The 63,896-nt window shown below is 42.3% G+C and overlaps 4 protein-coding genes, 1 long non-coding RNA gene and 7 other non-coding genes across 21 annotated transcripts; 10 read left to right on the forward strand and 2 right to left on the reverse strand.

Annotated features, from left to right (window-relative positions):
- Nucleotides 1-2,381: 2,381 nt before the first annotated feature.
- LOC118937073 lies at nucleotides 2,382-2,515 on the forward strand. Its single transcript, XR_005034469.1, has one exon. It is a non-coding gene; the product is annotated as a U8 small nucleolar RNA (small nucleolar RNA).
- Nucleotides 2,516-2,925: 410 nt separating this feature from the next.
- trnas-gcu lies at nucleotides 2,926-3,007 on the forward strand. The gene has a single exon. It is a non-coding gene; the product is annotated as a tRNA-Ser (tRNA).
- Nucleotides 3,008-5,768: 2,761 nt separating this feature from the next.
- LOC110533948 (extensin) lies at nucleotides 5,769-13,235 on the reverse strand. Of its 6 annotated transcripts, XM_021618540.2 has the most exons (6): nucleotides 12,887-13,235; nucleotides 11,873-11,971; nucleotides 7,804-7,861; nucleotides 7,558-7,590; nucleotides 7,228-7,379; nucleotides 5,769-7,038 (listed from the first exon to the last, which is right to left on the reverse strand). In XM_021618540.2, the coding sequence occupies exons 3-6, from the start codon at nucleotides 7,850-7,852 to the stop codon at nucleotides 6,343-6,345; spliced, it is 930 nt and encodes a 309-aa protein (XP_021474215.2). In that variant the 5' UTR covers nucleotides 7,853-7,861; nucleotides 11,873-11,971; nucleotides 12,887-13,235; the 3' UTR covers nucleotides 5,769-6,342. The 6 variants fall into 6 exon arrangements, with proteins under 6 accessions (XP_021474215.2, XP_036846266.1, XP_036846263.1 ...); XM_036990371.1 differs by lacking the exon at nucleotides 7,804-7,861 and having other exon boundaries at nucleotides 12,887-13,194; XM_036990368.1 differs by lacking the exons at nucleotides 11,873-11,971; nucleotides 12,887-13,235 and adding an exon at nucleotides 9,922-10,747.
- On the forward strand, nucleotides 12,291-13,961 carry LOC118966780. The gene is made up of 3 exons (XR_005053669.1): nucleotides 12,291-12,507; nucleotides 13,199-13,298; nucleotides 13,431-13,961. It is a non-coding gene; the product is annotated as an uncharacterized LOC118966780 (long non-coding RNA).
- A 4,978-nt stretch (nucleotides 13,962-18,939) lies between these two features.
- Nucleotides 18,940-26,275, forward strand: LOC110533947 (trimethyllysine dioxygenase, mitochondrial). Its single transcript, XM_021618536.2, has 7 exons — nucleotides 18,940-19,510; nucleotides 22,157-22,333; nucleotides 22,764-23,043; nucleotides 23,910-24,029; nucleotides 24,622-24,858; nucleotides 25,213-25,351; nucleotides 25,526-26,275. The coding sequence occupies exons 1-7, from the start codon at nucleotides 19,336-19,338 to the stop codon at nucleotides 25,655-25,657; spliced, it is 1,260 nt and encodes a 419-aa protein (XP_021474211.2). The 5' UTR covers nucleotides 18,940-19,335; the 3' UTR covers nucleotides 25,658-26,275.
- Nucleotides 26,276-29,424: 3,149 nt separating this feature from the next.
- On the forward strand, nucleotides 29,425-35,813 carry LOC110533950 (H/ACA ribonucleoprotein complex subunit DKC1). Of its 2 annotated transcripts, none has more exons than XM_021618543.2 (15): nucleotides 29,425-29,505; nucleotides 30,304-30,365; nucleotides 30,487-30,573; nucleotides 30,913-31,004; nucleotides 31,226-31,410; nucleotides 31,524-31,588; nucleotides 31,978-32,104; nucleotides 32,218-32,348; nucleotides 32,619-32,762; nucleotides 32,874-32,994; nucleotides 33,198-33,316; nucleotides 33,426-33,529; nucleotides 33,864-33,909; nucleotides 34,198-34,365; nucleotides 34,786-35,813. In XM_021618543.2, the coding sequence occupies exons 1-15, from the start codon at nucleotides 29,442-29,444 to the stop codon at nucleotides 34,849-34,851; spliced, it is 1,581 nt and encodes a 526-aa protein (XP_021474218.1). In that variant the 5' UTR covers nucleotides 29,425-29,441; the 3' UTR covers nucleotides 34,852-35,813. The 2 variants fall into 2 exon arrangements, with proteins under 2 accessions (XP_021474218.1, XP_036846267.1); XM_036990372.1 differs by lacking the exon at nucleotides 29,425-29,505 and adding an exon at nucleotides 29,561-29,584.
- LOC118937086 lies at nucleotides 30,625-30,834 on the forward strand. The gene has a single exon (XR_005034481.1). It is a non-coding gene; the product is annotated as a small nucleolar RNA SNORD17 (small nucleolar RNA).
- Nucleotides 31,054-31,133, forward strand: LOC118937076. Its single transcript, XR_005034472.1, has one exon. It is a non-coding gene; the product is annotated as a small nucleolar RNA SNORD83 (small nucleolar RNA).
- LOC118937087 lies at nucleotides 31,677-31,887 on the forward strand. Its single transcript, XR_005034482.1, has one exon. It is a non-coding gene; the product is annotated as a small nucleolar RNA SNORD17 (small nucleolar RNA).
- Nucleotides 32,406-32,544, forward strand: LOC118937079. The gene has a single exon (XR_005034475.1). It is a non-coding gene; the product is annotated as a small nucleolar RNA SNORA36 family (small nucleolar RNA).
- Nucleotides 33,049-33,126, forward strand: LOC118937075. The gene has a single exon (XR_005034471.1). It is a non-coding gene; the product is annotated as a small nucleolar RNA SNORD83 (small nucleolar RNA).
- Nucleotides 35,814-36,050: 237 nt separating the features above from the next.
- On the reverse strand, nucleotides 36,051-58,189 carry LOC110533951 (55 kDa erythrocyte membrane protein). Of its 4 annotated transcripts, none has more exons than XM_021618546.2 (12): nucleotides 57,798-58,185; nucleotides 42,963-43,091; nucleotides 42,717-42,795; nucleotides 42,453-42,538; nucleotides 42,236-42,304; nucleotides 39,356-39,573; nucleotides 38,931-39,034; nucleotides 38,712-38,792; nucleotides 38,515-38,595; nucleotides 38,223-38,425; nucleotides 36,856-36,930; nucleotides 36,051-36,702 (listed from the first exon to the last, which is right to left on the reverse strand). In XM_021618546.2, exons 1-12 carry the CDS (start codon nucleotides 57,918-57,920, stop codon nucleotides 36,526-36,528), a joined length of 1,425 nt encoding a protein of 474 aa, XP_021474221.1. In that variant the 5' UTR covers nucleotides 57,921-58,185; the 3' UTR covers nucleotides 36,051-36,525. The 4 variants fall into 4 exon arrangements, with proteins under 4 accessions (XP_021474221.1, XP_021474219.1, XP_021474220.1 ...); XM_021618548.2 differs by having other exon boundaries at nucleotides 36,060-36,702; nucleotides 39,356-39,552; nucleotides 57,798-58,182; XM_021618544.2 differs by having other exon boundaries at nucleotides 38,712-39,034; nucleotides 57,798-58,189.
- Nucleotides 58,190-63,896: the final 5,707 nt, after the last annotated feature.

Here is a 63,896-nt window from a genome sequence, read left to right on the forward strand (position 1 = left end):
CGCGTAGCGTGTAAAAATAGTCCGTTCTTGGTTGCAACACTCACTTCAGAGTTCAAAACTGCATCTGGAAGCAACGTCAGCACAATAACTGTTCGTCGGGAGCTTCATGAAATTGGTTCCCATGGCCAAGCAGCCGCACAACGTAGAACATAGTAAAAATAAAGAAAACCTCTGGAATGAGTAGGTGTGTCCAAACTTTTGACTGGTAACGTATATACTAGGTGGTGTCAGAGGAAGGCCCAAAAAACGGTCAAAGATTCCAGTCACCCAAGTCATTGACTGTTCTCTCAGCTACCACACGGCAAGCAGTACCGGAGCGCCAAATCTAGGTCCAAGAGTCTCCTTAACAGCTTTTTCCCCCAAGCCATAATACTGCTGAATAACCAATAAAATGTCCACCCAGACTATTTACATTGACACCCCCCTTTGTTTTTACACTGCTGCTACTCGCTGTTTATTATCTATGCATAGCCTCGTTATTGTTATTTTATTGTGCTACTTTTTATTACATGTTTTACTTTTGTTGATTTAGCAAGTATTTTCTGAACTATTTGTTGATCTGCATTGTTGGTTAAGGGCTTGTAAGTAAGCATATCACAGAAAGGTCTACACCTGTTGTATTCGGCGCATGTGAGAAATAACATTTGATTTGATTCCCTTTACCACATGCAAATGCCACCGTATAGCCCTTAAGTGTAGCCATGCAGCCTATTTTGGCGTTTCACAATATCGGCCGTATGGATGTGGAATGTGAGTGGAGGAAGCCAGCCGTGCCCAACCAGGTGACGTCAGTGGAGGACCTGGCTGAGGAACCGTCTACGGGGCAGGTTCAGTGGAATGGCATCTCTCCTTGAAACTGAGCCAGAACAACCGCTACCCTCCCTGTCATCCCTTTCTGTACTAGACATTGTTAAAAAGAAAACAAGGGCACCTGGGGCATGCAGGCATCCTGGCTGGCATGGCACTGTTGATGGAGCAGCAAGAGGCTATACGACAGGAAACAGTTGGCCAGCGCACCAACCCCAACTGGCACATCATGAGGAGAGGGAGGTTGACAGACAGCAATTATGGAGCAGTGGTTAGGGCCAAGCGTTGCTGCAAAAAAAGGTTCTCAGATCACAGTCGCTGGATAGGGTGTCGTCTGTAAAGTATTGCTCCTCCTGTCAATACCTGTTTTCAGGGAAACCAATGGTCCAACAATATTCCACATAGATCATACACACACACTAGGCTCCCAGAATAGGTTATATTACATACAAGTTTGCTCAAAGCAGCCAACTAAAGTAATGTAGTTAACTTTGTCATGGCACAGTGGGAATTTATACCTGTGAATCTTACCTTGTGTCTTACTTGCTGAAGGCCCCAGTCATCCCTGCCTGTACCTGACATTGTTGAAATTCAAGTGAACTCTGAATAAAGATCATTCACAAACAATATGCTCCTAGAATATATTTTTATTATATTAAAGTTTTGCTCAAAGCAGCCAACTAAGGTAATATAGTCTAAATGACCCCAGTCGGTAGTATGAGGGTTAACTCATCAGAGATCAATTCTGTTGAAAATAGTTTTGCAATGACTTAACTCAGACTAGATAAAAAAAATGAAACAGTGATGGTGCGTCATGTCTTCAAACTGGCATGGTGTTCAATTACATTGGATAGAAAGTGATAATAGGCTAGCGCCAGATGGGAGATAGTAAATTCATATTGAAATCAACTGGGTCTGCATGGGTTAGCCTACGTACGACAGTCCTGCTGCTGAAATGGTTTTCTGAGTGTTTCTTTCTGTCACGGTCTCAATAATAAGCAAGTGCAATGTTCTTTGGAGCAACACAGTCTTGTAAATTATTTGGTGTGGTGATGTCGTTTTACTTATCTGCCGCGTGGAGCAGCAACCACTCGCTGCAAAAGCGGAAAACCTTTGCTGTCACGAGTGCGGTGTAAGTAATGGAGTAGCAGTCACGATATTTTATTTCCGACCGTTCTCTTTTGTATTTATTCAGCGAAATAACACAGAACATTTGGACAAAATTCACCACAAAACGTTTGCTTGTAGAAATAGGTTGTTGTCATTAAGATGATAGTACAAACGTGCCACTTTAAAAGCAAATAAGCCAACCAGAGTATGCACCAATGGGAAGGCTGTTGGTCTGAGGTTATGCTAATATTTGCCGCAAAGCATTCTCAAATAAGTAAAAGATACCGACTTTCCATGACATGTACGTAAATGTAACGATAGGGATACAAAATACACATTTGTGTAGGACTGACATGGAATTATAGTTTGTAATGTATCAGCATCGGCAAAAATGTAATATTTTAACCATGATCTAAAATTAGTTGCCTCGCATTCTTGTCCATTGCTGCCATTGGATTAAAGTATCGTCAGTGAGGTACATCCTTACCTGTTACTTCAGTAATGAAGTATCAGAACATGATGAATGGAATTTGATGAGAAATGATTATTCTCACCTGATCTTCGGAGAACTACAACACTCCGATGATCCCGTTCTGATTAGCTGACGACTTAATAACTATTGTGAAAGTAAACCTATAGTTCTGTGCGCATGCTGCCATCTTCAAATGTATGTTGAACAAGCCTTCCGCCCACGCCCTTCAAAATACTGCTTCCAATTGTGATACTGTATAAATCAAAAACAATGTTATTGGTCACAAACACATGGTTAGCAGATGTAATATTTTAACCATGTAAGTGTAGCGAGTGTAGCGAAATGCTTGTGCTTCTCGTTCCGACAGTGCAGAAATATCTAACAAGTAATCTAACAAATTCACAACAACTACCAGGAGATTTGACCTCTAATGGCAATTGGGAAATATAGTTGACAACTCAAATGTGATACTCAGAATGATTTTTGTGTATGATGTATTTTCCATAATATGGTACTGGAACAGCTTTCATACATTCGACGAGGTGGCCGAGTGGTTAAGGCGATGGACTGCTAATCCATTGTGCTCTGCACGCGTGGGTTCGAATCCCATCCTCGTCGTTAGGAGAGATTTTGTCATTGATGGAAGATTTGTAATAGGAGTTTATTTCCCCTCTGAACGCGTTTGCTACAACCGTTGGTTACGTACAGCTAGAATTCTACTCGAGTATTTAAGAAAATGTGTTTGAAAATAATATTTGGATTCGGAGCTGTATAGTGAAATGTAATTTAATGTAGGCCTAATCACAAACAACACAAACATCACAACCAGGCTGTATCCATGAGTTAAATGTTCTATATTTGACTAGGCTAAATCATTTAGTCACCATTAAAATAGCAGTCGGATTCAGTTTCGCACCTAATTCAACGTACAAAGAAACACTCCGCTCACAGATTTTCAGGCGGTGCCGTGGCTTAGATGGTTAAAGCGCCTGTCTAGTAAACAGGAGATCCTGAGTTCGAATCTCAGCGGTGCCTTTTACCTTTATCCACTTGATTGAGTTATAAAGTTATAAAGGGTGTATGAAGTAACAGTCACCAATTCATTTAACAGAAATGCAAGTTTCGGGTAGAGTACTAGGTGCTTTGCAGTTTAACAATCTATATTTCTTCATTTTTTTTGCTGTCAAATACTCTAGCTATATTTCTGTTAAATATGTTATTTCATCATGTTCACTTGCCTGGCTACCAAAACATATTGCTTCTTACAAACACTACGCCACGGCGATAGACGATTGGGGGCTCGTTTGAGTGGTCTACGCATCTGCAAAACCACAAATGATTGGTTGACAATATAACGTCCCACAATGCAGGCGATGGCTGCAGGATGAAGTTCAATCAAGTACCAGCTGCAATATGTAACTTTTTGGTCGATCTGGACAAATTCGTCTTACGTTCGATTTTGTACACCAGCTTTAAAGAGCCGAAAATGCAATATGTTGAGTTATGGAAAATATACTTCACAGCGGTTTAAATAGTACAATGACTCGATACACCACACAAACTGAAATTAGGGTTTACTGCATAGTGCATCTTTAACTGAATGACAACGGAGACAGCATACAATAGGCCTCGTCTTCGAGAAATGCTCCTCAGAGCCAGATGCTGATGACATGTTGCCCAATGCTGGTTAGAAGTGGTTAGGTGTGCATTTTCGCTAACCCTTTTTCCTAACCTGCTACGTTATTTCTCCTAACAATTTCATTAATTGCAGTTTTAGATTGGATGTATGTAGCGAATATAGACCGGCCGACTAATTGGAGTCGTCAGGCGACATATTTACATGATACTACAGCGCTTGATTAAGTGAACCCATGACCATAGGATCACCGCGAGAAATGCTATTAAAACTCATATGGCAGCGGCGGAATTCGAAAACACGCCTCCAGAGACTGGAGCCTAAATCCAGCGCCATAGACTGCTCAGAGGTGAAAAGTAAAAATCATACTAATAACTAAATATAAACTATGCACAGGTAGCTACTTAATAACATTATACATACTCACACACAAATTCGTCCTGCCAATTTCCCAGTCATAATACTCTAGCATAGTGTGTTACACTTTAGAAAATGCGATCACTACACATTTACTAAATATTCCAGTCTATTTTCCTAACACTGTCCAGAGAACTGGATTCATTTTCTGTTTCTCACCACTGGAGAGCGTCCTTTGACCACAATCAATATGACTATCTATATACAGTGAATTCAGAAAGTATTCAGACCCCTTAATTTATTCCACGTCACATGTTATTACATTTTAGAATAAGGCTGTAACGTATTTATTTTTTAAATCATCACACTACACACACAATACCCCATAATGACAAAGCAAAAACCGTTTTTTTTAAAGAAATGTTAACAAATGTATTCAAAATAAAAAACAAATACCTTATTTTACATAAGTATTCAGACCCTTTGCTATGAGACTCGAAATTGAGCTCAGATGTATCCTGTTTCAATTGATCATCCTTGAGACGTTTCTACAACTTGATATGAGTCTCAGACCATGAGAAACAAGATTCTCTGGTCTGATAAAACCAAGATTGAACTCTTTGGCCTGAATGCCAAGCGTCAAGTCTGGAGGAAAGCAGGCACCGCTCATCACCTGGCTAATACCATCCCTCCGGAGAAGCATGGTGGTGGCAGCAAAATGCTGTGGGGATGTTTTTCAGCGGCAGGGACTGGGAGACTAGTCAGGATCGAGGGAAAGATGAATGGAGCAAAGTACAGAGAGATCCTTGATGAAAACCTGCGTCAGAGCGCTCAGACTGGGGCGAAGGTTCACCTTCCAACAGGACAACGACCCTAAGCAAACAGCCAAGACAATGCAGGAGTGCCTTCGGGACAAGTCTCATGTCCTTGAGTGGCCCAACCAGAGCCCGGACTTGAACCCGATCTAACATCTCGGGAGAGACCTGAAAATAGCTGTACAGCAGCGCTCCCCATCCAACCTGACAGAGCTTGAGAGGATCTGCAGAGAATGGGGAAAAACTCCTCAAATACAGGTGTAGCGTCATACCCAAGAAGACTCAAGGCTGTAATCGCTGCAAGGGGTGCATCAACAAAGTACTGAGTAAAGGGTCTGAATACTTATGTAAATGTCAAATTTTAGTTGTATATTTTTTATACATTTGTTGTGAATAAAAACCTGTTTTTATTGTGTGTAGATTGATGGGGGAAAAAAATTACTAAAACCATTTTAACAAAATGTGGAAAAAGTGAAGGGGTCTGAATACTTTCCAAATGCACTGTATACACTGTGTACAAATCAGGAACACCTGCTCTTTTCATGACAAACTGACCACATGAATCCAGGCGAAAGCTATGATCCTTTATTGATGTCACTTGTTAAATCCACTTCAAATCAGTGTAGATGAAGGGGAGGAGACGGGTTAAAGAATCATTTTTAAGCCTTGAGATAATTGAGACATGGATTGTGTATGTGTTCCATTCAGAGGGTGAATGGAGAAGACAAAATATTTGAGTGCTTTTGAACGGGGTATGGTAGTCGGAGCCAGGAACACCGCTTTGAGTGTTTCAAGAACTGCAACGCTGCTGGGTTTTTCACGCTCAACAGTTTCCCGTGTGTATCAAAAGGACTTCCAGCCAACATGACACAACTGTGTCTGTGGAACGCTTTCAACACCTCGTAGAGTCCACAACCCAGACAAATAACAAAATAACAGGCTCACATACACACGTTGAATACAAGATTTTGTCAGGCTTGTCTCTAAAACTGAAACCATATTCTCTGATGAAGTGAAAAAGTGTCATACTTGGAGGGAAAATGCATTAATAAAAAAGTTATGGTTTTGTTCTACCTGTATTTGTTTACTGACCTTCTGTTGTAAACTAACACTACTGTATGTCAATTTTATGTTGTTTTATTCGTCTACTGCGGGTCAGGGGCTTGGTCAGAATAGCGGTAAGATATGTCATGCTGAAAATCACGCAGGTCAAAAGGTGTTTTGGTCTCCTCAAGAGCAACGTCTTCCTTCACCTCCTTCTCCACAACAACGGGGAGTGTATGGGGTGGTGGTAGTGGCTCAGTCGCCTTGACAGGGCGAGGTGGGTGATCGATCAGGCAGTCAGGGTCCCAGTAAGGGTCACAGTCATACTCCATCCCTTTAATGACGATGGGAGGAGGACGAGGAGGTTGGAGAGACTTCTTAGGAGATCGTGGAGGTGGTGCTTCAACAGCTGGCTCCAGAGGTGCTGCAGGAGCTGGCTCCATAGGTACAGCAGCAATGACCACCTTACCAGTTTGGGGTTTGCAGGCAGGGTTGTAGCGTGGGTCACAGAGGACTGGGATGGCCCCTGCAGGCAGGTAGACGATGTGAGCTTTACAGAGGGGGTCTTTGGGGTTACACAGATACAGGACTTCAGTCTTAGTAAAAGAAAGTGGTGCTTGGGTAGTAGGAGTGGGCTGAGTGGTAGCAGGCAGTGTGGTGGTAGTAGGAGCTATGGTGGTGGGTGGTGGGGTTATCACACCCAGGGCATTCTGGTAGCTGGAGGCGTCTGGCCCATAGACCTGCTCCAGGTGACGCATCTGCTGATACAGCATCCTGATCCTGTCAATCTCATACAGCTGGGAGGAATATAGAGAGAGATCCACACAGGGTTTGAGAATGAGAGAGGGAGGGAAAGAGAAAATAAGTGATCAGGTGGGTTGAGGAATGGGCAGGTGAAAATAACCTGTATTAAATTCTGTTTAACATTCATTACAGTGATGAAAAATCTGCTTGGGAGCGTCTCATGATTTGCTCCCTTTACTCACTCCTTCAATATGGCCGATGCTGTTGTAGAATTTGTAGTAGGACTGGAAATCAGGCGTGCCGCGGTGCCACTTGTGATCGACGTTCCGTTTGGGGCGTGACTGAGACAGGAAGCCACGAGCCTGGGCAGAGTCGATGCTGACCTCCCTCACAGCTGTATTTAATGGCAGGAACCGTGGTGGAAGAGAGTGGGATGGAGAAAACACATTCAGGAAAAATAATGAAACTTGCATGTGCGAACACTCGCGCACACACATACGCAAGTCAAACATAAATCAAAGATTGGGCTACGCAGTAAAACAAGCACGTGCCATTGTTGTATTTTCTTTTACCTCTAGCCTTCAGTGGTGTAGCATCCAGCAAACCTGCAGAGCGGGATAAGGGATAGAGGATACCACAGGGTCAGAAGTGTTGAGAGGGGTCTTGCTGCATAAATCTCTGCAGACTCAGAAGTTTAGGAAAACTTTATAACTTTCTATTTCATAAAATCTGTTTGCAATAGAAAGCTATGCCCCCGTTATATACGCTATATTTAGTTGCCAACTCGGCATACATGTTGGTTTCGAGTGGAAACAGACCTGGGAGTAGGCAACATAGTGTCCCCGTCAGGAGAACCTGAGAAATCATCCTTGCCACCTGGAAAACACAGACTGGTGTAAAATACAGTAGGAATTCAATTTTATTCTGCTTTGATCATAGAACACAGACACTTGCTGTTCACTTAGTAGCTGTATTGGCACATTGGATGATAAACTGACTAGTTCCTTTCACATTTGAAACTACCTACATCAAAATATCCTTTCATTTTTATCAGACTACACAGAAAGCTTTCAATTTACCACATGAATCAATTAAATCACCTGTCCACCTTTTAATAGATTAATTACATTACACATGACCCTAAACTGACAAGTTAAATCTTGACTGAGCAGCAATGATATTTTATATAGAATATAAAGATCTTCCCACTTCACTCCAGGAAAGGGTCGTGCTCAAGCTTATGTCCACAGCATCAATTAACTAATTTAAAGAAATCCTGTTTTAGACCCACGATCAATCATTGATGCATGCAATCAAACGTCCCCTTATACAATAATGATAAATATATGAATTGAATTAACCTAGTCAGGCCTCTTGACCAGCCTAATGATCAAAGCACATATTATATGAAGCAGATAATTTTCAAATAATTTTCTTACTCGCCTGTACTCGTATCTCTCTTCACAGCCCAGTGTCAGTTTGAGACAACTTTACAGTTCATAAATACTGAACTCAATGCCACTCATAATTTGGGTGCTTTCCATTGGCTATTGACCCCAAGAAACTCCACCCCTTGCACCTCTACCATCCTTTTCTCCTCGAGACGTGGACATGGTTAAAGCGCTCATTAAGCACTATAATAAGTGTGTACCTGAGGGAATTAACGATAAAATGGAAACTTCAAATAAAATAGGCTTACAACTCGTAAAACCGTGACAGCCAGGCACCCGCTGAGGGCAGAAAGTGTGCATGGGGTGGTAGGGGCCCTTGATGTTTTGGCCTCACTACAGCTGCATTTGGTCCTGTTAGAAGTACTCTTCAGAAGAGATACATTGTAGGCTCTCTCTTCATGTCATCTGTATACCAATATGGTATTGCATGATCATCATCAACTGACACACGTATGCCAAATGAGTTCTATAATGCCCCAGTACAGAATACTTGAAACTTCTCAACCCCTTTTCAAGTTAACCTCTGTTCAGACATATGTTGGACTCCAAGGGGGTAATATTAGCAAAACAGACATTTTCTTGACAAAACCTGCGTGAACAGCAAAATGAACCCCTTCTCTCAAAACAGCTGGGCTTTTCCGTTTTAACTTCTGTTACTTGGCAAGACAATAATTAGGTTGGGGGTGTAGGGTTGACTTCTGTTTCAAGTAACTAACGCTGAAAAAGGATATCAAAAGTAAGTCTTTACTGCCTTGTCATTTTGTTAGTAACCTGTGACAACACTTTTGTTTCTTTGAGGCAGGCCTGCATCACTAAAAGTCCACTGAGCATAACCACAGAACAACCTTATAGGTCATCATTAGCAGTTTGCACATTCAAATTCTAGGGCACTGACAACTCAAATAGTCTGTATGAGATGGATTAGTATAGAATGCTACTACACACAAACACACAGCAAGCTTCTGACAAATTGCTGTCAGAGCTCATATTGCGTTACTTAACTATCACACTAAGAGAGACAAATACATTGTACCTCTGCGATCTTTAAGGGAAATACCAGTACCTTGTCATCATGTTCTCTGCCGGGCATTGAGAAAGCACTCGGATAATCACTACCCTCCGTGAACCAGACAGGCAATGTGGCAAGGGGCCACGTCCTTTAATTCTTTACTTTGAGAACAGTCACTACTATCTAAAAACACCTAAGGAGGAACATTAGGACTATTTGTACACCTACAGAAATTATTTGTATAAAAATGTTTTAACATCAATGGAAAAGGGGAACTGAGGAGTGGCAATATGGCTGTAGGGGCCTTCATCTGGGCTGTAGTCGTGGCATAGGCAGATTCAGAGGCCCCCTGAATGGGCTAGAACCACACTTTTAAGGAGGCAGAGGGGCGTTTAAACAGGTGTGAGGGGAACAGGGCAGGAATCTGAGAAATGCGCTAAAACAGTGGGGAGACCCTGAGAGACACACACACTCACCATAATAATCAAAGAATATCCTGTAGTGATACAGCAGAGGATTATAAACCACTTTAATGGCCAGCATGTCCTGACCAGTCTATCCTCACCCCCTTCAAAGACATACATTGCAAGGAAAATTAGCAGTTGTGTTTTGGGGCACACATTAACATACTACATGACCACCATTATATGGCAGACAGTGGAAATGTCATATTATATCCTTTAGGAGCACTTCATCATAATACTGCTAAAGGTATTCATTCCCAGCCACGCATGACACCTCTCCCAATGCTCAACATTAGGGATAAAACACAATGTTCAATAGTATTTAGGCTGGGTATCTAAATAACTTTGTGACAACTGCTGATGTAAAAAAGGGCTTTATAAAATACATTTGATTGATACAGTGTAAAAATCTATATGGCATGATGTTCAAAATATGCTATTCGTCACTGGCCTTGGCCACAAGTTGGGATGTTGTAGCTAAGAGAGACTGCTATCCTCCTCAAGACCGAGGGGTCTTGATTACAAAATACCTTCAAGCTACAGTTGAGTTCACTTCATTCTGTGACACTACATTCTTTCCTATTCGACAACAAAACAGAGTCTCAATGCAAGATAGATAGGGTCCAAACAAACACTTTATTTCTGACTTGTTCCTCTAAACATTCACTTCATGTCACATTTCAAATACCTCTCATGTACTGTTTGCCATCTGATCTTACTATCCTCCACTGTACAATCCTTTACAGAAATATGGTTGACATTCTTGCCCTGCCTGTTTTCTGTATGTCACCTCCCATGTTGCCCCCATGTGATCTACTCCAGTGGTCGCGCTCTGCCAGTGCTGTCAGACCGAGACAAGTGCAATGCCTCTTAAGATTGCCGGCAATTGCCCAAGACTCCGCCTCTCAACACAAGCCAGTCTTAGTGGCCCCACTTAGAATGTAAAACCACAAGGAAGCATAGCATGTTCCACGACCAGTTGCACTAAATTCCAATAAATTGGAGAAAATGGTGAAACAAAATGACTCCTGGGCTGTTCAGGGAAAGAGACAAGCTGTGTGACTCTGACAGCTATACTAGCAGCTAAAGGGCCCTTTTTGGGTCAAAGATGAGACAGCAAAGGTGCAAGTCAATATTAGGTTTATTTGTGTTGACAAGGGGTAGTGAGTTAGGAAGGGTGATCAGTTCCAGTTATAGTCAGTTTTGCATGGGTTTGCACAGCGACTCTGAAGTGCACAGGCTGATCACCCAGCAAAGCTGTCCAGAACCAGCAGCAACGTAGTTGGATGTTTTCAAGGGATCTAAAACCTTTGGGAATTCACATCAGAGACACAGCATCTGGGCTGTGCTTTCATTATAGCGCAAAACCCACACTAGAGATCCCTGGCAATGTTATTTGCCGCAACTGCGACCAAGGAATTCCTACCCTCTGGTGGAACTGGATGAGTGGTGCACCCTGTGAGTCAGGAAGTGCTGGTTTTGCAGTAGGTCTGATGAGTTTATCTACCTGCACAAACAGCACTTTTGACACCAATGGGCAAAAACAGCAAGTTCAGTGGATCCCACCATTTATGGGGTGGCAGGCAGCCTAGTGGTTAGAGCGTTGGGCCAGTAACCGAAAGCCAGAAACTATGTAATTGGGAAATTACAATGAAGTGGACTTTCTTTCACCAAAATGTTGGATGACCACGTCAGATTTGAGCAGATAGGACGTCTGCCTTGTGACAGAAGTGCTCACATTGCGGTAGGTTGGACATAACCATTACCTGCACTGTAAGCACTTTATTACATAGCAGACAAAAAACAGACAAAAAAGCACAAAGCACATTCTCAGTAAACATTGTAAGGCACCAGGGGTCTCAAAACATTAATGGTATGTAATTAGGGGGTGAAGTGTTAAAAAGATGCAAGCAAAATGTTTATGCATAGACTCTTCCATGTTCCCACAGTCCACAACACTCACCCTTACAAATGGTCGGTAGGGAATTGAAACTAGGCATTGAGTTGGCAGATACAGTTTGTCCCACTGTCTGAATAGACTGCTCCAGGCAAGTTGCCGGTACTGGGGAAATAATATTGCATGTTAACATCTGAATAACAAATTATGAATCCACAATATCAAAAATCCATAAATAATGTAACATTGTAAAACATTCGCGTAGCAATGACCATAGCCTCAATCAAACTAATGGAGGAATTGGTGGGTGTGGGGATTGCAGAGGTTGATTGTAAAACAAACGTTTTACCCACGTGACCTTCCCTCACCCACATAAAATCCACACGAGGACATCCCTGTAATAGTAAATGTACGCGCTATGAAAAGTTATTAGAGCGCAAATCTATTGCAGAATAGCTAGCTGGCTTCGAGTAAATAGGTTTCAGTGCGCAGTCAATTATTCTCCAAAATACCGAATGTGAAAGCGCACTTTCAAAATTAGCTAATGCACGAGTCAAGACACATTTAGCTATTATGACAAATCAAACAATATAGTTGGGTAAATCTAACTAGATAGACAATCGATCTGGTGATGTAGTTCAGAGCTAAACAAACTTTGGGCTCCTTGAGATTTTCGTCCTTACAAATGCAGCTAATGAAAGGTAACATTTGTGCCACTTTCTTCAGGGGTCTTTACCCTCCTTCCGAAATCTCTTTGTTGCGTAACTAGCTAGCTAGCTAACGATAGCAAGCTGGCTAGTGGCTACACACAATCCGTCGTTTCCACACATTATTCATGATACCGCAAAGTTACAGACAAGTTCCATAGCGGTAATTGCCGAAAGGTTTAACTAATTTACGCAAACAATTTCTGGTTTGATGGTCAAAGCAACATTGATGCCAGAATAATCCGAAATAGGCGCGCGCATGTCAAAGGCCATCGACAAAGTAAATCCACGCGTTTTATGTCTCACGCAACACAAAAGGACAACCAATTCATTATATTAGTCTTCAACTAGACTAAAACGCAGACTTTCTTACCGGTTGTGCGGCTCACTTCTTACAAGTCCAAATTCTTTACAGAACTATTCACACAATTTCACCACTCCACTAACAGCCTATGTTTTTGTAAACAAAGAAGCACATGGCTTCACAGCCATATCTTTTAAACGAAATCAATTTTCCTCCGCTCATCAAATAGTACCGGCACTCCATTTCTCATTTACTGGCTTTTCAGACATGAAAAAAAGTAGTTGTTCTAGAGAGACTTCCATCCTACATCAACGAAAGGATACATTGTATTTTTTTTTTCAACGAATGTCTTCAAAATGCTGCTTCGATGTTGCAAAACAGGGCGAGGCAAGCCGCGAGTCCTCAGCGGTCATCCCTGTCCGTGCAAACCGGATGGATGGAACCTGTGACGCATAGAGTCAATATGTTTAGAAAATCTGTGGTACGAGACTTTGATTTTACTTTACCTAGCTACAGTATTTGATCATCTTGGGTAAACATTTATCCCTGACACAATTAGCCTTTGTAATATAAGCCCTGAGCCTCAAATACATTTTTTGTTTCAACATTTCAGAACTCGGAACCAAGCTGCATTATGCCAGTCTACCAGAAGGAGGCAGAAGCAAGCACGAGAACTGGAAGACTTACAGACAGATCACACAGACAGAGCTATTGCATTCTGGTACACCAGAAGTACATTCATTTCCACACGCCTTGATCACACCGACAGTTTTGGCATTCTGGTACACCAGAAGCACATTCATTTCCAATGGAACGCTGCGTTTGCTTTGCAGCATTGCGTTGCAGAGGCAGTTGCAGTGCATTATGTGTGAGGCATACGTTATGCATCAAACTGTATGTGTAGAAGGATTGCCAGAAATGGTAGCAAAGGGTGAATGTTGAACTTTTATTGCACACATATCCAGATGATACTGCGTACCATTTTGAGTATGTCTCTCTCGGTGTGATCGAGGCATTAGGTCGTGTACCCCTGCTCAGACATAGCATGCATCAACCAATTGTTGTGTTGCACGTCATTGACTGAGTCATCAAGTGACAGTTTGATATAACATATGATGTGGTTAGTTGATATGTAAAATACCCATCCAGGGGCCTGTTGCACAAAAGTAGAATTAAGACATCCGGGATAAATGACTCAGCTGAGCTCAATGAAGCCAAAACATGTGCGTCCAGGCTTAATTGGTTGCACAAAGACCAAGCCAGGATGAGCAGACACGGATTCATTAAGCCAGGTGAAACCAATCCTGGATAGGTGCGCGCTCACGGCTCACTCAAATAGACCCCGCCACAGATCACAGATTAACTGATTTACCATGGCAACTAGAGCCGCGTACTTTTCCCCGTCGGAAGCACAAATCCTCATGGAGGCATACGAGGAGGTAAAAGATATAATTAAGAAGAAAGGCAACACCGCCACAGTGATAAAGCAAAGAGAAAAAGCGTGGCAAAGTATTGCAGACCGCCTGAATGCGTAAGTAGTGCACAATTACACACTCACCGCTCCGCTGAAACATCACAATTACAATTCAAATATTTAATTCACATCTCCAAAAATGCAGTTGTACTGTAATTATGAAACGGTTAATTTTTTTTATTGAAATGCACTGCAGATATGAGTGAAATTGTGTAAAGTAACTCCATCACACTGTATAAAGCTATGATAAAATTTGATATTTTTACTGAAAACAAGACAAAAATACCAAGTAATTTTTTGCAGTGTGACTCCATTAAGTGTGTGTGTGTGTGTGTGTGTGTGTAGATTAAACATGAACGGGCCAAAACGGACATGGCAGCAGGTCAAAATCAAATACAAGAACATTCTGCAGAATGGTATGGTCCCTGACTAATATTTAACAAAGCACAAGCATATATTGTACCCAGAAGGTGCCTGCTCACACATTGTCTGTACTGTTTTAGCAGTGAAAAAGAATACCCACAGACAAGGCACGGGTGGTGGGTCACCAAAGGCTGACCTTACCCCAGCAGAGGACATGGCCTTGGAGCTAAATAAAGGCAGGCCCGTCTTAGAGGGGATCCCTGGGGGGAAAGAGACGAGCATAGGTTCCTCCCAAGATGCCACCCGCTTCATTCAAGGTATGTCCTTCTATCTCTACATGGGATACAACCACATTCATATTGAATCAATTTGGACTGTCTGACTTTGGTTTACCTATTGCCTTGCAGTGTCTGGCAGCACTGTGTTCCTGTTAGAGCCACCAGCACAAGCACCAGACGATGCTGATCCAGTGAGTACTCCATCAAAGGCATACTGTAGGCCTGGCATGTCTTGTCTACTAGCTTCAATATGAATCCGATTAAATGTGATAGGGTGAAGGCCCCAGTGCAGCAGCAACAGCACATGATGGAGACGATGATGAGGAGGAGACCATCTCTCTGGATTCCAGAAGGCATGAGGTATCATGTTAAGACTGTGAAAGTACTATTTACTCTACAATGGTGAGGAGTCCTCATCAAAATCAAAAAATCTAATTTATTTTACAGGACCCAGATGCTATACAGTGGGAAAACCAGCCTGGCAACATAGTGCGTATTAATAAAAGGACACCACATCCTGCCAAATTCCAGCTGCGCTAATTGTATTGTGTTCACAGAGCTCACAAGCTATCAGAAAGTTGTATGGCAACCACCTCCGGTGCCAAATAGAACTGGCAGACATAGACATTCAGTACAAGAAGAAAACGATGGAAAATCTTGCACTGGAGTTCGAAATAAAAAAGAGGACAATTAGGAAACTGGACCTTGAAATAAAAAAACTTGAGAGGGAGGTGAGATATGCCTTCAATGTACACTGTATGCTAACTGTAACACAAATGTATTAATCATTATTTTTCTTTCCTCCCCCAGCTCCAAGAAGATGACACAGCTCAAAATAAAAATTAGGTATATTCTCGTAAAGTCAAGTGAGCCATGACATATGAGCTCTTATTGTGAGCACACAGGACGGTGGCATCTTTCTAAGGTTTTTTTTATTTTCCCAGCAATCAGTACAACCAAGTCATCGTTATAAGGCATCGCCCTCTTTTGCCCACCCCCCCCCAGCACCAGGTGTGGCCACTAGCCTATATGAAGGCCCAAAATTGTGTGTTCCTTTCTGCTCTGACAATGGCATGCCCATTCGTGCGAGATGTGGTGGATGAAGAAGCACTTGTGCTGAGGAGAGCCTTCAGGTGAGAAAGGGTCTTCAGGGACCGGTTGGACCCACTGGCCTTCCCTGATGACCATCTATATGAAAGATACAGGTTTTCTGCAGATGGCATCAGGTATCTATGCAGACTACTGGGTCCCAGGATTAAGCACCGCACTGCACGGAGCCATGCACTGAGTGTGGAGCAAATGGTTTGTGTGGCCTTGCGCTTTTTTGCTAGTGGAGCCTTCCTGTACTCAGTGGGGGATGCAGAACAGCTGAACAAGGCCACAATTTGCCGCACAATAAGGAGTGTGTGTCTGGCTATCAAAGCATTAGCAGATGTCTTCATCTCCTTCCCTGGCCACAGAAGACTCTGTGACATCAAAGAGGAGTTCTATAGGATTGCAGGTAAGAGGATCTACAAATTACAGGACAACTGTTAACACATAGTAGGATACTCATTACTTTGTGTGACAGGTTTCCCCAATGTCATTGGTGCAGTGGACTGCACACACATAAGGATAAAAGCCCCCTCAGGTGCCCATGAGGCCGATTTTGTGAATAGGAAATCCTTTCACAGCATTAATGTTCAGGTGAACATAACTTTTTGATATTGTCCATTGACGAACACTCTGCATTGCCAGTGATGTGCATTGATTGGTGTAATATTCCTCATCTTATGATTTCAGATGGTCTGCAATGCTGACTGTGTGATCAGCAATGTTGTGGCAAAATGGCCTGGCTCAGTCCATGACTCCAGAATCTTTCGGGCCTCTGAAATCTATCAGTGCCTATCACAAGGTAAGCCACACAACCCCTATTTATAACCATCATGGCTGTGTCAAGAATATCACTGTTTATGAGGTAGTAATGATGAGATTTTGTGTTGACAGGTGAATTCTCTGGTGTGTTGCTGGGAGACAGGGGGTATGGCTGCCAGCCTTTTCTCCTGACACCTTTCACAGACCCCCAGGAAGCACAGCAGGCCTACAACCATGCCCATGCCAGGACCAGGGCCAGAGTTGAAATGACCTTTGGCCTCCTGAAGGCACGCTTTCACTGCCTTCACAAATTAAGGGTCAGCCCTGTTAGGGCATGTGATATTACTGTGGCTTGTGCTGTCCTTCACAATGTGGCCTGCCTGAGGAAGGAGAGGGCCCCCAGAGTGCCACCAGCCATGGACTGGGACAATCCGGCAATCTTCCCTGATGACGACAGTGGTCGGCTGCTGAGGGACCAATATGTGTTGAATTATTTTAGTTAGTATGTGTGCTTTCAATTTTGGTTAAATATGTCCTGCGGTGGCAGAGGAATTTGGGTTTTTTTGGGTTCGTTTTTTGACGAATTTGGCCTCTTATGATGTTTGTGCGGTATACTGTGTGTAATACAAGGCTGCAGGGAGGCTACTGCATCCATTCATTTGTCTGTTCAGTTGATGTGTATGGATTTGTCCTGCATTTATTTTAGTGTGCAGACATGCAGGGTGTGTTATACACATTCAAAGGTCTGTATATGTATCATTTTGTATAATATGCTTAGATTCTGTGCTTTCCATCTTGTAGAGTCACTGTGACTTCAGTTTTGAAAGGAGCTGATGGTTTACCTGCTTTGTTTTGTCCTTATTCAATAAAGGAACATAATGTTACACATTGTGTTTTTATATTCATATGGAATGTGTATTTGTTTATATGACAGAGTACTAGGGCCACACTGAAGAAAAAGGATAAAGTCATAAATTTATGAGGCTGGTTCTTTCTGCAGAAAAGCTACATATTGTTTTTACAGTTTTGATACTTATGACAATGTGATACTTAATATTCTGGCACATCAGCATGTCTTTGTTTATGAAACCATACTGAAGTACAATTTCACGAAATGCCCCACATCTGTCATTTTAACAACTGTCCTCCTTTAAAACAACTGGTTACAATATTATGACTTGTGTTTTTTTCCCCTCTGTGGCCCTAATATTCTAGCATTTTATATATAGCCTTATAGTCTATGGGAAACTGTAAATTATCTAATGATAGCAACATCATCTAAAAATCATTTTTTATCCAAAATCATTGAAATTAATGATCACAAACGTTTAAATAACAGTGGGTCTAGTTATGTGATAACAATGTATAGTGAGCAGTGAAATAACTATTGGTTTCCATTTGTGGTGACTGCTGACTGACATTAGGGATGAGATTAAATAGATCCTGGAATTTAGCCTGGTCTGGAGCAGGCTAGCTCCACAGAATAAATCTCCATGGTAATTTATACCATAACATATCCTCCTGCCCCCTATCCATCTTTAGTGCAACCAGATTACGGATCAATTGAGCCAGGATCACCAAGATATCCTGGCTTAATCCCTTATCCTAGTTTTGTGCAACAGGCCCCAGGTGTGGAACGCCTCAATCACACTGACAGTGTTATTTAATTTTGGTGCACCAAAAGTACTTTTATTTCCAATGGAACGCTGTGTTTGCATTGCATTGGCAGTGTGGTGCATAAATTAGATTTATAAAACGTATGCATAAAACTGCGCAGATGGCTTAACAGAAATGGTAGCAGAATGTGTATGTTGTACATCCAGATGATGCTGTATACCATTTTGCACAATAACACTGCTGGTGTGATCAAGGTGTAAAATCTGACATGCGACAGCAACGCCTGGGCAGAGGAACGCGACCTCAAACTGTTTAGTCCCTATTTTATAGCTGCTATACTAGCAGTTCTCAGCAAGGTACGAGGCCAAAGTTTACAATACTGCAACGCTAGCCAGCAAATACTATAAACTACTAGGAAAAATGGAGCAAACTTGTTTAATAATTAAACCCCGCGATTGTCATTGTAGGCGTTCATCGAAGCAGAAGAAGGTTCACGAAATCTGAATTACAGCCAAGTCACTGTGCTGCTATCAACAGTTGACTGGAATCCACGAGATCTGTTCTGTGAGCATTGTATACTCAGATTATCAAACCATACGAGTTGATTTGTTCTCAATCAAAGCAATTAAGTTGTAGTGTCTTAACACTTAGTACTAATTTATGTAATAAGAAAGACTCTGAATACAAGCAATTGAACTGGAGCTTCACATTTACTCAACACTAGTTAGTACAAGAATAACATAGAACAACACTGCGCATGACCAAGGGTGCTCCATCCTTAAAGGGGACATCAGTAATTAACAGAACATAAGTATTTCGGCGAATTTATCATTTGTGCAGGAGTCTCTGACGCGAATAATCCACATCAACTGCTGTATATAATTGTGCATCTGTCCAGTGTTCCATCTAAACCAATTTTACATTAACAGATAATGGCTTTGGCTCGGGTGTTTTTCCGTTTACATGGCTATTTGCAACCCATATCGAAAACACAGGCTCCTTTGGTCTCCCGACTCATACGGACCCAGAATGAAGCGAGGTATTGGCAGTGTACTGCTGCTCCACAGTCGACGAGTTGTCATTGGCAACTTCAGGAAGAATGCCTTGGTGAGTGTCTTGACTATTGTTTTTGTTTTTTCAAATCTGCGCTTCCCTTTACCAAAGGCTATGGTTATTTGGCATTTAATTCACTCGAGTTTCCTATGTGTTTGTTATTGAAGTTCAAGTTGTCCATATCAAAAACCATTTTAATCGTCTCGTGCTTCGTAAACAACAGGTGTGGACTAACAGTGAAACTGCTTCCGGGCCCTTCCTAACAATGAAGAGAGAAAGAAAATAGAGAAATAATAAAAAAGTAAAACACGTAATAATAGCTTACCAATGAGTAACGATAACTTGGCTATATACCAGGGGTATGAGTTATTGGCTATATACCAGGGGTATGAGTTAATGGAGGTAGATATGTACAAGAATACTGAACAAAAATATAAATGCAATGATTTTACTGAGTTACAGTTTATATAAGAAAATCAGTCCATTGAAATAAATAAATTAGGACCTAATCTATGGATTTCACATGATTGGGCAGGGATGCAGCAATGGGTGGGCCTAGGAGGGCATAGGCGACCCACTTGGGAGCCAGGCCCACTTACAGGGGAGCCAGGCCCACCCACAGGGGAACCAGGCCAAGCCAATCAGGTTGAGTTTTTTCCCCACAAAAGGGCTTTATTTCATACAGAAATAATCCTCAGTTTCACCAGCTGTCCGGGTGGCTGGTCTCAGACGATGAAGAAAAACGATGAAATACGATGAAGAAGCCAGATGTGGAGGTCCTGGGCAGGCGCGGTTACACATGGTCTGCGGCTGTGAGGCCGGTTGGACGTGCTGCAAATTCTCTAAAATTAAGTTGAAGGCGGCTTATGGTAGATAAATTAACATTAAATTATCTGGCAACAACTCTGGTGGACACTCCTGCAGTCACCAGGCTGATTGCAAGCTCCCTCAACTTGAGACATCTGTGCCATTGTGTTGAGTGACAAAATTGCACATTAAGAGTGGCCTTTTATTGTCCCCAGCACAAGGTGCACCTGTGTAATGATCCTTCTGTTTAATCAGCTTCTTAATATGCCACACCTGTCAGGTAGATGGATTATCTTGGCAAAGGAGAAATTCTCACTAACAGGGATGTAAACAAATGAATGCACTACATTTCAGAGAAATAAGGCTTTTTTGAGTATGGAACATTTCTGGGATCTTTTATTTCATCTCATAAAACATGGGACCAACACTTTACATGTTGCGTTTTATATTTGTGTTCAGTATAACTAGGAATAAAGTGACAGATAGTAAACAGTAGCAGCAGTATATGTGATGAGTCAAAAAAAGGTTGTTCGAAAAGGGGTTAATGCAGTCATATGGCTTGGGGGTAGATGCTGTTTAGGGTCCTGTTGGTTTCAGACTTGGTGCATCTCTACCGCTTGTCCTGCGATCGCAAAGAGAACAGCCTATGATGACCTCTATACCAGTGGGTCTGGATGGCATGGAGCTCAGCTACAGTGATGTACTGGGTAGCACCTACCCTCTGTAGCGCCTTGCCAAGTTGTCATACCAAGTGCAGATGCAGCCAGTCAAAATGCTCTCAATGGTGCAGCTGCAGAACTTTTTAAGGATCTGAGAGTCCATGCCAAGTCTTTTCAGCCATGTGTTACTTGAGAACCAATGTTGGACTTTCAAATCAAAGTTTATTTGTCACCTGTGCCGAATACAACCGGTGTAGACCTTACAGGGAAATGCTTACTTACAGGCTCTAACCAATAGTGCAAAAAAGGTATTAGGTGAACAATAGGTAAGTAAAGAAATAAACAGTAAAAAGACAGTGGAAAAACAGTAGCGAGGTGCGTACAGCAGCGAGGCTATATACAGCAGCGAGGCTATATACAGTAGCGAGGCTATATACAGTAGCGAGGCTACATACAGACACCGGTTAGTCAAGCTGATTGCGGTAGTATGTACATTTAGATATGGTTAAAGTGACTATGCAGATATAATGAACAGAGCGTAGCAGCAGTGTAAAAGAGGTGTTGGGGAGGTGGCACACAATGCAAATAGTCCGGGTAGTCATTTGATTACCTGTTCAGGAGTCTTATGGCTTGGGGGTAAAAACTGTTGAGAAGCCTTTTTGTCCTAGACTTGGCACTTCGGTACCGCGTGCCATGTGGTAGTAGAGAGAACAGTCTGTGGCTGGGGTCTTTGACAATTTTTATGGCCTTCCTCTGACACCGCCTGGTGTAGAGGTCCTAGTTGGCAGGCAGCTTAGCCCCAGTGATGTACTGGGCTGTACGCACTACCCTCTGTAGTGCCTTGCGGTCGGAGGCCGAGCAATTGCCGTACCAGGCAGTGATGCAACCAGTCAGGATGCTCTCGATGTTGCAGCTGTAGAACCTTTTGAGAATCTCAGGACCCATGCCAAATCTTTTTAGTTTCCTGGGGGGAATAGGCTTTGTCGTGCCCTCTTCACGACTGTCTTGGTGTGTTTGGACCATTCTAGTTTGTTGTTGATGTGGATACCAAGGAACTTGAAGCTCTCAACCTGCTCCACTACAGCCTTGTCGATGAGTGGGGACGTACTCGGTCCAATATTGAACTTTAACCTGGTACATTGCTTAGAATAGTGTCTGGACCTGACACTTGACTAGGCCAGTTTCCATATTATACGCTAATATTTACTTATAAATCTAACATTTGAATCTTCAGAGCTCAGCTATGGAGGACTTGTGATGCACTTTGACTATGTGTGGCTACGGGATCATTGCCGCTCTGCCTCCTGCTACAACAGCAAGACCAACCAGAGGAACCTAGATACGTCACATGTGGAGCTGAACATATGTCCCGCCAACACCAGGGTGGATGATGAGAATCTCTTCCTCACATGTAAGTCTTGGTTTGAAGATTGCTTTTCTCAACTAAGAGAAAGCCCACATTGTGAAGTAGCCTGGAACTTGACCACTGCCAATCCTGAGATAGTTACTGCATTGTTCAGGGAGACCTTTGCCTCTTGTAAAAGGCTATAATGACATACTGTAGACAGTGCAGACATTGCTACCATATGATTTATTTTACCCTGTAACCATTAAATCCCTTACTCTCGTTGCAATCAGTCATTTCATTTGAGGTCGTATATCTAGGTCTGTTTGATGTCGTCAAAACCTCTAAATCCATTGCCAGTCATTTGATGGTTTTTTATTTCAGCCCATTTCCTTTTTGGCAGCACTGTGATATGCACCTATAGCTACTCATCATTATTTGGAACAGTTATTGAATTGTATAATAGAAGGAATTGTCTTTGATTTGTGTACCCCAGGGCCTGATGGTCATGTGACAAAGTACAACCTGAGTTGGCTGGCTCAGAACAGCTATGAGGGACTGAAGCAGAGTGCCATGCAGCCACGCATCATCTGGAACTCTGACATCTATGCCAATGCCAAGGTGTCCCCTGCCAATTGGGACAAGTTTATGACCTGTGATGATGAACTGAAGAAGTTCCTCAGGAACTTTCTGCTGTATGGCATTGCTTTTGTGGAGGGTGTCCCACCAACTGTTGAGGCCACAGAGACTGTTACCCAGAGGGTCAGCCTCATCAGGTACTGGCCTCTTAGGGAATGGGAAGTGGGTGTTCAGGGGTCTTAAAAGTAGCTGCATACCACCCACCACAATGCATACAAACAGAAATGGTTTTAGAATGGGAGATTATTTAATAAGGTTAGCTTGTTACAATGCTTGTAACAAAGCAACAGTGCATTTTAAAAATGTATTTGACCTTTGTTTAACTAGGCAAGTCAGTTAAGAACCCATTCTTATTTACAATGACGGCCTAGGAACAGTGGGTTAACTGTATTGTTCAGGGGCAGAATGACAGATTTTTAATTCAATCTAACATTCAATCTAACAACCTTTCGGTTACTAGCCCAACGCTCTAACCACTAGGCTACCTGCTACAGGGAAGATGTTGGTTTCCTTAATTAACAACAAGCCCTTGATACTTTTGCCAAGTGAACATGCACAACACACTTTTCTCAGCACTTAGAATGGAGTGTGGATTTGTCAAAGAGGAGAAGAGAGAGTAGTGGTACTGCCTTCTCATTAATCCACCAGGTTCATTAAGGACTCCATAGGTGGTGTGGTTTTGAAGTTTCCAATGCCTGAACCAGCACACTAATCCCTCTTTATACTAGACTCTAATTTGGGGTGACGAGGAGGGAAGGGAGGGAGGAAGAAGTGTGTTAGAAGAAATGCATTGCACATGGTTGCCAGATGAGGCCATTCTTCTAGTCCAGTAACACTGTTTGGCCATCAGAAGTAATTGCCCTCCTTCTGACACCCCAAAGAAACAAAAGATAACTCTTTGGAGTAAAGTTGCCATTATAAACATGTTTTAATTGTTCTTGTATAGTGTTGTCGATATTCTTTTTGAGACGGCAGACTACTTTTCATTCCTGTTTCCTATTAGGGAGACTATGTATGGCAAGATGTGGAACTTCACTTCAGATTTCTCCCGAGGAGACACTGCCTACACCAAACTGGCCCTGGACCGTCACACAGACACCTCATACTTCCAGGAACCTTGTGGGTACGTATTCAGAAGATGTTCACACACGGATGGGTGTTAATTGTTTGAGTTATCATGGCAGGTCAATTTAGCACGGCAGCACACATGCTGATCTGTATCTTGGTTAGGTTGAGATTCCTCTTCAGATGCAGACACGTTAGACATCTATGTAGGTTATTGTGTTAGGTGATTACAATGATGTGGTCCTCTGTAGCTGAGTTGAGAGAGCATGGTGCTTGCTACGCCAGGATTGTGGGTTCGATTCCCGGGACCACCCATACTTTAAATGTATGCACGCATGACTGTCAGTCCCTTAGGATAAAAGCGTCTGCTAAATGGAATATATATTGTTAGTTAAATGGACAGTTTTAACAACAGGTTCAGCATTGTGGAACAGGCCATTCCTTTTGGAAGCTGCAGTTTGACACTGTTTCAACACCGGTTTATGGCTTTTTTTAACTGATAAGATGCAAGGCAGATGCACATTGCTATGGCACATATTTCTTGAATCTTGATAAAACAAGATATAGTGTGATAGGCTCCACCTTGGTGTCCCATGAAATGACAGGGCATTTCATGACATCATGTGACTTACTTTGACTTTGAATTACAGGATCCAAGTGTTCCATTGCCTTAAACACGAGGGAACGGGAGGAAGAACACTACTCGTGGATGGATTCTATTCTGCAGACCAAGTACTCCAGAAGACACCTGACAACTTTGAGCTGCTAGCACGGGTGCCTATCAAGCATGAGTACATTGAAAATGTCAGCGACCACCGCAACCACATGATAGGCATCGGCCCTGTGCTCAACGTGTATCCCTGGAACAATGAGGTGTACATGATCCGGTATGACCAGTCTGTTTTCATTTGAGATGTGAATGTCTCCCTGAATGTCTTGCTTTAAACATATCTTCCATTGTCATCTTAGGCCATACAACCTCTAACCAGTGTTTGTTAGCTATTAATTCACAATGTTGTACACATTTGAGAAATGCTACACCCATCATTATGAATTAAGTCCCTTGGGAGGGTTCTTTGTGGGAAGCTCAGGATCTTTTGCTCATAATAAAAAATAATAGTGTATACAGCGTAACACTTGTTAATCCAGAGCTTGATCCTTTGAGCTCAATGTTATGAATATTTCATCTGATATTGAGGATTAATATGGTATCACCTCCTGCTTGGTTGCCTCTCTCACAGATACAATAACTATGACCGGGCAGTCATAAACACTATCCCCCATGACGATGTCAATCGATGGTATGTGGCTCACAGACAGTTGACCACAGAGCTGAGGAAGCCAGAGAATGAGTTGTGGGTCAAACTGAAGCCTGGAAAGGTAAGGAAAAAGTGATGCCTTTTCATTGATCTAGACAGAAAGGATTCATCACTACATGTTGATATAAGAGGCGGGTGGGGGACATTCTGAAACCAGGATTGGGTTTCAGGGGATGGGTAATGTACTACAAAATCATACACAAACAATACAGTATGTTCCCTCTTTTTCTGGTAGGTTCTCTTCATTGATAACTGGCGTGTCTTGCATGGTCGGGAGTCCTTCACAGGCCTGCGGCAACTATGTGGCTGCTACCTGACCAGAGACGACGTCTTGAACACTGCCCGCTCCCTGGGTCTGCAGGCCTGAGTGAAGAAGAGTCTCCAGCCAAAAGCTGCAGTATTTTGGAGATAAAAGCTGCAGCCCTGCTTCTTCAGAATACCATATTATTAAATCAAATCAACAACAAAAAAAGCACAGGTGCCAAATACAACAATCCCTTAACCAACAATGCAGTTCAAGAAATAGAGTTAAGAAAATATTTTCTAAATAAAGTAAAAAAAATGTAATCAAAACGTAACACAAGATATTTACATAACAACAACGAGGCTATATACAGGAAGAACCGGTACCGGGTCAACGTGTGGGGGTACAGGTTAGTCGAGGTAATTTGTAAAGTGACTCTGCATAGATAAGTAACAGTGAGTAGCAGCAGTGTAAAAACAAAGGGGGGGGGATGTCAATGTAAATAGTCTGGGTGACCATTTGATGAATTGTTCAGCAGTCTATGGCTTGGGGTTAGAGGCTTTTAAGGAGCCGTTTGATCCTAGACTTGGCGTTCCAGTACCGTTTGCCGTGTGGTAGCATAGAGAACAGTCTCTGTGCAACTGGGTACTGGACTTCCTGATGGCCGCCCCCAGGTGGTGAGGGTAGGTAACAACGTCTCCACCCCGCTGATCCTCAACACTGGGGCCCCACAAGGGTGCGTTCTGAGCCCTATCCCTACCCTCTCAGTACTGGAGAGGGTAGTAAGTTTTAAGTTCCTCGGCGTACACACCACGAACAAACTGAATTGGTCCACCCACACAGACAGCATGGCGAACCTCAGGAGGCTGAAGAAATTTGGCTTGTCACCAAAAGCACTCTTTTACAGATGCACAATCGAGAGCATCCTGTTGGGCTGTATCACCGACTGGTACGGCAACTGCTCCGCCCACAACCGTAAGGCTCTCCAGAGGGTATTGAGGTCTGCACAACGCATCACGGGGGCAAACTACCTGCCCTACAGGACACCTACACCACCCGATGTCACAGGAAGGCCATAAAGATCATCAAGGACAACAACCACCCGAGCCACTGCCTGTTCACTCCGCTATCATCCAGAAGGCGAGGTCAGTACAGGTGCATCAAAGCAGGGACCGAGAGACTGAAAAACAGCTTCTATCTCAAGGCCATCAGACTGTTAAACAGCCACCACTAACATTGAGTGGCTGCTGCCAACATACTGACTCAACTCCAGCCACTTTAATAATGGAAAAATTAATACATTTTATATATCACTAGCCACTTTAAACAATGCCACTTAATATGTTTACACACCCTACATTACTCATCTCATATGTATATACTGTACTCTATACCATCTACTGTATCTTGCCTATGCTGTTCTGTACCATCACTCATTCATATATTCATATATACTTCATCCTTTACACTTGTGTGTATAAGGTAGTTGTTGTGAAATTGTTAGGTTAGATGACTCGTTGGTTATTACTGCATTGTCGGAACTAGAAGCACAAGCATTTCGCTACACTCGCATTAACATCTGCTAACCATGTGTATGTGACAAATAAAATTTGATTTGATTTCTATTCGGTGGCTCTCTTTTGTTGTCATGCAAAGACAGACTGACATGCATTAAAACATATCCAGCATCAAAGGAACATTTATTTTTTTACGAGTGTCATGCATTCTTTTATAGTTTAATGGTGTTATCACAAAATGTTGAACTCTAATTAGTTTAACTAAAATGTCATTTTTTTCCCGTTCTGGTGATTCAATCACGGATTACAAAAAGAAAACCAGCCCTGTCACGGACCAGGATGTCTTGCTCCCAGGCAGACTAATTAACTTTTTTGCCCGCTTTGAGGACAATACAGTGCCACTGACACGGCCCGCAACTAAAACATGCGGACTCTCCTTCACTGCAGCCGAGGTGAGTAAAACATTTAAACGTGTTAACCCTCGCAAGGCTGAAGGCCCAGACGGCATCCCCAGCCGCGCCCTCAGAGCATGCGCAGACCAGCTGGCTGGTGTGTTTACGGACATATTCAATCAATCCCTATCCCAGTCTGTTGTGCCCACATGCTTCAAGTGGGCCACCATTGTTCCTGTTCCCAAGAAAGCTAAGGTAACTGAGCTAAACGACTACCGCCCCGTACCACTCACTTCCGTCATCATGAAGTGCTTTGAGAGACTATTCAAGGACCATATCACCTCCACCCTACCTGACACCCTAGACCCACTCCAATTTGCTTACTGCCCAAATAGGTCCACAGACGATGCAATCTCAACCACACTGCACACTGCCCTAACCCATCTGGACAAGAGGAATACCTATGTGAGAATGCTGTTCATCGACTACAGCTCGGCATTTAACACCATAGTGCCCTCCAAGCTCGTCATCAAGCTCGAGACCCTGGGTCTCGACCCCGCCCTGTGCAACTGGGTACTGGACTTCCTGACGGGCCGCCCCCAGGTGGTGAGGGTAGGCAACAACATCTCCATCCCGCTGATCCTCAACACTGGGGCCCCACAAGGGTGCGTTCTGAGCCCTCTCCTGTACTCCCTGTTCACCCACGACTACGTGGCCACGCACGCCTCCAACTCAATCATGAAGTTTGCGGACGACAAAACAGTGGTAGGCTTGATTACCAACAACGACGAGACGGCCTACAGGGAGGAGGTGAGGGCCCTCAGAGTGTTGTGTCAGGAAAATAACCTCACACTCAACGTCAACAAAACTAAGGAGATGATTGTGGACTTCAGGAAACAGCAGAGGGAACACCCCCCTATCCACATCGATGGAACAGTAGTGGAGAGGGTAGTAAGTTTTAAGTTCCTTGGCGTACACATCACAGAAAACTGAATTGGTCCACCCACACAGACAGCATCGTGAAGAAGGCGCAGCAGTGCCTCTTCAACCTCAGGAGGCTGAAGAAATTTGGCTTGTCACCAAAAGCACTCACAAACTTCTACAGATGCACAATCGAGAGCATCCTGTCGGGCTGTATCACCGCCTGGTACGGCAACTGCTCCGCCCACAACCGTAAGGCTCTCCAGAGGTTAGTGAGGTCTGCACAACGCATCACCGGGGGCAAACTACCTGCCCTCCAGGACACCTACACCACCCGATGTCACAGGAAGGCCATAAAGATCATCAAGGACAACAACCACCCGAGCCACTGCCTGTTCACCCCGCTATCATCCAGAAGGCGAGGTCAGTACAGGTGCATCAAAGCTGGGACCGAGACTGAAAAACAGCTTCTATCTCAAGGCCATCAGACTGTTAAACAGCCACCACTAACATTGAGTGGCTGCTGCCAACACACTGACTCAACTCCAGCCACTTTTAATAATGGGAATTGATGGGAAATGATGTAAAATATATCACTAGCCACTTTAAACAATGCTACCTAATATAATGTTTACATACCCTACATTGTTCATCTCAAATGTATATGTATATACTGTACTCTATATCATCTACTGCATCTTTATGTAATACATGTATCACTAGCCACTTTAACTATGACACTTTGTTTACATACTCATCTCATATGTATATACTGCACTCAATACCATCTACTGTATCTTGCCTATGCCGCTCTGTACCATCACTCATTCATATATCTTTATGTACATATTCTTTATCCCCTTACACCTGTGTCTAAGGTAGTAGTTTTGGAATTGTTAGCTAGATTACTTGTTGGTTATTACTGCATTGTCGGAACTAGAAGCACAAGCATTTCGCTACACTTGCATTAACATCTGCTAACCATGTGTATGTGACAAATAAAATTTGATTTGATTTGATTCTAGAATGAACTATCGCGTGGCTTGGATGGGAGGTAGCGCTTTTTCCTGAAAAGTCATGCGCATTGAACACACGTGTCCCCCTCAGTCTCATTGCACACCGAAGATGGCGGACGTTGAAAGTAAGTGGTCTGCAGCCATTCTTTGCACAGCCTAACGGTACTATTTATTTAGCTGGCTACAAGTGCTACGCAATGGGAGGTGTGTAGCTAGTTACGATGTTTATTTACTTGGAAATTGTTGCATGTTTTTTAGCAGCACTGCTGCACCCTCAACATGGAGGCATGGTCAAATAGGCGGCCACGTTCGCAATAGCCTTTGCTGATCTAGTGTAAACCGTGTGACTATCCAACTAGCTAGGTCTATGGCATATTTATTTACCTGCGTATGCTCCCAGATGGTTTTGCAACCTTGCCGAATTTTGTTAGCAAAATGACCAGCTAACTTTAGTTAGCTTAGCAAGTCGTAATAAGTAGCTAACCGTAGTAAGTTGCAAGTAGATTAATATAAGCATGTTCAGTTAACTAGCTCGTTAATTTGGCATATCCGAGTTATGTGGCTGTTTGTAGATATACAAGTTGCTGTGAACGCTGGCATAGTACCTCGTTTGGTCAAATTGGCCGTAAAGGCCTATTTTTTTTATACCATGTGCAGGCCGTAAAGGCCACGTGGGTGTGCCTTACCAAATCCAGTGTGGGCTTCCAATGATGGATGACTTGAACTACCGATAATTCTTACTCGCTATAACGATTTCTTCGTTGTCTGAAATGGCTCACAATAATGGTATGCGTATGGAGGTGAGATCTATTAGTTATCAACCACCACCTCTGAAAACGGGGGATCCCCCTGTATAAACGTCATGCCATGGAACGAAAAATGTAGTGATTAGTAACGTGTATCTCTCTGTTTTTGCTTTCAAGTGAACTCTGCCAAAAAACAGAAGAAGAAGAAGGAAAAGACAGTTTCTGATGATGAAGTTGGGGTAAGTCCTTATTATAATTGTTATGCTCCAGTTGGCTAAAAGCTTCTCACTGTTATAGATTAAAATGGTATGAAAATGGTAGTGTATATTTTCCTAAATATATATATATCTTTTTTTACAGGATATTCAGGAGAGTGGTGATTTCCTCATCAAACCAGAGTCCAAAGTTGCCAGTCTGGACACATCTCAGTGGCCATTGCTGTTGAAAGTGAGTTTTCTTTGTGCTTGTCATCTTATCTGTAGAAGCAGGATGCTGTATCTGAAGTGATGAACTTGTTTATCCATTCGCTGAGTGCTGCTGGGCCCTGGCATTGCAGCCTCCTGTGTCTGTTCTTGACTCAGGGGGTTCAGCGGCCTGACTCTATGCTTTTGTCCCCAGTGTTCTACTGGGGTAACTGTTGGGGCAGGTGTGCTGATGCACGTGTCAAGGGCCCGGTCACAACTAAGACGAGCGTAAACTCCTGATCACATGCACGTCCCTTTGCGGTTACATTTAGTTATTTGTAACTGTAATTAGTTTGTTTAATTCTAACTCATTGTGTTGCAGAATTTTGACAAACTCAACATTCGGACAGCTCACTACACACCTTTGCCGAATGGCTCAAACCCTTTGAAGAGGAGCATTCAGGATTATGTTCGGTAACCCTTGGTTCTTAATTATTTTCCTCTGTGTCAAATTTTTTATGAAGCCACATGATGAATGTAAATAGATTGCACTAGCACTCTGTGCAAAGATGACTTCTTATCTATCACCCTTGTCTGATGGCTCTACATGGATGCATTTGAAAGTATTGACGTCTTGTCTGTGATTTCATTTTGCTCCTCTTCTCTAACCCCATGTCGATCCATGTGATGTGCAGGACAGGCTTCATCAACTTGGACAAGCCTGCAAATCCCTCCTCTCATGAGGTGGTGGCCTGGATCCGACGTATCCTGCGAGTGGAGAAGACTGGCCACAGTGGCACCCTGGACCCCAAGGTGACCGGCTGCCTCATTGTGTGTGTGGACAGAGCCACGCGGCTGGTCAAGTCCCAGCAGAGTGCAGGTGAGTCGCCTTGTAAACCCAACCCCTTCCTGCTCGGACTGTTTACCTCCTGCTGGTTATGTAAACACATTAAGATTGGCCACTCCTTACTACTCTTCTGCCGTCTGTTTCAGGCAAAGAGTATGTGGGAATTGTTCGGCTGCACAATGCTATTGAGAATGAGCACACACTTGCTAGGGTAAGTTAATAGTTTGTCTTAGCATGGCTCAACGTTTTAATTTAACTGTAAAATAATACCTTTTCATATGAAGGTTTTTGACATGGATGTGAGATGATGAATGTGTTTATCCATTCTCTGAGTGCTTGCTAGGGTCCTGCTTTCTCTGTGGTGCGCATGTCTGTTTTAGCCATGAGTGTCTGCTGTGTCCCGGGATCCACTCTGCCACCTCAGTGTTCTACTGGGGCAGCTCATGCTGGAGCCAGGGGCAGGACTGGAGGGCCCTGCGATAACAAAGACGAGTTGACACACCTGATCACACATTAGAAAGGAAATGGGTGATATAACCGTGTTTTGGGAGTTCGTGGTTAATCCAACACTTCTTTTTCTTCTCTCTTTTTTTCTTTTAGGGAATAGAAACCCTCACAGGTGCCTTGTTCCAGCGGCCACCTCTCATCGCAGCCGTTAAGCGCCAGTTGAGAGTTAGGACCGTTTATGAAAGCAAACTCATTGAGTACGACCCAGAGAGGAGATTGGGTAAGGAATCTAATGCATTATTTCCTCATGCTCTGGGGGGGGCGGGGTGGTACTTTTAATACATGAAAGAAGCTGTTAGCATAGAGATAATAAACTAACTGTGCTTGTTGCAGGTATTTTCTGGGTGAGCTGCGAGGCGGGGACCTACATCAGGACCCTGTGTGTCCACCTGGGGCTCCTCCTTGGTGTTGGTGGTCAGATGCAGGAGCTGAGGAGAGTTCGCTCTGGTGTTCTGGGAGAGAGGGTGAGTCGCACGTCTTTCTCAATCCTTTGGCTGTGTCTTGTCAGTGGTTAAATTGAAGTCCAATGTGTTGAGTTCAGCTCTGGGCCTCTCCCCAGTTCCGGTAATTATTCATTGGCACAGAAATGGCATAGTGGCTCTGAGTAGGAAGTAGACATGCCCAGCCACTTGATTCCACTCTAGCCAGCATGTTATGGAAATTATATTTAGGCCTGTGTTCTGTTTGTGTCATGTATTTTAGACTCCTTAAATGTTGGAACTTGTTCTCTGCAGGACAACCTGGTGACCATGCACGATGTGCTGGATGCTCAGTGGCAGTATGACCACAACAAGGACGAGACGTACCTGCGCAGAGTCATCTACCCACTGGAGAAGCTTCTGGTGTCGCACAAACGTTTGGTCATGAAAGACAGTGCAGTGAGTGATTTCGGCCTTGTCATTGATAGTCTGGGTGTCATTTTCAAACTGACCTTGTTTAGAGGACTGAACACGTCTTTAAATAAACTGTGTGGTTTATTTTCTCCCCAGGTGAATGCGATCTGCTATGGAGCAAAGATAATGTTGCCTGGTGTCCTACGATATGAGGATGGCATCGAGATGAACCAAGATATTGTGGTGATAACAACCAAAGGAGAGGCCATTTGTATAGGTGAGCAATAGAAATATGCTGTTCTGCAAAGCAATTGGGAGGTTTTTCCAAAAGGCCACATGATGATCTCATAGGCGGCATTAGCGCTTTGTGCAAAGATGACCTATTATCTATCACCCTTGACTGATGGCTTTGAAAAACCACATTTTCTCCATATACATGTTTTATGTTCGTGTCTCAAGTTTCCCCCTTTGATTTTTCAGCTACTGCCCTCATGACTACTGCAGTGATCTCCACGTGTGACCACGGTGTCGTGGCCAAGATAAAGAGGGTCATCATGGAACGCGACACCTACCCCCGCAAGTGGGGCTTGGGGCCCAAGGTATCACCTCTTGTGCAAGCTACTGGAAGTCTTCCCATTTTACAACTTTATGCTTTTAGTGCACATTGTTATTCTTCTTACTAGTAAGATTTTGATTTGTAATGAACAGGCCAGCCAGAAGAAGATGATGATCCAGAAGGGACTGCTGGACAAACGCGGCAAAGCCAACGACAGCACTCCATCAGACTGGAAGGATGGCTACGTAGATTACAGGTGTGAAGCCAGTCTAACAGGCGCTTGATGGAGCAGTGGTGTTGAAACCTACACGTTCTGGTTCTAGTCAGCAGACGGTTATCCCTTTCTGGTCTGCCCTGTGGTCTCTGAGGGAGTCAGTCTGCAACATCAACTCTCATAGCTCAGCAGAGGTCTGGTCATCTGTTCTGCATGTCTGGCAGCTGAGCTGTGTGAACATGCATAGTTATTATTTCCCACCCATGTGGGTTAACTTGTGAGGAACTTGATGACTAGTTTGTGGATGTAGGTGTATTTGTAAATTAAATACGGTATGCGTCTGAAACAGTGAGACATGTTGCCTTCTCATTTTCAGTGCGTCCAAGCCCAAGGCTGAAGAAACCGGCAATGGGGACGCAAAGGTATGCTAACACAAGTTTATACTCTGGTATTGCTGGCCACAGGATGCTGCTGAGGGGAGAACGGCTCATAATTATGTCAGGAACGGAGCAATGGAATGGCATCAAACACCTGGATACCGTGTGTTTGATACCTTCCACTAATTCCGCTCCAGTCATTACCACGGCCCCGTTCTCGCCAATTAAGGTGCCACCAGCCTCCTGTGGTATTGGCACATGCCAAATAAGCAGTTTATTCCACATAAATTAAGCTCATGAGATGGACTAAATGACAATTTCTCAATCTTTCAGAGGAAGAGGGAAGACAGCGATAGTGATGCTGCGGCAGCCTCAGCACCTTCCACTCCATTGGCAGAAGACCCCAAGAAGGAGAAGAAGAAGAAAAAGAAGGAAAAAAAGCAAAAACTGGAGCACCCAGCTGCAGAGGCGGCGGAGCCAGCAGCAGAGACAGAAGGAGAGGTGGGTTTCTGCTGCTGGCCAGACTGGACAGCTGTATAATCTTGTGGCTAGAGAAGTTCTGGTCGTAGCAAGGGACATACTGACTTCATGTTTTTCGGCTGTAGTTTTTCAGTAACTATACTGGTAATGTACAGTGAGTTAATAATGTGCCATGCCTACGAGTGCACAACCAGTGCAGACAGTTATCCCTTTCCAACCTGCCTGTGGCTTCAGAGGGAGTCGGTCTGCTACATTATTGGGGGTGTGAGTCATTCGAGCATGTGAGCATCCGGTCATGTTGGGTCCTTACATTTTCCACATCTACTTTGTTAACAAGTCGCTACAGCCAACGTGCACTTAAACTGCAGAGAGCATTTTCCCTTAGAACTTTGAATTTCTTTCAACATTTACCCAAAGAATAACAAATCTCCTTATGCGCAGGTGGGCGAGAGTGCCAAGAAGAAGAAAAAGAAGAAGAAGAAGGAAGCGGATGCAGAAGCGGAGTGAAGAGCTTATGGACAATGAAAGGACCATAGAATTGTGAGGGTCCAGAATGTGTGCCTGCAGATATTTATCCTACAGATGCAGCAGGTGCTGAAGAGACAGCAGGCGGGGCAAGAACCGAGTAACATTTTTTGTTTTGTTAATCTGTCCAGAATGACCACAAATGGCGAATCATAAGGGGCTAGTCTTATGATCATACGGTTGTGACATCTCAACTAGAGCCATTCAGGCCCTACCCATGCCTGCGACATTCAGTCTACCCATATCCGGAACTTTCAGGCCTTTGCGCTACCCAAGCCCGATTGCTGCTTCCAAATTTAAAGCCCGGCCCTACCCGAAATCATCAGTAACTTCCTCTGTTAATAAATCCATTAGCGACTTCTATCTGTCACTCAGTCCCTGGGCACAAGGCAGCTGGCTCTACATGCACTCTGTGAATATCCACAGCAGCGGCTCCACTTAAGCTTCTCTGCTCAATAATCGAGACATGTTAAGTACTTTTGTCACACTAAACTCCAACTCAAGGAACATTTATTTTGTGAAATAAATCTCTTCGGGTGTTTATTTGTGGTTGAAGCACTTCTGACACAATATTCAGACTTTAGTCTGATGTGACTAATGTGCAGCAGAGCACTAGCAAGTGGCCCAGCTTAAAACATGTTAGTGATCAATTTAGTGATACCCATACCCTAGTTATTTTATGAGGGAAAACACAGGCCCAAACCTGATTTATAATGTTGTGGTTGGGTAGCAGAGCCCTGATTTCAACAATCCCTGTATGACCTTGCTTTTGTACTCCTTGTTTTTACATGTTTTAACTACTGTCCCTATGTGGACTTTGGTTTACTCTGGGCGTACCCTCGACTGTGTGAAATGCCACGGGCATTTTTTTTTTATATTGTACTGTAAATACAAATGAGCTGTAATCATAAATTGACATTTGAAATGAAATGGTTTTTGTTATGCTGCCGTTGTCCTGTCTACCCAGTGTCTAGGATCTGAGGCTATTTTCTGCAGTATAATGACTTGCAGGGGGAGAGGTAGAATAATTGACTTTTGTATTCAGAAGTAGTTTTCACACCAGCTGATGGTGAAACATGACCAGTAATATGGTGTAGGAGGGAAATTGAATTCAGTTTGAAAGTGCGGTGTACCTTTCTGAGCTGAGACCATTTAATGAGGTCAACAAAATAATTCACGAGGAACATTGACAATTTAATGTAGAACACACGTTTTCCCTGTATTTTAATACATGACCATATGGCCAATATAGTTATGTAACATTTCACGACACCCTGTTTACAATTCAACCCGAGATAAGGATACTGATGATGAAACCCTGTCAGGTAAAGTGTTACGTTCACAGTAGTGGTCCTCTATGCATTCACATGCTAATAATCAGCTGCAGTCATATGGCACCCATCATTCAGCACCTGAAAAGCCAGAAGCACTAAGCTCTTACAAAGATTTAAAATATCCCTTTGTGAGTTTCATTCTACTTTCTGAAATAAAATGGTATCTTCTGTATTGCTTTTTTTTTATGCACTTGTGCAAAACTTATTGACAGTAACCATAGCGATTAGCTGCTACCCAAACCTGGTGGTGTATCAGTAATGCGTGGCCAGGTCTTGTGAAATTAAAACAGTTTTGTTAGACTGTTCTTCGGGGGTACACGGGTCAGTAGACCCAGGAAACCGGCACCCATTGTGGGGTGGAAGTGGCTTGCTCTATGGCCGCCTCCACTCCTTTCACACTCTCATCAACATCGTTGTTAACCAGCAGCACATCAAAGAAGTGTCTGTAGGTGGAGTGGATGGCATCTGACTCCTTCTGGATCGACTGCACAGCTTCCGACTACAAGACAAGGGACAGAGATGTTTCAGACTCCTGAGAGTTTCGGGACTTCATTACTTATTAGAAAGGTTGATATGGTATAAATGGTGCATTTTGAAAGGTCCTCAACAAATAGCCAAAATTCCTGGATGTGACGAATGAGCAGCAATGTACCTGGGTAGCTGAGTTGGTAGGTGCAATGAACACCACTAGAGGCGCAAAGTCTGCCGTCCGCAAAAGTTTCAATGTCTTGATCACAAGGAAAAACAAGCACCATGTTATTCATCTGACACAAATGAATTGCAATGCTAACCAACAGTTTTTAAAAAAAATACAATATACATACAAATGTATGTGGACACCCCTTCAAATTAGTGGATTCAACTATTTCAGCCACACCCTTTGCTGACAGGTATATAAAATAGACAAACATTTGCAGTAGAATGGCCTTCCTGAACAGCTCAGTGACTTTCAACATGGCACTGTCAGATAGGATGCCAACAAGTCAGTTTATCAAATGTCTGCCCTGCTACACCGGTCAATTGTAAGTGCTGTTTTTGTGAAATGGAAATGTCTAGGAGCAACAACGGCTCAGCCGCGAAGTGGTAGGCCACACAAGCTCACAGAACAGGACCACCGAGTGCTGAAGCGCGTAAAAGTTTGTTTTCGGTAGAAACACTCAATACCCGAGTTCCACATTTCCTCTGGAAGAAACGTCAGCACAAGAACTGTTCATCGGGAGATTCATGAAATGGGTTTCTATGGCCGATCAGCCGCACACAAGCCTAAGATCATCATGCGCAAATCCAAGATTCGGCTGGAGTGGTGAAAAACTTGCCGCCATTGGACTCTAGAGCAGTGGAAACGTGTTCTCTGGAGTGATGAATCACGCTTCACCATCCGGCCAAGCCAGACGGACTAATCTGGGTTTGGTGGATGCCAGGAGAACACTACCTACCCCAATGCATGGTGTCAACTGTAAAGTTTGGTGAAGGAAGAATAATGGTCTGGGGCTGTTTTTCATGGTTTGGGCTAGGCCCCTTAGTTCCAGTGAAGGGAAATCTAAATACTACAGCATACAATGACATTCTAGACCATTCTGTGCTTCCAACTTTGTGGCATCAGTTTGGGGAAGGTCCTTTCCTGTTTGAGCATGACAATGCCCCCGAGCACAAAGCAAGGTCCATACAGAAATGGTTTGTTGAGATCGGTGTGGAAGAACTTGACTGGCCTGCACACAGCCCTGACCTCAACCCCATCGAACACCTTTGGGATGAATTGGAATGCCGACTGCGAGCCAGGCCTAATCGCCCAAGATCAGTGCCCGACCTCACTAATGCTTTTGTGGCTGAATGGAAGCAAGTCCCCACAGCAATGTTCCAACATCTAGCGGAATGCTTTCCCAGAAGAGTGGAGGCTGTTCTAGCAGCAAAGAGGGGACCAACTCCATATTAATGCCCATGATTTTGGAATGAGATATTCAATGAGCGGTGTCCACATACTTTTGGTCATGTGTAGTGTATATTAAGTTCTATGCTTACCTGTGGCTCCACATCGAGCAGGGCAATTTTTCCTTGCTCATGGATCTTCTGGATAGTCTCCATTTTGGTACCAAACATGAACCCCTGGAAGCTGCCATACTCCAGCAGCTCATTCCCAGTGATGCACTTGGTCATGGCGTCATTGGAGATGAAGTAGTACTCCTGCCCGTTCTCCTCGTCCTTACGTGGGGGTCTGGTGGTGTCTGTTGTTTGGATCGAGCCCCAGTTAATGTAGGTTGGTGGATTTGGCAAAACCAGACAGAAGATCATTAGAAGTAAAGGTCATACTCACGTGGTGCAGGGTAGGCAAACTTCTCTGGGTATTTGGTCAGCAACGAGCTTTTGATGTGGCTCCTTCCTACACCTGGTGCACCTGCAAAAGAGAGATTACAGAAGGCCAAGGGAGGTTAATATACTCACTTTTATTGTGATTTCAATTTGTTTTATTGCAGGCAGGTCTTGATTATGATGATCACATTGGGAGCTTACCAATAAGCACCAAGGTTTTTCTGCTGAAGGCAGGGAGCCGGACAACCTCTTCATAAGAAATCACGTCCAACTGGTCAAAGACTAACAAAAGGGAGAAAATAATACATGGGTGGTTTAGGGATCTAAAACAATCCCATGCCATGTAGAATACATTATACATGTAGTTAGTATAGGTAGTTCTCAAGACTGTATTGGGTATAAACAAATAACAAGTGTTACTAGAGCTGTGCTTGGCCAGATACTTGTCTTTGCACTTCTTCTTCTTTCCAAAGGGGCTGCAGGATTGAGTGCCCTCTGTGGCCTTGCTTTTACTTGCCACCCGCCTGGAGCAGAGAGGAGAGACTTGGGGTTACTCACACACTGAAAACCTACTCTCACCTACAATCCATACAATTGATTTTTTTTTTTTTACCTCTAACACATTACCGCTATATTTTATTTGGAGCAAAGTGATCTTTCTTTTTTGGTTGAGAGCAAAGTGTGTTTTTAAGCATCTGATGTTTTTGTTCAGGTTAAGGTCAGCTGATCCTAGGGGTTCCAGTACTTCAGATCCCAGGACTTTAGAGCAACTTTGAGGCAAAAGCTTTTTTTTTTGTTTACTGGTAATCAGATGTGGATGGACTACTCTACTTTGCGGATCATACCATTCTTGAAGTTCTGGGGAGGGGATGATTCCAGCAAAGTCGGCAGTAGAGATGTCCACCTTGCCTTGCCACCAGTTTGGATCATGCTTGTTGATGATCTGAATGATGTTGCCCGTTTTGAACTTCAGCCCTGCTTCTTTGCATGGGATGAGGTCATCCTTGGCAGGGTCGTAGTCAAACTGAGCCCTCATGTACGTCTGTTGAGTAACACAGAACAGCTGCACACACAGAGATGGCTGAGAGGACATGATCTCCTTTGCTGGGAATTGGGCAAAACATTTTGGAATATGTGTATTGCGGTTAATATGGTCTTTGCAATGATTTATAGCGCTGCAGTTTCCAGCATATGGTAGAATTGTATATTACTCTAAAATAAGGAGATAACTTACCTGTCTCAACAGCATCCTAGATGTTAGGGTTAGTTAGTAATCTATCAGTTAATGGGTCACAAACGCTTCCCGTGGTATTATGCTCTCTGACGCAACACACAGAGGACATAGTACCATCCACAGGAGTGATTTGGGCTCCAAAATCGTTTTCTATATAATTACCCTATAGTTTAGGATAGGCTTAGTAGCCTATCCTAATTATAATTATATAGAAAACGATTTGCTGGATTAGTATCTATCAATGGGTAAAAAGCTTTACATTAGACTGCCATCACGGACCATACTACTCCAGCAGTTATCATAATGCCTGGACATGCTTCTTTTATTCTGGAATTGACAAACATGACTTTGATTGAAGGGTTTGTCATTCTGTTGTATAACACTGTTTTTCAATTAGTTCACATTTCAAATGAAACTCATATCTCGAAATGTTTCATCATTTTAGGTTGTAAGGCAGAACAATCATTATCCACTGCCATAAATTGGGGGAGATGTGATGGCATAATGTGACCAGCAGATGGCAGAGTGAATGAAAAGTTGAACACTACCAATGTGTTTCAGTTCAGTTCGCCAGTCTAACATGAGTGATGATCTGTATATCGGGCCACTAGTGGAATCTAATGATTGTATAGTCACCTGTGTCTTTCATTGGCTTAAGGGGAGGATTCGCCTGACAAAGAACAAACTCTATTTAATAAAGAGGATTTGGGAGAAGATATCATTGGAGGTACAGAAGGTACCGTATCTAAGATACGGTCACGTTTCAAGCATGGTATCGTAGAAAAAGAACATTAACCCTGTGGAACCCAGTTTATTTGTCTTATTACAATGGTGGTAGTGAATAATAATTCACCAATTTGCTGATAAGGTCAAAAGATAATAGGAACAGTATTTAGATTACGTTATAGCACGTGAGTAGAGTAGGTTATGAGTCAATGGCACCAATAGGTGACTGAGGCCCTCTGTAATGACTGTCAACCTCTTGCAAACTAAAGGATGTACTATATATATATATATATATATATATATATATATATATATATATAAAAATATACAGTTGAAGTCGGAAGTTTACATACACCTTAGCTACATACATTTAAACTCAGTTTTTCACAATTCCTGGCATTTAATCCTAGTAAAAATTCCCTGTCAGTTAGGATCACCACTTTATTTTAAAGAACGTGAAATGTCAGAATAATAGTAGAGAGAATGATTTATTCCAGCTTTTATTTCTTTCATCACATTACCAGTGGGTCAGAAGTTTACATTGCCTTTAAATTGTTTAACTTGGGTCAAACATTTCGGGTAGCCTTCCACAAGCTTCCCACAATAAATTGGGTGAATTTTGGCCCATTCCTCCTGACAGAGCTGGTGTAACTGAGTCAGGTTGGTAGGCCTCCTTGCTCGCACACGCTTTTTCAGTTCTGCTCACAATTTTCTATAGGTTTGAGGTCAGGGCTTTGTGATGGCCACTCCAATACCTTGACTTTGTTGTCCTTAAGCCATTTTGCCACAACTTTGGAAGTATGCTTGGGGTCATTATCCATTTGGAAGACCCATTTGCGACCAAGCTTTAACTTCCTGACTGATGTCCTGAAATGTTGTTTCAATTTATCCACATAATTTTCCTGCCTCATGATGCCATCTATGTTGTGAAGTGCACCAGACCCTCCTGCAGCAAAGAACCCCCACAATATGATGCTACCACCCCCGTGCTTCATGGTTGGGATGGTGTTCTTCAGCTTGCAAGCATCCCTCTTTTTCCTCCAAACATAACGATGGTCATTATGGCCAAACAGTTATATTTTTGTTTCATCAGACCAGAGGACATTTCTCCAAAAAGTACACTCTTTTCTTTTGATTTTACCATGATGTCAAGCAAAGAGGTACTGAGTTTGAAGGTAGGCCTTGAAATACATCCACAGACACACATCCAATTGACTCAAAATATGTCAATTAGCCTATCAGAAGCTTCTAAAGCCATGACATCATTTTCTGGAATTTTCCAAGCTGTTTAAAGGCACAGTCAACTTAGTGTATGTAAACCTCTGACCCATTGGAATTGTGATACAGTGAATTCTAAGTGAAATGATCTGTCTGTAAACAATTGTTGGAAAAATTACTTGTGTCATGCACAAAGTAGAAGTCCTAACCGACTTGCCAAAACTATAGTTTGTTCACAAGAAATTTGTGGAGTGGTTGAAAAACGAGTTTTACTGACTCCAACCTAAGTGTATGTAAACTTCCGACTTCAACTGTACCTGCAGTATTTATCTGATGAAATAATTTGGAATATAATGGCAGAACTAGTCTAACAATGAGCATAATAACGCTGCTTGAATAGTAACCATTTCTTTGATTATGCATGCAATTGAAATTTGACTTAAGGGTGAATTTAAAAAAAAATAATTCAGTCCAGATAGTGATTATAGCCAAGTCCATTCAGGGGAAGGGGAAGGGTGCACATTCATTGGGTCATTTATTGGCTTACCTCACACACAAGAGAGCACCTTGGCTGGTTGGGGATGATTTTCATTGTGACTACTCCGTTGGTATCTTTCTGTAATGGGAGGATGGCAACCATTTTACTTACACTCCATACTATCAAAACTAGGATTGTGAGATTGCAACATGTCACCCATTCTCTCAGGGGCAGAATGCGCTTCAGCATATTTTTCTTTGTTAAAATAGAGACAGTAGGGACTCGCCAAGATCTTTTGTAGCTGGTCGACAGATTGGTTGGCCACACTCGTTCCATTGATCTCTGCTATTTCATCCCCTTCATGTAGGGAACCTGGAGAAGGACAGGAAATAATCAGCACTGGTACAGAATAACCAGTATGGCCAGAGAGAGTTATCAGGCAAATAACCCATGTCTATTTTCCATACAAGTATGGGGATAATGTTGCTGTTCTAATACAAATTCATTCAAATCACTTCAGTATGTTCGCCGATGTGGTTGAGTTCTGTACCTTGTCTATGTATCATTCCCCCATGTAATATTCTGGCCACAGTGCACTTCTGTTTTCCATTAAATTTCAGAGTCACCCCCTAAAGGCAAAAAAAAAACATGAAAACAGCACACATCAACCCATCTTCAAAATGACAGAGTGAGTCACAGAGATAGAGGAGAGATGGGGAAGCGAAAGAGGAGAGAAAGACAGAAAGGGAGTTAGCGAGACATAAAAAGAGAGGAATTGGCATCTGAATGATTTTACCATGGGCTCTGAGGGATTTTTTTCAAACGCCACCTCACGCATCCTAGTTGGCTCAGTTCCGTTCATGTGACCAGCATTGCCGTTGGTGTATACTTCTGCTCCTTTTGTCTCATAGGCTGGCATAACCCCCTATGGGAAAACATATCAAGACTCCACATCAACAGGCACAGGAGATGGATTCATTGACAATAGGATACTGGGGTGAAAAACTCACTGTGAACACAATAAGACGTGGAATTTTGGATTATCATCTTGACAAAATGTCATAATCCGTCCAAAACAGCCACATTTGCAGGGTTACTAGATGTCAATGGTTGGCCCTATTTGTTTTAGAAATTGTGGAACAATGCAATCTTGGAAAAGCCCTTTGACAATCTCATGCAAAGTACCCAAACAACTCAAAAGCATTGCCAGTTGCAGCAATACAGCTGTTTGTTTACTGGGAATACATAAATACATTGTAAATACAACGAGTTCAGCATTCTGATCATCTGATGTCAGATTATTTGAACATTGGCATTTCTAGTGGCATTATTAAAAGCTTTTTTTCGGCTGTGTCCCAAGAGCCATGTTTAATTCGCAGTTTCAGCATCTGTTCAGGGTTGAAAATTAACTCCACATTTTCACCAGCTCATTAGGCAGGGACAACCCATATCCGCTGCTCTGGTTCACCTGCTAAAAGATTGCCATGGCTACGCCTGAGTGAGATCGTGTTTCGAAGAAAAGTATTGATATGAACAAACAAATCCCTCGTAAAGATTATGACATCCATTACAGCGACACATAGCAACCCTGGCCACTTGACCACTGTCTGGCTGCAAGAACACTGAGCTGTGTGTAATGTAACTCAAAGGAATGTGGCCTTTGCTGATGATCCCTCACCTCCACTCCACCCATTCCATTTCAGCGATGTGCAAACCAGGTTTGATTGAATACAAATGCCAAACGCTTAAGTACACCAAAGTGCTCTATGTGAATGACCTTTCTGTGACCTTGAAATACCACAGCAGCTAATTCAAAACAGGGATCCAAAAGTAGGCCATGAAATGATTTAAAGCAGATTGGAGCCTTCCCTTTCCACTCCACACATGGAGAGGATAATAGAAGAAGACCGGTCCAGATGGGACCTCCCGTGGGATTTGGCCTGCTCTGTTGTGCGGATGTCCCTCCATTACACACAGTGCGGCACAAGCTTTTATCACACTGCCTAATTCACTTTTACTGCTCTCACCCCCAGCCCCATGGGCATTATCACATTACTAGCCCTGCTAGGGATGAGTAAAACCACTCAGGTGGACAGCCATCAGACTAATCTAGCCCCTGACTGTTCTGTACATGGACCCCTGGGTGACAAAGGTTGCTTACCACCTGTAAGGTGCAGTAATGGAATGAAGCCTCCTACGCTCCCTGATGGAACACGCTGCCAGCTCCAGTGGTGTGAGTTCGTTCAATGCAAAGCTCTGTGGCTTGAGAGACGCTATCTAACGTAGATACGTTTGAGTATCTTTTAACAGATAACTGCAAGTGTCCCTTCAATGTTGACGATCTTAAGCTCTATGGGGGGCATGGAACGTAATAATATTAGTTCAGAGAAATCCAATGGTGCCTTTGTCAACCACGTAAACAACTTCTCTTTTTAGATGAGCTAATCATTTGTTCAATGTGCTTGGCCACATCGCACTGACACAAGTTCACTCGCAATGACTCTGACAGCTTTGTTTGGTTTCCACAATTATCAGCTCACCGAAACATAACTAGGCCTCTAAGAAGGGGGTAATCTGTCATAGTTCTGTATACGAATAGGAATCAATACGCCAGTAGTCTTGTCTAGTGTAGTCAGATCCACTGACTAAAGAACGGATGATGGCAGTGATGTCTTTGAGGGAAAACAACAAGGCCATAAAAATGACTAACAACTCAAATGGCATAATATTTTCACAAAGCAATTTTCCTTCATCTTATCGGTTTTAGTCTCTCCTTGTCCCTTGTAACCGAGTGGGTTATCATTAGAGTGTGTGTTCTATGTGCAACAATGGCATATTATATTATTGAAACATCGTGTGGAGGTTTTAGGACAAGGTCTATTATGCCTATTTCTATGCTCACCAACCCCTAAAAAAAAACTCCTAAAGTTGTCTGCCTCGGAGGAACCACGAGGACAGATGGGTTTTGAACAAAGATGAAAAACAAACTGTCAAACTTGTTACCGCTGTTACTTGTAGACTGACCCTTCACCCAACCACTTTGACTGGGTCTGAAAATGCATTGTTGTCTTGGCCATAGAACAACCAGTTTGATGTTTGTCTGTTCTCCCCATTTAAGGAGGAACTGTGTACACTATCTCACTATGCACACGCCCAGGCTCAAACAAACTGGTCGTGGGTAGCCTTGAGAAAAATGCTGAGGTAGGGAAAATTGAACCCTGATCCTGACCATACCTTCCCTGACTGAGAATGACAAAAAGGATACTGTCAAAGCCTGACACAGGCCCATTTTTCTTTCAACACAAACCCCAGTAGGCTGTGGATTCTTTCCGACATTTTGAATAGACTTGAATGTTAAAACAGCAATGACCGAGGACAGATGTTAAGATTCTGTGCCCTGTTTGGTGCTGCTGCCACTGGCCATGGGGAGTGTGTGTGTGTGTGGGGGGGGGGGGGGGGGGTTAATCATGCAGAGTCTATGGGAGATTCCTCTTCTCTACGGAAGATACAGTCCCGGAAACGCAGCAAGGTCACACACACACACACTAGGCTTCAACACCATGTGGACTAGTCTGCAGTGTTCCAGTAAAAGCCTAGAGGGGTCTTGTGGTCAATGTGAGTAAACACGTTGTTTACTCTGCAACATAATACTGATATTACAGGAGACCAGTACCAGAAGTGTAGAAATAGTGTCTGTCATAACACATCAGCACATCATTGTAGTGGAACACTCTTCAGACTGGATCCAAGGTAAACACTGAAAACATCCCCATAGGGCCATAGAGCGCAGTATGCTGCATGTTTACCAAGACGGACCTGTCCTGGCCTGTTTTGAAAGAAACTGGTAAGGGACACATGACAATAGTTTCACCATCATACAGGCAAAAAGGTTGAAGTTCATTAATCATATTGTTCAGCACACAGGACTAAGTCATAAAAGGACAGGCTCACCCAGTCTTCAATAAATCCCCTTACAAAGTGCTGACCTTGGTTGGACAGCGAAGGAAGTCACATGTTCAAAGGAAACTGCCAGACTTTGGTCTAAAGGGTAACTGGTGTCATCTGAATAATGAATATTTTTAATAGCAGAAAACCGCCGAGGTCAGCTGAAGAACACACAGCACACGCATTTCTTGAACAAGCTTACTACAAAGTTGAAAAACGTTCCATTTTTGTTTTAATGATGACTCGGGCATACTTGGTTCCCAATATTACAAGCCGACCTTGGTGAACTGTCTGCCTACTGGGCCGTGATTTCAAGGTCAGCTTTGCATAATTGACGAGCGCTAGTTTTCCTGAAGCTTTTTTTTTGGAACTTCTCCAAAAGGGGAACCAAGGGTTTTTAACAAGATCCCGTTTCTATAGTTACAGCCAAGAATGAAAAAGGTGTGGGTCTAAAGTTTGGCTGTCAAACATACAACCCACAGGTGGTTATACGTTATATATAACTCAGTATACTTTAAAATGAATATCTTGCTGATTTTCAGTGCGGCCCTCCGGACCTCGTTGAAGACCGAATGCGGCCCCCGGGGAAAAATAAGTTTGACTCCCCAGGTCTAAAGTGAGACAGAAAAGGTAGAGATGACAGCCTTTTAATACCCAACACAGTTTGACTAGTGAGTAATCAACAGCCCAGTTAGAGCTAATTGGCCCAGCGTCGCCCGGGTTAGGGGAGGGTTTGGCCGGGGTAGGCCGTCGTTGTAAAATAAGAATTTGTTCTTAACTGACTTGCCTAGTTAAATAAAGGTTAAGTAAATACAATTCCAAAAGAGTCCTGTTACTATGTCATGTGAAATACAAAACTCGTTATGCTGTTAGTGTCAAATTAGGCAAGCAGCCACTGTAGATATTATCAGTTTGACAGTAAACAAAGAGGGTAATCCTCCTCAACAGGTAACACAGTTTAACTATAGCATTATTACAAGTTTACAGCCGCTCATGGTACAATCCCTCCTAATGTCGCTTTAGCAGAGTAAGCATTGTCAATCATCTTCTTTATCTCATAATGCTGAACTAGTCAACAGAACTCAGAAATAGCGAATTATAAACCATCTAAAAAAAAATAAAAACACTTCAGGCTCCAAAGTGCCCGGGTGGATTCAACTGTGGAGGTCCTTGGCACTCCCAGTCTCCCAGAAGAAAAACACTATGTTCTTCTGTGGCTTCCTACGTCCACTGCACTGAGCGGTGTCCGATTACGAGGAGGGCTGGGGGAGGGTCTCAGAGTCAAAGAAAAACAATCTGGTCTTGAAGCCTTTGGGTCTTTTGAACATGTGATTTCCTAGTTGGTGTTGACCCCTGACCTCAGTGTGTGAACAGCAGGTCTCTGGGAGATGTAGTCATCCACCAGTGATGGAAGCTTGGTTATTGATTACTATTTACGACTCCCTGATAAAATGAATGTTAAATACATTTAAAAAAAATTGAAGTGGGCAGGGGAGTAGTGTCAAAAACAACAGAGACTAAGGGCCATGTTTTGAATCAGCATCACAACACAGCGTTGTGTTGTGATGCTGTGTTGTGTTCTCTTTCATTCATCTGTGGTTCCCATCACCTAATCCAGTGACGATAACATTCATCTGTTATGTTGGAATGTAGGATATTTTTGTATTCATTTAGATAAGAAATGAACATGAGGAATTACACCGGGTGCTGTGAATATGGCTGTGAATACACAATGTGAAAGACAGAGTGTTCCAGTGAAACAGCAACAACACAAGGTTGCTAGACAAATAGTCCAAGGTACAAACTGGATCTAATGTCTCTATAATCAAACCCTCCCAAACATACCAGGGCTAGGTTAGGGTAGATTTCTAACCAATAGACTAACAACTATTGATCCACGAGACCTTGCAGGGCCACAGCGGTAAGGCTGCGTTTACACAGGCAGCACAATTCGGATCATTTGCCGCTACTTGGTCTTTTGACCAATCAGATCAGCTCTTTGGCCAATAATTGGGCAAAGGATCAGAATTGGGCTGCCTGTGTAAACGCAGCCTAAGGTAGCACATATCTGTGAGCCCCTCCCTATATCTAAACATAAATGCTACAATAAATGGCATTCAAAATATAGAAGAAAATATGAGACAAGTTTCTGCCTACACTCACATATTGCTGTAGGCATTTTGTTTAGTCGAGCTCATGTTGGATGAGTCCCACTTCACAATAAGTGTTGTGAAAACATACAGTATGTATTTATATTGTAATTACAACTACAGGTACAGTGTGAAGTAGTGTGGTTGGTACTCATTGTTACATAGTACTTATTATGTAGAATACACAGTTAACAAATGTAATGCATAATCATTTTGTAATTACACAACCCGCAAGCAGGTATCATCATTTCAAGTAAGCTTGATATAAAAAGCAGAGCAACATTATTCACGAGGACATGTTTTTTGGTTCAATGAGAGGATGAGAGCACGGAACATAACCCAAGCACATCCGCAATGTTCTAGTGTCTGTCTGTCCCTGTTTAAACTGCTCCGATGAGACAAGGGTTTAGGATGGGAGACATCGTGCATTAGGCAGACATTGCTGTGTGTCTATTTATAGAAAGCTGCAGTTCTTTAGCCTGGAAGATTAGGCTAGTGTCCAGTGAAACATGACTCAGCTTATGTAGTCTGCACACTCCAGGCAGCTAGCACATACGGGAAGCCTTATTCACACACAAGCAACACACACACACACAAAGAATGAGACACCAGCACTCATCTCTACGATATTCTTAAGATAAGATATTAGTTTGCCTCCTCAAAGCAGATATGATCCTGACTTGGCGACAGTCCAGATCTCACAATAGATGATGATTTCACATTTCAGCCTCTCCCTGAGGTACTGCTGCACCAGGTTATTACACCCGTTGCTGATGTCAGGGAAAAGTCTCCACGCAAGGCTTCCCCTTACCATGTCAAAGTTGCTACTAAGTCCTTGTTGGAAGTGTCATGGCTTCTTTCGAACTTGATTGCCAAGCTTACTCTATCACTCATTGGCTCCTTCTCTGATCAAGCAGAGTATTTGAACCCGTCATTCCACTTCAATAGAGGGGTGACACCATAGAGATCCTATTCAATTACTAGAGGCATGTGATATAACAGAAATTGTGTAGTAGAAAATATTGTCACCTCAAAATATTGTTATATAATTGTTAAAAAAAGTTCATACGGGTTTCATACAAATTATCTGTATAAATAGCCTCTAAAATATATATATGCAAACAGACCATAAACGTCAAAATGTTTGCTTTCTTGGAATGCTGTGAGTGTTACAATGTCAGTACTTGATGTATTTACAAGTTGTCTAAATCCTGTCATCAACCGATTTCAGCCAGTGTAGGGCTGTGGATTGACTGCATTTTTTTAAATGGAATGTTGGCATTTTGGCAGTTCATTTGAATAATTCCTCTAAAACTGTCTGGCTATAGAGCAGATTATCTTCAAATTCATTGTTTTGCACAATATCTTATCACAGCACCAGCAAATCATGGTTGTCCAACTCCCAGACCAACATGGCTGATCTTTTTGACCATCATAAGAAGGTTAATGTCCATTCTAGTATTCTAATTCATAATTCTATGGGTGACCCATTCCTCAAGTAAATCCCCTCAAACTCCAGGCAGTAAAGGCGCTGCTATGCACCTTAGCCTTAATCCTCTGAAACTGGCGAGGCCTATTGTACAATCATCACATACCAAGAAATCCCCACTTGAGACAGACAAAGGACAACCTCCTGCTTGCATCTAATAGGCACACCTGGCTCGGCAAGCAAACAAAGACAAGGACATGGGAATGCCATCCTGACCTAGGGGACCAATGGGACTGAGGGGATTAATGGTCTACTATAGTTATGCCTCATTAAGACGATGATAGCACCTCACCTGTGGGGTCAAAGGTCCATGGTGAAATGTGTGGTTGGAATGGGAGCCTACTACTACTGTAAGACCCTTACTTGACATACGGAAGTCTTTCACAAATAATTAAGAAGACAGACGAAAATCCATATTAAAACATCCAGAACAGCTGCCTGCATCCCTTGACGCTCAGGGACGTTTCTAGCATTTTGGGGGCCCTAAGAAAGATTTGGTTGGGGGGCCCCCCCACCTCACCGTCCAAACATTTTAGTCGCCCCCCTCTTGGCGGAGGAGAGAAAACTTAGCACTTTTAAAATACATTTCATGAGATTTTATTCATTTTCCCATGGGGTCGAGAGAAACATTTTGCAGTTTTAAAATACATTTCATGAGATTCTATTCATTTTACCATGGGGTTGAGAGAAACATTTAGCAATTTTAAAGGAAATGTCCTGCAGTTCTATGCATTTTGCCATGCGATGGAGAGAACATTTTGCTGTTTTGAAACGAATTGCCTGCAATTCTACACATTTTTCCATGACTCGTGCCATGTTCATATGATATCTGAGTGAGAAAAACCAATAGGGGCCCCCTGGATGTCAGAGCCCTTAGGCACACAAGGTGCCTGGTCAGTAATTTGGCCAGAATTACTACAAGATTTAGATAGCTAGCTAGATTAATTTACCTAGCAATCTATAAAATGTTAGCCGACATGGGCTAATTGAGTGACTGTCGGTGACTGACATAAAAAGAGGAAAACGTACACATTTGGTGCTTCTCCATTGAGATTTACCCATAGAACAGTGGGACGCCAATGTTTTAAGTCAATGTGTATAAGCTCTAGAGTTGTTGCGTTTCCATCAGTAGTGTGTCACTTGAAGTGGTACTGACTGACAGCATGTTATCAACGTGAAATCTTATTCAAATCTGTTCATATACACCCCCAGGAAGAATATGACACCTTTGTTGTTCATTTTCAGTCAAGCGAGCACTTAGATATGGTCATTTTCACGTTTTCATAGAATTCATCATAGAATGTTTGGGAATGACGTAGAGTAAGACATTTGTGGAGATTCTATATAAATATAGAGTGGGAAAGCGGCCGTTCATTTGGACAATTAATAGACACTGCGGTAAATAAAACCTAATAAAAACATCTGTCTTGTCCAGCACCGGAGTCTATGCAGACTGGTGCGCCATAGCCAATCAGAGCTACAGCAGGACTATATGTAAATAAGCCACTTGCCACACGGGCCTGGCATCATTCACTTTGAACTGGACTGTGTGTTTACAGGCAGTAGCAACAATGCGACTTTAGATCATTAGAACGCATTTGAATGGATTTCGGCAAATATGTACAGTAAATACCACGGGAGTCCTCTTACATGTGGGGACTTCACAGTCCTAGTGATCAAACAACCATGAAAAGGTAGGCTATCTCTCCCTAAGTTGCCTATGCACATCAACAACAACAAGATCAACAACTAATGCTAGCCAGAGCAAAATGAGCAAAAATCTAATGAGGGAACATTAGATAAAGTCTCTCAAACTTTTTCAGCTGGTTGACCGTCAAAATTGCCTAGTAGCCTGCTCGTCCTTCTGCAGCTTGTAGTATTGGGCATTCTGGCTCTTTTCAGTGAGCCAACTCGTTCGGCTCAGCTCACCAAAAAGAGCCGGCTCTTTTGGATCCCAAACGGCTATTTAAAAAAATATGTTTTCTATTTTTTCAAGTCAAACAGTTTGCAATAGTTTGACTACGATTGGTGTTAAAACAATTCTAATTAAATTATTAAATGAAATCATACTTTACCTTACCCACAATGTATTTAAAAATGCATTGGTTTGTTAGGAAAAAGAATGCTATTAAACATTTGCATTTAAAGTCTAACTTTTTAATGTATATCAACAAAGTGCATATAAATCTAACCATTCAAATCTAATACAATCTGAACAGCATAATAGAATATTGCACCATATCAAAGAAAAATAAATAACAATTTGCAAAACTGCAGCATCCCACTTAAAACATTAAACTGGTCCCTCGTTTCTCTCTCTTCTTTATTTCCATGTTATAACCAGCAGCACACAGCAATGCTGACCATATTTTGCTTTTATGAGAGATTTGCATTCAGAAATACAAGCTGCCTCACTTTCGAGGGGCTGATGCGGTTTCTTCTCTAAGTAATAATTTGTCCTGTTTTCGAGAAGACCCTCTCAGTGGGAACGGATGTGGCCACTATGCAGAGTCTCCCTGTCATGACTTTAGTAAACCGTGGGTAGACAGAGGCCTTGTTCTTCCACCAGCTCAGAAGATCTGTGGATCTTTGGAGGGGGCTCCTCCAAACAGGATCAGACCTCCATTATGGCATCTGCTGAGGGATTCCTTCGTGCTGCATCCCCGGTTGCTCTCTCATCAAACAGCATTCAAACAGCAGATGTTTGCTACACTACAGCTACAGCTGGTGCTTCTGCTGCATCTGATCCCTCTTCTTCCTGTTGCCCTGGTGCCTGAGCCAGATGACTGCTGGGGCTGCCCCTCCCTGCTGCTGAGGTTATTCTTTGATGAGCCTCATCAATCGCTCTGGCATCACTGAAGGCTAACTTATTAAACCTGGGGTGAAGTGTAGCGGTTTCTGATAGCACCTGATTATATTCCATTCTGTGGAACTTTCTGTCCATTGATGAACATAGGGTGTCCATCTACTCTGTCACATGTCATGTGGTTACATTTGCTTCTCTCTGGCGGCTGGCTGTGATTCGCTGCAGACCCTCACACAGGAGTATCATTTTTGAGGCTGTCACATAGCTGAAAAGAGAGAAGAGTAATTGATTAGTTCAGGTTCATGTTTTGTCTACTGATACTACATTCTCATCTACTGCTCATATACATATATAATACTGGATTAAACAATGATGTTGTAATAACTGCTTACTGTACCTCTCGCCACTGATCTCCACAGTGACCTGCTCAAAGGGTTCCAGGACTTTGCACACCTACTCCACCACCTCCCATTCCTCTTGGGTCAGAGCATCAACTGGTGCATTGACAATGGCCAGGGTAGAGATGATGGCATCCTTTGACTCAAGAAACCGCTTCAACATATAAAATATTGAATTCTACCTTGTAGTGCAGTCTTGTTTAGGCCTCAGCTCAGGCATCGGCATCTGGCGTTATGTAGACTTTAGTTTTTCAGCACCTACTGTGCTCTTGTGGAAGTATTCCACAGCTGCTTTCACTTTGTCCACAGTGGGTCATCACCTTCAAAGCATCTCTTGATTGTAAGAGATGCGCTGAAGGTGATGACCCACTGGCAAGACAAGGATGATGGGTCCATTTTAAAATGTTCATGGCTTTGGTTATGTTAGCTGCATTGTCGCTAACACAACAGGCCACTTTTCCATCTACTTGCCATTATCTGGCCACTCTCAACAGTTCCTCTGCCAAGTTCTCTGAGGTGTGTCTGTTACTGAACTCAAAGCAGTCCAGAAGACAGCTAGACATCAGAAAATCTTCAATGAAGTGACATGTAACCGACATGTAAGAAGTGGTTACCCCTGATGTCCAGCAGTCAGTGGTAAGACAAACTGCAGTAGCTTTTTGGACTCTTTCCCACACTGAAGCCTGTGTGCTCTCGTACAGTTGTGGAATAAGTGATTTTGAAAGGGTTTTCCTGCTTGGAATTGTGTATATTGGATTAGACTATTGCTATAATTTCTAAAACCTCTGTCCTCCACGATCGAAAGCGGCTGTAAATCGGTGGCAATTATTTTAGCCAATGCAATATCAATTTGGCCTTGTTTCGATACAGACATAGACTTCGGCATAAACTGGTCCATAGAAGACTGCGTTGCTGTGGGTCGCGGAGTGGGCCTACTTGACTGAGTGGATACATCTCCACGTGTGGAGGTGGTGGCTCCACCACTATCACTAGCACTAGTTTCTCAAAGCTCCGCTACAGCTAGCTTCACAGTTGGGTGCACAGTTCGCATATTCCCGTTGTAAGTTGTGCGTAGAAACGGCTTTATATGAGATTTTGTCGCATATTCCCGTTGTAAGTTGTGCGTAGAAACGGCTTTATATGAGATTTTGTTTTGGCAAATTCTACACTGTGCTCTAACATTGTTTTCACAGCTGTCCTTCCTCTCTCACACACAGCTAAGTGTGTGACTGTGAGTGAGTTGGCTCGGCCCTCCCTCACGCATCTTTGGTTGACACTGAGTGTCTGACTGACAGGAACAACAGGTGAGGCTGTTAGTCTGAGCAGACAGTCAGAAGGAATGTGTGTGCGCTTGAGCATTTAGGCCTATACTATTTGATTTCATTTTTCGTTCTTTGAATTAGTTATTTCAATTCATTTAAATCTTTTGATTATTCGTATCTTATTTTTTATTTATTTTTATAAATAGATTAGACTCTTCTGACATGCAAGCCGGCTCCCAACGTTCACCTACAAGAGCCGGCTCTTTAGAGCCGACTCGTTCGCAAACAACCCATCACCAGAAGCTTGCCTACCAATGCATGCTGGTCCCAACCCACGTTTTGACAACTCAATGGGAACTTGCCTGCCTGCCCACACATGCCAAATACATTTGATTGACAACTAAGAGATATGCTAACTGTGGATAACAGTTCTTTAAGTTCAGCATAGCTAGCTGGCAAAGTGATTCACATTTCTTGCTAGCTAACCAAATGACACTTGCATCTCTAGCTGTAGCCACTGAAAAAAACAATATGTTAGCTTGCTACACATATACTACTTGTTTTAACAAAAAAAACGTGCAACTGCGACCCAAACTGCCCATTGTTTTATTAAAATATGGCCGTTATAATGTCCACTCCTGTACATAGGATGCTGTATATAGCATTTTAACATATTTAAACAATAGAGAGATAAATTATATTGGTCCAGCCTTTACTGCTATGCATGCAGATGTGCATAATATACTGTGGCCCTAATCAGAAAAGTATTTAATAACTCCAAATAACAAAAATGTAGCTATAGGTTGTCATAACATTTCAACTTAAAACATGTTTTGTTTTTTTATTCACTGACGCGAGCGCATCAGGCTGTAATTTCATAAAGTAGATGACTCTGTTGATTTATTTATACTCGCTTGTGACTTGTTGGGCAGCGCATCACGGGCGGTATGATAGTGGGCCGAAATGAATTGACAACCCAAATCCTAGCATGGGCCAGATAGAAATGTGTCAAGCCTTGTGTATGACAGGTGCGCTAGCCTACAATGCCTTACTGTATGTCATAGATTTTTTTGTCAAACACAACCTATTTTTAAAACCTCTTATAAAGTTGGTTTTGTAGCATAAACTGGGAATTGAATATTTTTGCCTGAAATTATGATTAGCTGTTTGTTTCATATTTGAAAAGTAGTTAAAACACTGTCAGTTCCACTTTAAGGCTTGTGGTGAGCAGAATCAACAACCTCTGCATCATTCAAGACTGTCGCTTTGTAAAAAGGTGTTACAGTAACAGTTCAGTGAAAACGTCCATATTCTGTTAACTCATACCCAAATAATGTTTTTCACTCATCCTATATTCGTATTTGTGGCCAAAGCATAAATTGGAGAAAAAACACTGAAAAACCCCCACCTCAAACTTCTCAAACAAAAAATACTTGCTATTTCCTCATAGACGATGATGTCATCCTTCTAAGGAAGATGAGCTGGCCAATCAGTGGTCTACTCACATTTATATTTTTAATGACCGGTATATGCCCCCACCATTCTGTTGTTGGGGTACACCCACATCATTCCAACATAGAAAAGCTGCTTTTTAAAACTTCTTCGGGATCGGTGTCCCTTCCACGGGACGGTTGAGCTAACGTAGGCTAATGCGATTAGCATGAGGTTGTAAGTAACAATAACATTTCCCAGGACATAGACATATCTGATATTGTCAGAAAGCTTAAATTCTGGTTAATCTAACTGCACTGTGCAATTTACAGTAGCTATTACTGTGAAAGAATACCATGCTATTGTTTGAGGAGAGTGCACAATTTTGAACATGAAAAGTTATTAATAAACAAATTAGGCACATTTGGGCAGTCTTGATACAACATTTTTAACAGAAATGTAATGGTTCATTTGATCAGTCAAAAACGTTGCACATACACTGCTGCCATCTAGTAGCCAAAATCTAAATTGCACCTGGGCTGGAATAATACATTATGGCCTTTCTCCTGCATTTCAAAGATTATGGTACAAAGAAAATACACGTTTTTTCTTTGTATTTTACCAGATCTATTGTGTTATATTCTCCTACATTCCTTTCACATTTCCACAAACTTAAAAGTATTTTCTTTCAAATGGTACCTTTCTTCAGGGCCTGAGCTACAGGCAGTTAGATTTGGGTATGTCATTTTAGGTGAAAATTGGAAAAAAGGGGCAGATCCTACATACTTAATTACTATTTTTTGGAAGGAAAACTATTTCACTCTTACTGTAATTAATTATAGGTCATATTTCAAAGAAATCTGGAAATACTGGACAGTTACTTTAAAGTTGACAGATATCCATTGTTATGTAAATGCCCGCTGAAAAGTACCCACGGCATTGCCTTGGCTCCAAGTCGGAGCAGGTCTGCCAGAGCCCTGGCCAAGTGAGACACGGGGAAAACACGGGTACATCCTCAATGGAAATGTGCCAGTTGCGTATTCTACTATCCTAACAGTAAGTTGAGACTTCCTGGAGCCCGCTAGTGTCTGTGGGGCTCTAAGCGGCCGCTTATGTCACTTATGCCTAGAAACGACACAGTTGAAGATTACAACTGGAGCATAACACATTGTAGAATTCAGATGCTGTACATGATCACCATATGGACATGTCTAAACAAACGTCATGAGGTAAAAGTAGTGTTAAAAACTACAGTGGGCATAGTAGACCTATGCTGGCAATTAGTACCATCGTCAGTCCCCTATTCTGAAAAATACATTCATCCATTATGTAGACATCACATCTTGGCCTACTTCCCCCTATTGCTGTGAAATGGTTAACCTGATTCTGCTAAGCTGTGTTTAAACTAATCAAATCTAATTTTGTTGGTCACATACACATATTTAGCAGGTATCCCAATTCTGATATTTTTTTTCCACTCATTGGTATTTTGACCATTCACAGCACATCTTTTCAGAGCTTATCTGATTGGTCAAATGACCAATTAGTGAAAAAAAAGATCAGAATTTGGCTGCCTGTCTAAACGCAGCCCTTGTGCCTGGTGTGTGGTTTCTGTTCCTTGTAAGAGAAATTGCAGAACTGAATCTGGCTTATTACCTGTCTGGAACAAACTAAGCTAGGATTTGACAAGCACTGAACTCTCCTCATGCAGTAACGTCTTGGAGTGAAGCTCTGAACATGATAGCCTATATGACATAATAGGCTGTGTGGTCATCATGTTAAACTATTTACAAATAGGAAAAACCTATATTTAACCATGTATATATGAATCATATATAAATATATTAATAATAATATGTTTAATAATGTAGGCTATATATGAAAAACACAAAAAGCACATGAACACCAAGAGGATCGTCTTAAACCGGATTTTACCAGCGCTGACCAGCGCATTAATATCCCCTGCGTCTTGAACTCCTGCAATGAAGTTAACAGACACATCTGTATAGCTTTTACGACATCACTAAGGAATGTACGTAGGCTATAGCCTACCAGACAGACATATAGGCCTACTGTTTATCTGATTTAAGACATATTTTCTATAATTTGAATGTTATGGCAATCGTATGAATGTCTTATAAACCGCTTACCTTTTCTGGCTTTGGTTTGTTTTGAAGCAGCTGCTCCAGGTACAGGTCGGAGAGGGCTGTTCGAGCACTGTTCACCCGCTCAAGTATGACAGCGGGTTCGTTTTTATTGGATTTTAATGTCATCTTTACTGGTTAGCAAAAAACAAAAGTGAACGTAATGCGCCCTTGTTCAAGGTCCTATTGTAGCAGAGAAGGGGAAATTAGTGACAAGGAACCTTGGCGGTCTGATGTATTGCTGTTCTGGGGTTCAAGTCCGAGGTTCTGATCAATTCGGAGGTAGACTATAGTAGGCTAGGCTGCGAGGACACAGCTGACAAAGCAAGTAAACATCCGATTGCTAAAGGGGGCAGGCCCACTGCAGCTTCCTCAGTGGTAGAGCTGTTACGTGTTGCTGGCACAGTCAGGGGGTCATACCAAAAGTGGGGAACGCGCGCCGGAGAACTACGTGACGCGAGGCTTGAATAAAGGTGGTATTACAGCACCACTGGTTTTCAGCTGACCGCTAAATGAAAAACATGGGAAATGCCACAGACCACTACAGCCTAGACCTAGAATATACTCAGAAACGGTGTTGTCCTCTAATCTATATGCAGTGCCATACAGCTGTCAATTAGGCTAGCCATATAATAAATAGCTCTACAATATGATAAAGAGTAGCCTAAACCAACCTGGACTCATGGGTAGACTTAACATGGTAAATGTAATTCCGGGATACTCCAAATATATGTTAGGTTTGTATGGTATGTATTAATTTGTGATGTGCGTCATCCATTTCATGTGATATGTTAAGAATTACAATTCATATATGATATGTTCCGAATTGCAATTCGTATGCTATGTTACGAATCGCAATTCGTACAATATGTTATGAAAATGTATGATATGTTATGATTTCCAATTTGTTGAGGCTAATGTTAGCTAGATGGCTAAGTGGCTAAGGTTATCTATTAAGGTTAGGTGCTAAGGATAGGGTTAAGTTTAGGAGTTAGGTTAAAGGGTTAAGGTAAGAGTTAGGGGAAGGGTTAGCTAACATGCTAAGTAGTTGAAAAGTAGTAAATAGTTTAAATGAGTGAAAATGCTAAAGTTGTCTGTGGTGAGATTCGTTTTTTGCCTTCTGTTTTATATAACCATGCCAAATGTAACATATCATACTAATTTGAGTGTACCGGATTAACATGTACTATGTTACATCTCGTCTATGAGACCGGGCTGTCCAGACATATGTGCCCCACAATAATATTTGTATTATTTAACCAGGCATGTCAGTTAAGACAAATTCTTATTTTACATTGACGGCCTACCCTGGCCAAACCCTCCCCTAACCCGGACGACGCTGGCCAATTGTGTGACGCACTATGAGACTCCCGATCACAGCTGGTTGTGATACAGCTCGGGATCGAACCAGGGTCTGTAGTGACGTTTCTGGCACTGAGATGCCTTAGACCGCGGCACCGCTCGGGAGCTAAATAGTGTGATAAATAGACCGTATGATAAATAACTAAAGTGCCTTATGAAACCAAGACGCAGAATTTCATGTCTACCAAGTAAGCCTGGAGAAAAGCCCTGTCAAACACATTATTTCATATCATATTAACTCTTGTCTGCCATCCTGTGGTTTAATTGTGTTACTGCACCCACGGCAAGGGCCACAGGCACTGCCACATAAAAGGCCACTTTTGTTTGGACAAAATCCAATATCAAAGAAATGTCTTCTGTCTTATCAAAATATAATTGAGTGTCCAACTGTAACATTTGTTTAAAAAAAATAACCAACTTAAAGTTCACATATAGGCAACTCCAAAACCCAAACTCTTATAAGCCCTTTCACACTGGGCACAAACGTCAATTCAACGTCTATTCCACGTTGGTTCAACGTAGTTTTATTAAAATGACGTGGACACAACGTTGATTCAACCAGTATGTGACCAGTGGGTTTCTTCCCTCATCCTGCCAACTGAAGAGGCATATTTTTTTAAATCATAGCCCAAAGTTGTTTTATTAAATTATTCCAATTGACATTGTCACTCAACTTGTTCATTTCAAATCTAAATAATGATTTCATGTTTCTGAATCATTATGGACTATGAAGAACACCCAGCCAAAAACACCTCATTCTGCCTATAGTCATTTGATAGATAGGACCTTTATTTGAATCTAAGTTTCTCTGGAGACATAATAACACGTTGTCCATACCACCAGAGGGTGGACAGGGACCTGTATCAGGGATTTTGACCAGATAGAGACGAATCATCTGCAGAGACATAGCTTCCCATGTATCCGCCTAAGATTGTACTTTTCTATACCATGTATCTTATAATGGACAAAACACAAAATTACCTTATTTTTGTGCGTATAACAATTTGCCAGTGGTTTACATTCTTATAACTGCAATACAGACATTAGATTCACTCTGAGTATACACAGAGAGCTGTATTGGTATGTACTTCCAAAGAGTAATTATTCTAGGGCAAATCTAAAAAAGTATTCATTTGAATCGAGGTTTCTCTTGAGACATAATATTAAGTTATACATATCCTCAGATGGTGGAGGGGGGCCTGTTCGATCGACAGATATCCTGCAGAAATGGAGCACCTGTACTCACCTATGGTTATAACTTGTTATAACTAGGTATGGCCGTGTACAAAATCAAAATTACCATAGATATGTGCTGAGTTGAGGTCAAAAAAGCTCATAAAAGTCTGTCAGTAGTATACATACTTGGTACAACTGTAATAAATAAACCAGCAGCTGCCCTCTGAATGTACACATGGTGCTATGTAGTTATTCTGCGGAAAATGTTATATGAATATCAGAATTCCTGAAATATCCTCCAGTATTTTGTATGTGCAACTTGTTATTGTATTTGGGTTGCTATAACATGTAGTTTGAAGTGACTTTTGGGCATGCTTTTTGAAGCCTCCTGCAATAAGCACTACCACTCCCATTATTTCCGGAGCAGAAATGCTAATGATGGTGTACCGGCCCTATAAATGGCATTCATTTTTACCACATAAATAAGACAAAATTCATATTTACTTCAAAATTCTAAAAAACGAAGTCATACTACAATCAAATGATTGTAAATCATCTTTTTATTACCAGTGTGCATTGTACTTCGGAAAAAATGCTGCACATATTTAAGGCAAAGATTGACATTTTAGTTTGACAGCAGATATGCAAATCAACTTTTTTTCATATGTAACATATGTGACATTTTGATAAGAATTAAGTTAATATTTTGCTATGCTGTTGCTTTTTACAACTGTTTCTTCTTGGGGTCAAAATGACCCCAGTTGGTAATCTATGTATGTAAAATATGTTGGTAGTATGAGCATTAATATGAATGTTGAACCATTTGTTTGACATCATTTGCTTTCCTAATGTATCTGTTATATGTAGGCATGTAACTAGTTCCCTTGTCCTTAAACTTCGGCTCTGATAACCAATTCAAACATGAAAGCAGCACTTCCTCATAGCTACAGTGCCTTGCGAAAGTATTCGGCCCCCTTGAACTTTGCAACCTTTTGCCACATTTCAGGCTTCAAACATAAAGATATAAAACTGTATTTTTTTGTGAAGAATCAACAACAAGTGGGACACAATCATGAAGTATAACGACATTTATTGGATATTTCAAACTTTTTTAACAAATCAAAAACTGAAAAATTGGGCGTGCAAAATTATTCAGCCCCTTTACTTTCAGTGCAGCAAACTCTCTCCAGAAGTTCAGTGAGGATCTCTGAATGATCCAATGTTGACCTAAATGACTAATGATGATAAATACAATCCACCTGTGTGTAATGAAGTCTCCGTATAAATGCACCTGCACTGTGATAGTCTCAGAGGTCCGTTAAAAGCGCAGAGAGCATCATGAAGAACAAGGAACACACCAGGCAGGTCCGAGATACTGTTGTGAAGAAGTTTAAAGCCGGATTTGGATACAAAAAGATTTCCCAAGCTTTAAACATCCCAAGGAGCACTGTGCAAGCAATAATATTGAAATGGAAGGAGTATCAGACCACTGCAAATCTACCAAGACCTGGCCGTCCCTCTAAACTTTCAGCTCATACAAGGAGAAGACTGATCAGAGATGCAGCCAAGAGGCCCATGATCACTCTGGATGAACTGCAGAGATCTACAGCTGAGGTGGGAGACTCTGTCCATAGGACAACAATCAGTCGTATATTGCACTAATCTGGCCTTTATGGAAGAGTGGCAAGAAGAAAGCCATTTCTTAAAGATATCCATAAAAAGTGTTGTTTAAAGTTTGCCACAAGCCACCTGGGAGACACACCAAACATGTGGAAGAAGATGCTCTGGTCAGATGAAACCAAAATTGAACTTTTTGGCAACAAGGCAAAACGTTATGTTTGGCGTAAAAGCAACACAGCTGAACACACCATCCCCACTGTCAAACATGGTGGTGGCAGCATCATGGTTTGGGCCTGCTTTTCTTCAGCAGGGACAGGGAAGATGGTTAAAATTGATGGGAAGATGGATGGAGCCAAATACAGGACCATTCTGGAAGAAAACCTGATGGAGTCTGCAAAAGACCTGAGACTGGGACGGAGATTTGTCTTCCAACAAGACAATGATCCAAAACATAAAGCAAAATCTACAATGGAATGGTTCAAAAATAAACATATCCAGGTGTTAGAATGGCCAAGTCAAAGTCCAGACCTGAATCCAATCGAGAATCTGTGGAAAGAACTGAAAACTGCTGTTCACAAATGCTCTCCATCCAACCTCACTGAGCTCGAGCTGTTTTGCAAGGAGGAATGGGAAAAATGTCAGTCTCTCGATGTGCAAAACTGATAGAGACATACCCCAAGCGACTTACAGCTGTAATCGCAGCAAAAGGTGGCGCTACAAAGTATTAAATTAAGAGGGCTGAATAATTTTGCATGCCCAATTTTTCAGTTTTTGAATTGTTAAAAAAGTTTGAAATATCCAATAAATGTCGTTCCACTTCATGATTGTGTCCCACTTGTTGTTGATTCTTCACAAAAAAATACAGTTTTATATCTTTATGTTTGAAGCCTGAAATGTGGCAAAAGGTCGCAAAGTTCAAGGGCGCCGAATACTTTCGCAAGGCACTGTACACTGTTAAAATAGAATGACTCAAAACACCATCATTGTGTAGTAAAACGATGAAAAGTAGTGCACCTAAACTGAAATCTGGTGTTTGGAGGGCGTTTGAATGTAAACCCAATGTAAGTTACCAGTCAAAAGTTTGGACACACCTACTCATTCCAGGGTTTTTCTTTATTTGTACTATGTTCTACATTGTAGAATAATAGTGAAGACATCAAAACTATGAAATAACACATATGGAATCATGTAGTAAGCAAAAAAATGTTAAACAAATGAAAATATATTTTATATTTGAGATTCTTCAAAGTAGCCACCCTTTGCCTTGATGACAGCTTTACACATTCTTGGCATTCTCTCAACCAGCTTCGTGAGGTAGTCACCTGGAATGCATTTCAATTAACAGGTGTGCCTTGTTAAAAGTTCATTTGTGGATTTTTTTCCTTTTTAATGCGTTTGAGCCAATCAGTTATGTTGTGACAAGGTAGAGTGTAATACAGAAGATAGCCCTATTTTGTAAATAACAAGTCCATATTATGGCAAGAACAGCTCAAATAAGCAAAGCGAAATGACAGTCCATCAATACTTTAAGACATGAAGGTCAGTCAATGCGGAAAATTTCAAGAACTTTGAAAGTTGCTTCAAGCGCAGTCACAAAAACCATCAAGATCTATGATGAAACTGGCTCTCATGAGGACCTACACAGAAAAGGAAGACCCGGAGTTACCTCTGCTGCAGAGGATGAGTTCATTAGAGTTAACTGAACCTCAGATTGCAGCCCAAATGAATGCTTCATGGAGTTCAAGTCACAGACACATCTCAACATCCACTATTCAGAGGAGACTGGGTGAATCAGGCCTTCATGGTTGAATTGCTGCAAAGAAACCACTACTAAAGGACACCAATAATAAGAAGAGACTTGTTTGTGCCAAGAAACACGAGCAATGGACATTAAACCGGTGGAAATCTGTCCTTTCGTCTGATGAGTCCAAATTTGAGATTTTTGGT

Source organism: Oncorhynchus mykiss, chromosome 10, assembly GCF_013265735.2.
Source record: "Oncorhynchus mykiss isolate Arlee chromosome 10, USDA_OmykA_1.1, whole genome shotgun sequence".
In the NCBI taxonomy this organism is placed as follows: Eukaryota; Metazoa; Chordata; class Actinopteri; order Salmoniformes; family Salmonidae; genus Oncorhynchus; species Oncorhynchus mykiss.

Excerpts from the sequence above, each read along its gene's own strand:
- LOC110533948 (XM_036990368.1), bottom strand. The coding sequence starts at position 10,029 with ATGTATGTCTTTGAAGGGGGTGAGGATAGACTGGTCAGGACATGCTGG. Across the intron at positions 7,862-9,921 it reads GATATTCTTTGATTATTATG|GTGGCAAGGATGATTTCTCA; the intron begins GTGAGTGTGTGT and ends TGTGTTTTCCAG. Across the intron at positions 7,039-7,227 it reads GCATCGGCCATATTGAAGGA|CTGTATGAGATTGACAGGAT; the intron begins GTGAGTAAAGGG and ends TATTCCTCCCAG.
- LOC110533947 (XM_021618536.2), top strand. The coding sequence starts at position 19,336 with ATGGCTTTGGCTCGGGTGTTTTTCCGTTTACATGGCTATTTGCAACCC. Across the intron at positions 19,511-22,156 it reads ACTTCAGGAAGAATGCCTTG|AGCTCAGCTATGGAGGACTT; the intron begins GTGAGTGTCTTG and ends TTGAATCTTCAG. Across the intron at positions 24,030-24,621 it reads TACTTCCAGGAACCTTGTGG|GATCCAAGTGTTCCATTGCC; the intron begins GTACGTATTCAG and ends TTTGAATTACAG.
- LOC110533950 (XM_021618543.2), top strand. The coding sequence starts at position 29,442 with ATGCGCATTGAACACACGTGTCCCCCTCAGTCTCATTGCACACCGAAG. Across the intron at positions 30,574-30,912 it reads AGTGGCCATTGCTGTTGAAA|AATTTTGACAAACTCAACAT; the intron begins GTGAGTTTTCTT and ends ATTGTGTTGCAG. Across the intron at positions 34,366-34,785 it reads CAGCAGAGACAGAAGGAGAG|GTGGGCGAGAGTGCCAAGAA; the intron begins GTGGGTTTCTGC and ends CCTTATGCGCAG.
- LOC110533951 (XM_021618544.2), bottom strand. The coding sequence starts at position 57,920 with ATGACATTAAAATCCAATAAAAACGAACCCGCTGTCATACTTGAGCGG. Across the intron at positions 43,092-57,797 it reads ACAAACCAAAGCCAGAAAAG|GGGGTTATGCCAGCCTATGA; the intron begins GTAAGCGGTTTA and ends GTTTTCCCATAG. Across the intron at positions 42,796-42,962 it reads AAAATCCCTCAGAGCCCATG|GGGGTGACTCTGAAATTTAA; the intron begins GTAAAATCATTC and ends TTTTGCCTTTAG.